The 72,089-nt window shown below is 38.1% G+C and overlaps 1 protein-coding gene across 5 annotated transcripts; it reads left to right on the forward strand.

Moving 5' to 3' along the window:
* The first annotated feature begins 30,883 nt into the window (after positions 1-30,883).
* LOC105042111 (protein trichome birefringence-like 14) lies at positions 30,884-38,557 on the forward strand. Of its 5 annotated transcripts, XR_012139679.1 has the most exons (6): positions 31,041-31,376; positions 35,188-35,434; positions 35,544-35,762; positions 36,217-36,412; positions 36,571-37,953; positions 38,068-38,557. XR_012139679.1 is itself a non-coding variant. In XM_019848811.3 (5 exons), exons 2-5 carry the CDS (start codon positions 35,278-35,280, stop codon positions 37,397-37,399), a joined length of 1,401 nt encoding a protein of 466 aa, XP_019704370.1. In that variant the 5' UTR covers positions 30,884-30,904; positions 35,188-35,277; the 3' UTR covers positions 37,400-38,033. The 5 variants fall into 5 exon arrangements, 4 of the variants coding, with proteins under 4 accessions (XP_019704370.1, XP_073109933.1, XP_010917513.1 ...); XM_019848811.3 differs by lacking the exons at positions 31,041-31,376; positions 38,068-38,557 and adding an exon at positions 30,884-30,904 and having other exon boundaries at positions 36,571-38,033; XM_073253832.1 differs by lacking the exon at positions 38,068-38,557 and having other exon boundaries at positions 31,030-31,376; positions 35,565-35,762; positions 36,571-38,033.
* Positions 38,558-72,089: the final 33,532 nt, after the last annotated feature.

Here is a 72,089-nt window from a genome sequence, read left to right on the forward strand (position 1 = left end):
AAAAACTACTTTGTAATCTTTATTACATAATTAATTAATGCTTAAAAGGTTATGCTTGAGACCATCTACAAGTAACATATTTTCAATATAAGTGGAGGAAGTGATACCAATGTTACCAATACCGATGATTTTTCTTTTACCATTATCTCCAAAGGTGACCATCCCTCCATTTTTAGCTTCCAATATGATGAATTGAGATTCATCACCAATCATGTATTTTAAGCATCCACTATCAAGATATCACTTTTATTTTGTCACTTGGGATGCAAGACACACATGCACACATAAAGTCAAGTTTTAACTTTAAGTACCCAAGCTAATTTGGATCCTTTGGGGTTAGTCACAATGGTTCCTTTTGGAACTCATATTTTCTTAACATTTGTATCAGTAAATTTATTTAATGAGCATGTTTAAGCTTTATATCTTACTTTGCCACATTTAAAACAAGTAATATTTGGCAATTTGCACGTGGATGCATTAATAAAAATATTAAAAAAATTTATTTTCTAAGAGTATTATAGCCAAGTCCGATTTTATCATACACAACTCTTTGATAGTCAATAATTATTTGAAGTTTATTTGAACTTAGAGTAAATCTATCAAATATTGGTTTCAATTTGGTTACTTCTTCCTTTAGATCCTGATTTTTTTTATAAGAGTTTTGTTTAAGTTTGAAATTTCATCTTTTTCTTTCAATAGAATTTGATACTTTATTTTTAATTCTTTATTTTTACTATCTACTTCTTTTTTTTTTTAGCTAAAGCTTGATTTTTCAATTCAAATTTTTATTTTTCAATCCTAATTTTCTTAGATCATTTAATTAAAGTTCATGAAAAATTTTTTGTAGTTCATCATAAGAAAATTCATTTTGAATTTCAAGGGTTACCTCATTTTCATGTGTCATAAGACACAGGTTGGCTTCTTTATGGGATTCTTCATCTGAAGTGGAGTCATCACTGTTGCTTCATGTAGCCATCATTGTCTTTTTCTTTTTGAACTTCTTCTGACCTTTCTTGAGCTAGGGACAGTCCGATCTAAAGTGGTCCGACTTCTTGCACTCGTAATAGATGATGGGTTGCTCTTTTTTTTCCCCTTTACTTAGCTCTCCCTTCATTGGTGGTCTTCTTTTAGTCCCTTATCTTCTTTTCCTCATGAAATGTTTGAATTTTCTGGTGATTAAAGCTAAGTCTTCATCTTCTTCACTATTCTCTGATTTTTTTGAATCTTCTTCTTCTTGAGCTGTTGATTTGAGGGCTATTATCTTCTTTCTTCTGGTTTCTTCTTCAGAATATTGCTTCATAATTAGTTCGTGGGTCATGAGGGATCCAAGTAGCTCCTCTAAAGGTAGAGTATTTAAGTCTTTGGCTTCTTGAATCGCAGTGACCTTTGCCTCCCACGATCTTGATAGAGACTTAAGTACTTTTCTTACAAGATCACTGTTAGAATAATACTTACGAAAACTTTTTAGACTATTTATGATGTCAGTAAAATGAGTAAATATTTAAGTTATTGACTCTTCAGGTTCTATTTTAAATATTCATAGTTGTGCACAAGCATATTAATTTTAAACTCTTTTACTTGGTTTGTGCCTTCATGTATAACTTCTAATCTATTTTAAATTTTTTTAGCTGAATTACAAGTAGAAATATGATTAAATTTATTTGCATCTAAGGTACAATATAAGACATTCATGACTTTAGCATTAAACTGAGCCATTTTCTTATCAAATTCATCCCATTCACCTTCCGACTTAGGGAGAGACACACCATCAATCAAATTAGTGAGTGTGTGGAGTCTATTTATTATGATACTCCATATATCATAATCAAGTACTTGAATAAAAAATTTCATATGAGCTTTTCAATAGATGTAGTTTGATCCATTGAAAAGTGAAGGTCAGTTTATGGATTGCCCCTTGGCTAGAGATGTGCCAAATTAAGCTATCATGGATCTTTGGCTCTTGATAGTTAAATCAAGCAAGGATTAGAGCACCGAGCTCTGATACCACTTGTTGTCCCGATATGGAGTCCAAAAGGAGGAGGGGTGAATTGAGTTTTTTTTTAATTTTTATGATTAGTGCACTCAAGTAATATATTAAACTTGTTGAGTAGAGTGAGTTAATTAGCTAAAAAAATGAAATCAACTATAAATGACAAGTAATCAAGCATAAGGTGCAAAGAACAAATAAAGAGATGCAAGTACAACAAACATAAGAGATTTATAGTGATTCGGTGCCAACCTTGCACCTACATCCACTCTTCAAATTTCTACTTAGAAATTCAATCCACTAAAAGAATTTCAAGATACAACACATCAGACAACCCCGACCCTTGTTATCTAAGCAAGAAATATTTATTTTTTTGGTACAAGCCAACCCACTAACACTCCAATTTTAAGTTCGGATCAATCTATCTGAGTTTTGAAATCCCCCAAAACTCAAAACCTAAAATACAACAGCAAGTTAATAGTGTACAGAAATTTTAACATAACAGCACCTTAAATGAGCATAATAAATGCAATAAAAATATAATACTTAAGGAGAAGAAGCCTTTGCTAAACACCCTCAATAGATTGACACACTTGGATGTAGCTGGAGAGTGGTTGGTGAGCTAATTGAATACTTCTTTCCTCTCTTTTAGAGATTTTCTTTACTTTCACGAGTGTGAGCTTGAATGCATGAAAACTTAATTGATTTTGTACCTCTAGAGATCATTTATAGCCTCCATTTGGATTTGAGAGCGTCTTAGTATCGGTTAAGAGCCGTTGGAGAGTGTTTAATATGTATTAAATACATCAAAAATAGATTGAAAACTAGTCGTTATGAAGCTCGCCCAGAATGGGACGTCCCATGGGATGCCCCACTGTGACTGAAAAGTCCGATGGATTGCCTTATTTGGCCAGTCTGAAAAACAGACTCTGTGTTTTGGTCTCAAGATCTCAGGGGTCATCCCATAGGTCATCCCACTGCGTGTCACAAGCCAAAAATAGAGCGTGCCAGCTACCCAATGGAAGGGAATGACCCAGTTGGGTCATTCCATTTTGTTTCAATCTGATTTTTCATACATTTAAGATCCGAAACTTACTAGAACACTGTCAAATACTCTTAAATAAATTTAAATACATTTGACACTTTCAAAAGGCTTCAAAGACTTCTCTAACTTACAGAAATTTTAATATTGGTACATTTGATAGAGTTTTTCAAACTCAATATTTTGGACTATCTGAAATACTACTAAAATATTCTTCAAAGATAAGAAACTCATTAGTAGTCCCCTCAAATAGTTTGTGATCATCAAAATCAATTCTTGGAGCAACAAATTAGTCCCATACCAAAAGTTAAACAATAATTTGTATAACTATAAGTAAGGAGAGCATGTGGGCTAGTCAGTAATATGTGAAACATGGCTTATCAATCGTGGATTAATATATTTTGGCTTGCCATGTGTTAGAGCATAGTTGTGATTATTCCAGTATGGAAATCAACTCAAGATGATGAATCATGTTTAATTGAAGGATATTTGGATTAGTCGATATGTATGAAATATGATATTTATGATATTAACCATGGGCTAAGTTGTGGTTGACCTGTCATGTGCTGGAGTATGAGCGGATCTGGTCTAGTATCGGAGTGATAATATGGTCACAATCCAACTATATTAAGCAGATAATAAAGAAAAAAAATTTGCTAAAATATTGTTGAGTCGAATTATTGTTTATAAATCATATATATCTCGAGAATTTTGTATACGATATACATGCATCTGAGTAGCTATATGATTAGACTTGATGTGTATATTAGCATAGCCTATACATGTATGATATGTAGCATTCATATTGTTATATTGAGCATTACTTAAATTATTGATATATAAACCTTACTATTTTATTATCAGCTAATATTATCACAAATGTATTTCATATTCGTATTGGTGTGAGTGGAAGGGATTCTTATTGGGCTATAAAACTCACACCCTCTTTTTTCTTCAGACTTCTAGGATGTATAGCATCAGTCGGTTGGGCATGGAGTTCAAGTGATGGAGTTGTTAGTTAATTAGTTAGTTTATTTTTTAGTACCAAATAAATGTTTAATCTTATGAATCTTATTTAATAAAGATGGATTGATTTGGTTTGATATATATGATTGAAATTTTATAATTCTTTCTATATTTTTATGGACTTATTTATTACTTAGGCCTTATGTGATCTCAAGGGCATTGCTTTAGGATTCATATGACCATGTCACGTGGTCAACCAAGGTGTTGGGTTCAAAGCATGATAAATTTGTTTCCTAGGGTGTTGGGTTCAAAGCATGATAAATTTGTTTCCTTTCATTTCTCTTTAGTGAAGTCCAATTTCAATTGAGTGCAAAATGTAATGTGGATCTAAAAGGAGAGTTAAAATACTAACATGAGCTAAATAGTTTAGCAAAAGTCTCCACATGCACACAAATATAAGCAATCGAACGACACCTAACGATGAATATAACTATTACTATCATATTGAGAAAAATATAGCGGTCATGATATGCATATTCCAAAATTAATTAGTATTCAAAATTTAGTTCTACTAGACTCAATATGTCAATTATATACCATCAATAGCAAGTTTTAGTATTTTATTATCATCAAATTAGCAAGGTTTGTCTTAGTCTCTTTGCTAGGATTGCTTGATCAAAACTTCTAATTATCTTATATTTTGGATTAGCTATGTCAATGCTAGCTCGTGATCAGCAAATTATAGGACTATGTTCCCATCCATGGTGAGGTCAATTACAATGTCATATTTTTATATATGACGAGGGCATCCACAATGTTTTGTTCGTGCATAGTTTTGCCAAGATCTTTTTTTTTTTTTAAATATGGAGTAGGTCAGGACTCAATCAATCATGAATCAAACCAAGCCATTTGCGACCCTAATATCATCTTTAGGCTTTTTATGGTAGGTGAATCCAATACCTTGCATTCTCTTCTCACTTCGTCATCTATGGGCAATCTTTTCCTTTAACTCTGATGGATCAGTGGTGGACTCATAATGTTGTCCTTTTCTCTCTCGCACCTGTCTACCCTACCTTCACTCTCCAGTCTCTAGAAACTCTATATTTCCACCCACAACTTGGAGCATTGACCAATGACCTCCAGGTGCTCCACCCTCTTGTGGTATAATAACTCAACCCATGCTTAAGCCCAACCTCATTGGACTTGGCCATCTTGGCATGTGTGCCTTCCATGGAATACCAAATTCCTCCCCTCCATGCATTGTGTTCAAAAAATCCCAATCAATTACTAGCGAAACCATAGATTTCTCTTGGCTTCTGTTGAGTGTTCCTTAGCAAATCACCATCGATTTCTTACTGGAGATAAGGTAAGGACCTTTGATGTCTCTTCTTTCCCTTTCTCAATCCCAAGGGCCCCATTGTCATCTAAATTGGTCGATGATTCATCAATTTTTTGGTGGAACATGACCTTCTCTTATTTTCTTTTCTTCTCCTATTCCATTGAGCCGGCTATCGTCATCAGATGTGGCCATGATCGGATTGCCGAAGGTCAGAGTTGTAGTAGTCAGCAAGGCTCACCGTCACCATGGAGGATCACTGCTATAAGAGGAGGGGTGATTGGCCCTTTCGCCTTTATTTTTCCAAGAAGAGAAAAAAACCTTTTCTCTCTCTTCTTTACTCTTTCTCTCTTTGCTTTCTTCATACCCTTTGGATCAATGGACAATCCTGGTTCTTGGTGGGTCTGGATCCATGCTAGGAGGTGTTTGAGACTGACATTGTGAGATCAGAGGCCTAAGACTGATGTAGTATGACCATCTATCCTAGTCTCTCATAATTTATCACCATAAACCTTGAACATTTACAATTGATCTGATGAGCCTAGCTCTGTAGGTAAGTAATTGTCTGAATAAGACAGTGTTGAGCCAAATACTGCCTCAAGTTCATAAACCATGGAGCAGGTTAGTGTTCATAGTGTTTGAGTCAATCATCGATTGAAAATTTTTTTTAATATAACCATGCACATGTTTATGAAAAATTATGTATCTAAAAATGTATATGTATGGTTAATGTATATTTTATATCTATCAGTATATGTATTATGCATTGTTGAATTGATGTTACTTGAATTATGATTAGTTGGTGCTTAATGATCATTGAGTAAGAAAAGTATAACTTAACTTAATTGATGGAGTATGGACGGCATCTAAATTAGTTGGTCATACAAAAAGTATGATGCATATACTGGGCTAGCTTTGGACTGAGATGCAGTATTATATTTGGCCTACTATGGGCTAGAGTATGATTGTGACTAATCTAATACCAGAAATCACACGATCACTTTAATATAATGGATGAGGTATAGATGGTATTTAGATTGATCAGTTATACAAGAAATGTGGTGTGTGTATGTATATGTGTTGGATTAGCTTTGGGCTAATGTACAATATTATATTTGGCCTACCATAAGCTAGAGCATAGTTGTAATTAGTCTAATATCAAAAAAGATAAATATAATTTTACATAATTGTAAGAGTGGAAAAATGGGAGCATATGGACTAATGTGGCACATCAGCCAGGAGCTAAGACGTGATATTATGGTTGTTGGTTATGATCGGAAGCATGATGTGTATTTGATCTACCACAGATTGGAGTATGGTTATGATTAGCATGATGCTAAAATCAAATTAAGATGATAAATAATGTTTAATTGAAGTATATTTGAACTAGTTGGCATGTGTGGAATATGATGTTTGTGATGTCAACTATCGACTGAGATGTGATTGCCGGCCACAAATGGAAATATGATATGTTTAGCTTGCCATGGGTTGGAGTGTGGGTAGGTCTAGTTCAGTACTAAAATGATGATGATGTGGTCATGATTCAACTATGTTAATCAAATAATGAAAAAAAATTTCATTGGATTGTTGTTCAGTTGAATTGTTGCTTAGCTGATGTATATGATATGTATCTTGAGATTTCTATTATGATGATATGTATGCAACTAAGTAGTTATATTGTTAATCTTGATGTGGATACTTGCATGACTTATAAATGTATTTTATAGCATATAAATTGATCTGTTAAGCATTATTCAATTATCTAATTATTGAGGTGCGAGTTTTACTATTTTCTTATTGGTTATATATTAACTTAAAGTATTTCATATTCATACTGTTATGAGTATTTCTTACTAGGCTGTAAAGCTCGCTCTCTCTTTTTCTTTCAGAGTTGCAGTATGCATAGCATCAATCGGATCAGATGTGGAGTTTGAGCGACATATTAGTTAGTTGATTTTTTGATACTAAATAAATATTTTAATCTTGTGAACCTTATTTAATAATGATGGATTGGTTTGATTTGATAAATATGGTTCAATTTTTATGATTAATATGATTCTTTTGGTATCCTTATGGATTTATTCATTATTTAGGTCTTGCATGATCTCTAGAATGTTGTTCTAGGGTTCATGTGGTTGTATTGCATGGTCGATCAGGATGTTGAGTTCGGGGCATGACATGCACCATGCTCTATCAGTCGAGAAACTAATTTACCTCCTCATCCTTTCAATGTGTTGGGGACAATAATGCATCATGGACATTGATAAGATAGGAGAAGGACTGAAGGATCCATTGCTATTACTTCTAAAAATTGATCATATGGGCAAACTATTTGACTATCTTCTGATGTAGAATTCTATCTGATTATGTGCTATTGGGCATTTCAAAGTAATATAGAGCACAGTAGAAATAGGCTGCAAAAGAAAAGGAATGCAAAGTCGAGGGTAGAAGGGGCAACGGTGGCTCCTGCTAAAGATGTGGTTCCTTAAATTAAATTTTTATAAAAGAAATAACTAACTGAGGATGGGCCTGTAAATGCTGTGAATATTTCTTCCAATATCTTGTGGAGAACTCCTAGTTTGGTGAAGTAGCATGCAAGGAGAGGAACAAAAACCCCATCTCTTTCTCTCTCACCATTCTCATCATCCTCTCAATTTTCCTAGAGACTAAATAAGAGACCTTCTGAGGATTGCAATGTGTGTGTGTATTATGTGAATGGCATTAATCATGCTTCTAATGCAGAATTCTATTCAATCATGTACTATTAGGCATTTCAAAGTAAGGGGCATTTACAGAGCAAAGTAGAAAAGGATTAGAAAGGAAAAAGAATGGAAAGTCAAGAGTAGAAGGGGTAAGGGCTATTCCTACTAAGGGTATAGTTCCTAGAAGAAGAAGGACTGAAGGATCAGTTGCTGCTGCTTTTGAAAACTGATCATGTGGACAAACCATTTGACCATCTTTTGATGCAGAATTCTATCTGATCACACACTATTGGGCATTTCAAAGTAATATAAAGTAAAGCAAAAACATACTAGGAAGGAAAAAGAATGCAAAGTCGAGAGTAGAAGGGGCAAGGGCTGCTCTTACTAAAGATGTGGTTCCTAGAAGAAGAAGAAGGACTGAAGGACCTATTGCTACTTCTTATGAAAATTGATCACATGAACAAACCATTTGACTATCTTCTGACACAAAATTCTATCCGATCGTGCGCTATTGGACATTTCAAAGTAATATAGAGCAAAATAGAAAAAGACTGAAAAAAAAAGAATGCAAAGTTGAGAGTAGAAGGGATAAGGGCTACTCCTGCTAAGGGTGTAGTTTCTAGAAGAAGAAAAAGAACTGAAGGATCCGTCACTACTGCTTATGAAAATTGATCATATGGGCAAACTATTTGACTGTCTTCTAATGTGGAATGCCATCTAATCATATGATATTAGGTATTTCAAAGTCATATGGAGCAAAGTAAAAAAGGGTTGGAAAGGGAAAGGAATGGAAAGTCAAGAGTAGAAGGGGCAAGGGCTACTTCTGCTAAGGATGCGATTCTTTGAAAAAGAAAGACTGACGGACCCATTGCTGCTGCTTCTGAAAATTGATCATGCGGGCAAACCATTTGACTATATTTTGATGTGGAATTTGATCTAATAATGTACTATTGGGCATTCATAGTAATATAGAGCAAAGTAGAAATGGGCTAGGAAGGGAAAGGAATGCAAAGTCAAGAGTAGAAGGGGCAACGACTACTCCTGCTAAGGGTGTGGTTTGTTAAATTTAATTTTTATAAAAGAAATAACTAATCGAGGATGGCTCTGCAAATGCTATGAATCTCTCTTCTAATTTCTTGGAGAAAACTATTGGTTTGGCGAAGTAGCATGCATAGAGAGGAACAAAAACTCCATCTCTCTCTATCTCTCACCATTCTCACCATCCTCTTTATTTTTTTAGAGACTAAATAAGGGACCTTCTGAGGGTTGCAATGTGTGCATGCATGCATGCACATGTGTGTGTGTATTGCGTGAATGGCATTTAATCATGCTTCTAATGTGGAATTCTATCCAATCATATACTATTGGAAATTTCAAAGTAAGGGACATTTACAGAGCAAAGTAGAAAAGGCCTGGAAAGAGAAACAAATGGAAAGTCGAAAGTAGAAGGGGCAAGGGTTGCTCTTACTAAGGGTGCAATTTCTAGAAGAAGAAAGACTGAGGACCCATTGTGGCTGCTTCTGGAATTGATCACACGAACAAACTATTTGACTATTTTTTGGTGCAAAATTCTATTCGATCACATGCTATTGGGCATTTTAAAGTAATATAAAGTAAAATAGAAATGGGCTGAAAAGAGAAAAGAATCCAAAGTCAAGAGTAGAAGAGACAAGGGCTTCTCCTACTAAGTGTACGGTTCAAAATTGATCATGTGGGCAAACCATTTGACTATCTTTCGATGTAGAATTCTATCCGATTACATGCTATTGGGCATTTCAAAGTAATATAGAGCAAAGTAAAAAAGGACTGGGAAGGAAAAGGAATGCAAAGTCGAGAGTAGAAGGGACAAGGGCTACTCTTACTAAAGGTGGGGTTCCTAGAAGAAGAAGGACCAAAGGATCTATTGCTATTGCTTATGGAAATTAATCATGTGGGCAAACAATTTGACTATCTTGTAATATAAATTTCTATCCAATTATGCACTATTAGGTATTTCAAAGTAATATAGAGCAAAATAGAAATTGACTAGGAAGGGAAAGGAATGCAAAGTCGAGAGTAGAAGGGGCAACGACTACTCCTGCTAAGGGTAAGGATCGTTAAATTAAATTTTTATAGATCTTTATGTGCACATCTTAGCTAGATTGTTTTTCATGCTTCATATATTCTTCAAATTTATGTTTGCCATAGTTTTCAAAATTTTAGATTTTTTATGAAATATTTGGTTTGAATTTTTGATAGATAAATATATTTTTCTTTAGAAGACTATTCGCTTAAATTCCTCATTTATAAGAGTTGTTGCTTGCTATTATTGTATTAAGTGGGTGATGTAAAAAAAATAGTAGCATAGTATACATTATTCTTTTATTATTTTTAAAAATTAAAAATAAAAATTTTATGTTTATCCTTTAAAGATTTAAATATAATTTGTATGGTTAAATTTTTTTATAATAAATATTGATGGTCATGGAGATAGTGAGAATTACAATAGAAGTAGTGAAGATAGAAATGTGCTAGTGGTAGATATGCTGGTGGTATAGTATAGGTGGCAATGACCAAATTGTGGTGCTGTGTTGACGATAGTGATGGTGGTAGTAATGATGTTGACAAAGATGGTGAAAACAATAATAGTAGTCATGAGGATATTGACAATATGGTAAAGATGGAAATGACAGTGATGGTTGTATAGTGAAAGTGGCAATGATAGTGATAGCACATTGATGGTGGTGATGGAGATACTTGTGGTGTGGCAAAGATAATAACGATAGTGGTAGTGGTGGTGGTGAGCATAGCAGTGACGACACCAAATAGCAATAGTAGTTGAGGTGATATTCATGGTGGTGGTAAATGCATGAACTTATTTTTAAAAGCACCAAGGATATATTCGGTTGTGGGAGTTGGACTCTTAACTGAAAATGAAAATGAGTGACTTTTATTCCAGCCATTTAGTTTGGAGAGCCCTATTCTTATTCTAATTTTTTGGGGGAATGGGATTATTCAAATCCCGCAAAATCTAATCCCGAGATTTTAATTTTGATTATGAACCAAATACATTTGGAGATATGGCCATTTTGATTTTAGTTCCAATATTGGTTCCAGTCGCGAATCAAATGTGCCCTAAAAGGGACATTTTGTACTAAAGGCATTTCAAAGTAAGGGACATTTATAGAAGAAAGTTGAAAAAGATTGGAAAGAGAAAGAAATGGAAAGCCGAGAGTAGAAGGGGCAAGGGCTGCTCCTACTAATTGTACAGTTTCTAGAAGAAGAAAGACTAAAGGACCCATTGCTGCTGCTTCTGAAAATTGATCACACGGACAAATTATTTGACTATTTTTTGATGCGGAATTCTATTTGATGACATGCTATTGGACATTTCAAAGTAATATAAATTAAAGTAGAAATGGGCTGAGAAGAGAAAGGAATCCAAAGTCGAGAGTAGAAGAGACAAGGGCTGCTCCTGCTAAGAGTGCGGGTCCTAGAAGAAGAAGAATGACTGAAGGATCCGTTGCTGCTTCTTATGGAAATTGATCATATGGGCAAATTATTTGACTATCTTCTGATATAGAATTCTATCTGATCATGTGCTATTAGGTATTTTAAAGTAATATAGAGCAAAGTAGAAAAAGACTGAGAAGGAAAAGAAATGCAAAGTCGAGAATAGAAGGAGCAAGGGCTGCTCCTACTAAGGGTGGGGTTCCTAAAAGAAGAAGAACTAAAGGATCCATTGCTACTGCTTATGAAAATTGATCATGCGGGCAAACTATTTGACTATCTTGTAATATGAATTTTTATCCAATAATGTACTATTGGGTATTTCAAAGTAATATAGAGTAAAGTAAAAATAGGCTAGGAAGGGAAAGGAATGCAAAGTTGAGAGTAGAAGGGGCAACGACTGCTCCTGCTAAGGGTGAGGATCGTTAAATTAAATTTTTGTAGATCTTTATGTGCACATTTTAGCTGGGTTGTTTTTCATGCTTCATATATTCTTCAAATTTATGTTTGCCGTAGTTTTTAAAATTTTAGATTTTTTATGAAATATTAGGTTTAAATTTTTGATAGATAAATTAATATATTTTTCTTTAGAAGACTATCCGCTTAAATTCCTCATTTATAAGAGTTGTTGCTTGCTATTATTGTATTAAGTGGGTGACGCAAAAAAGTAATAGCATAGTATACATTATTTTTTTTATTATTTTTAAAAATAAAAAATAAAAATTTTATGTTTATCTTTTAAAGATTTAAATATAATTAGTATGGTTATTTTTTTTATAACAAATATTGATGGTGATGAAGATAGTGAGAATTGCAATAGAAGTAGTGAAAATGGAAATGTGCTAGTGGCGGATATGCCGGTGGTATAGTAAAGGTGGCAATGAGCAAATTGTGGTGCGGTGATGGTGGTAGTAATCATGTTGACAAAGGTGGTAAAAACAATAATAGTGGTCATGAGGATATTGATAATATAGTAAAGATGATAATGATAGTGATGGTGGTATAGTGAAAGTGGCAATGATAGTGATGGCATATTGATGGTGGTAGTGGAGATACTTGTGGGGTGGCAAAGATAATAATAATAGTGATAGTGGTGGTGGTGGCATGGCAGTGACGACACCAACAATAGCAGTAATAATGATAGTAGCAGAGGCAGCAATAGTAGTTAAGGTGATATTCATGGCAGTGGTAAATGCATGAAATAACTAATCGAGGATGGGTTTGCAAATGCTATGAATTTGTCTTCTAATTTCTTAGAGAGAACTATTGGTTTGGCGAAGTAGCATGCATGGAGAGAAACAAAAACTCCATCTCTCTTTGTCTCTCACCATTCTCACCATCCTCTCTATTTTTCTAGAGACTAAACGATGAACCTTCTGAGGACTGCAATGTGTGCATGCGTGCATGCATGCATGTGTGTGTATTACGTGAATGGCGTTTAATCATGCTTCTAATGTAGAATTCTATCCAATCATGTACTAAAGGCATTTCAAAGTAAGGGACATTTATAGAAGAAAGTTGAAAAGGGCTGGAAAGAGAAAGAAATGGAAAGTCGAAAGTAGAAGGGGCAAGGGCTGCTCCTGCTAATTGTACAGTTTCTAGAAGAAGAAAGACTAAAGGACCCATTGCTGCTGCTTTTGAAAATTGATCACACAGACAAATTATTTGACTATTTTTTGATGCAGAATTCTATTCGATGACATGCTATTGGACATTTCAAAGTAATATAAAGTAAAGTAGAAATGGGCTGAGAAGAGAAAGGAATCCAAAGTCAAGAGTTGAAGAGACAAGGGCTGCTCCTGCTAAAAGTGCGGTTCCTAGAAGAAGAAGAAGAAGAACTGAAGGAACCGTTGCTGCTTCTTATGAAAATTGATCATGTGAGCAAACTATTTGACTATCTTCTAATGTAGAATTCTATCCAATCACATGCTATTAGACTTTTCAAAGTAATATAGAGCCAAGTAGAAAAGGATCGGAAAGAAAAAGGAATGCAAAGTCAGTTACAAAAAATTGAACCACTATGGTATGTCCGAGATTAATCAGGAATAAGAGAGATAGAGATTAATGATGCCTTAGGGCGTACAAGAGGGGAAGAAGAAAAGAAGAGAGACAAAAGATTGGGAGAAAGAGCCAAAATTTTATTCACCATATCTCCTTGACCTAATTTACATTGTATAAATATTATACAAAAGGATCAAGCCCAATGCTCAAGAAAACTTTCAAATGGCTAATCTGATGCGATGCAATCTTCGAGCCTATGTACACCCATGACTCACATGCACACACCCCATTGTACTAAATTTTAGCCCAATTACATGATTAGCTCCCTTTAGACCTATTAGACCAAGGTCTAAAGTCCCTAGGATCAAACCCAATTTTAAACCAAAATAGAAATCCTATGCAGCTCAGCCCGCGAACTGGATCGGCTCAGCTGAAACTGAGTTGGCTCAGTATACCACTTAGTCGACTAAGTCTGCTGCTATCTGCAGACTCTCGAAAATGTACCTTTCTGTCTATTCTCAGAGTTAGCTGATCCAGACCACGACTGAGTCGATCCACTTGAATTGAGTCAGCCCATCCAAAAATTGAATCGACTAAGTTACTGTGCCATGTCAGAACTCTGATACGTCATACTTCTATCTGATGATTTTTTCAGACTTAGTCGATCCATCCTGAGATTGGGTCGACCCATCTTTAACTTAGTCGATCCAGTCTAAGGGTGAGTCAACTAAGCTTTTACTGCTGTCATCTCTTTGGCTTCTTCCTTTTTGCTGGCCTTCTTGTTCCTCTGAGGCTTTGGAGTGCCACACCAGATTCTACAATCTTCACCTTGGTGCTTCATAGCCTCAGCAAGTTTCTTCCTGTCTAACAGTCCCATCAGTTCCACATATTTATAGAAGCCATCCTGGAGAAGAATCTTTGTAAGTGCATCAGCTGGATTTCTCGAAGTATGCACTTTCACCAGCTCTACTTCACCCTCTTCCACAAGTTCTCTGATTCTGTGGTATCTAATGTCTATATGCTTCATCCTAGCATGGTAGATAGAATTCTGAGCCAGCATCAATGCACTCTGACTATCACAATATAGTCGGACAGTCTTCTGTGCGAAGTCCATCTCCAACAATAGTTCACTACTATAGAAAAAGACTACGACAGTGGTTGACGATTGCTATCATAGCCAAAAGAATCATTGCCATAGTCTACGATGGTGGTTCCGTAATCATTGCCACTATCGCCGTCACTGTAGGCCTATGGTAGCGGTTGTTGCAGTGGTTTATATAACCACTGCCATATATCGGGTATCATAGTGATTGCTCAACCGCTGCTACATCTTTAGATATAGCAGCGGTTTATAAATTACTGCTATAGATCTATAGCAGCAGTTAGGTAACTGCTGCTGTATCTAAAGCAGTGGTTATCCACCTATTCAACCGCTGCTATAGATTGGATATAGCAGCAATTGAATAACCACTGCTATGTACCGCTGCTATAGATTAGATATAGCAGCAGTTGAATAAGCACTGCTATATCCAATCTATAGCAACGGTTGAATAATCACAGCTGTAGAAGTTATAGCAGCGGTATAGCAATTGTTGCTTTAAACTTTATTGCAGTGGTTAAGAAACCACTGCTATAGACTACGGCAGCAGTTGTGCAACCATTGCCATAGCTCTATGGTAGTGGTTGGGATGTACTCACGGCAGTGGATGGAATGGGTACAATAGTGGTAGTGATTGCCGTAGCCTTTTTTTATAGTAGTAATTTCGAATTGCTTAAATTTATTATTTTTTATCTGATAGACAAAGTTCAATATATAATTATTCCAACTAAAACTTATAAGAACCAAAAATTTCACATAAAACTCAATAGTAATACGAAAATATATCTCAAATACTCAAATTATATTATCGATCAAATTGTATTATAGTATTTTTTAAATAAAATTAAATACATAAAGTCTCTCCTAAATCAAAATCCTCCTCTCCAAGCATCTTGTCATCATCGGGAGAGGCTGGAGCTGGAGCTGGAGGGGTTGGAGCTAAAACACTAGCCAACATATCCTAAATGCTCAAAAAATCAGCTTCAAGATGAGTAGAGAGCTGACTCACCATAGCAGACATGATGCTCTATAGCTGAGATGTGCACTCCTCAACTTGAGATATGCACTTCTGAGCCTGAAATACGCACCCCTGGGCCTGAGCTACTTATGCCTCATCAAGCTGCTACCGACTGATGACTCCAGAAGCTTATGAGGAGATGCTCAAAGCAGACCAGTAGCTCGTTGGCATATGTCTGGGCCTGCAACAAATCTTTTCAGAGTACTTTGATCCCAAGACCTGAGATAGATGGTCATGGGGGCCAGAGATGTCTGGGCTCTCGCTCTGAAGCATGTCTAACTGCTCCTGTAATTATAAATTTAAATAAAATATCATAAAAAATGCTATAATACTAATCATACTCCAGTTATATATTACTTACAAAAATCTTTTCGATCGCGGCATTCATCGGCATGCCCTTCTTGTCCGTACGACTCGATCGGAAGGTGGTGCTATGGGTGGGCATCACCCCCTCTCTCATCAGCTATAACAATCAATTAGTTTATTAGAAATATATAAAAAATAATATCTCAATAATTTATAAACTAAAGGATCAGAATTTATTATCTCTCTATGCACATCTGGCCATGGACTCACGGTGAGAGTGTGCATGTACTCTTGAGCAGCCTGATTCTCCCGATTTTGATGAGATGTAGCCTAAAAGATATTTAAATCACATAAGTTAAAATCAAATACAATTATCAGTGTCATAAAAAATTTACAAGTCACAAATTAAATTTGAAAGTCTTGGCTCCTCCAATGCCTGACCATCCCCTCCCACTGATACAGGAGACAGTCCTGGATCCAAGGAACAAGCTCCTCCTCAGTGTCCCTACGGTGCTCTAGCCATCCTTTATAGAGCTTAACCTTATAGTTTTGGTACAACTCTCCAATCTTCTATAGTCGGGCATCTCAAGCCCTCTCATGATCTGGCAAGTCATACCTCCTTTGCATAAAATTATCAAAAAAGTCAGTTATAAAATTATTCTAATCAAATATAGTGGAAACATATCACATGTATATATATAATTAAGATATACTTATCTAAATCTTCTCCCACACCCAGTCCTTGACCGAGGGTCCATCAATCACCAGTCTGTGGGTAGTATGGGAATGATGTCAGACTGCCTCACAAGCCCTTTGAAAAAGAAATACATGTCCCGTGTGGTCTCCCCTACTGGCCTCCCCTCCTGATCATACTCTACCATGACTTAATGCTAGTGGTTCCACACATGCGGCATGTGTGTGCGACCGCAAAATGTCCTACTGGATGATACACCTGCAATGAAAATATATTATGAATATATAAGAGTGTGTAATAACTATACAATAAATAAATAAATAAATAATTGACACAATGAAAATCTACTCTCATTGGGATCGTGCGATGTGGATGTCAGTGGAGCTAGATCAGTGGGTGGAGTATGTATCAGAGACGTGGCTATCAATGGAGGCTCAGATGTGTCAATGGGAGGAAGATGTGCTTGCGAAATCGAAGTCGAGGCTGATGTAATGGGAGGAGTATGTGCCTCCGAAGCCGATGTGGATGCAGATACGGAGCTCCGTGTAGCCTACCGAGGGGTGGGGATGAACGCTAGATGGCTTTTCGATGTCATCGTGACCTGCAATGTTAATGAACATTAACAAATATAACATATTATTGAATAATAATATTAGTAGAGCATAAATAAATAAATACCATCATTTATATCAGGATGTTAGACACATCACCTATTGGCATCTATAATATGGACATCACCATCGCTTTTGACAAATATATTTGGGATCTCGACAACATCAGATAAATTGTCTTAGAGGAATACTTTGTATGCATTGTCCAACATCGTCATTAACCTCGGTATCATCATAGATATGTCTAGGTACCATCCTCACAATAACACCCTATTGAGGCTCTAAGAGATCACTAACATAGAAGACTTGACTAGCTTGGGAGATAAGTATATACAGTTCTTCAGTGCGGAGATGGCGTTGCATGTTGATGAGAGTAAAACCACACTCATCAATCTTTATCCCTGACTGAGATAAGGTGTCAAACCAATCACATTTCATTAATGCAGTCCTTCCTTTAGAATAATAGTCCAAGATGACTATCTTCTCCACAATCACATAATAGTTCAGATCCTCCGTACGAGGCTATGAATTCCTTGAGCTAGCATAGCACCCAGTGGTGACGCTCAACATCACACCACTATTTTGTATTGCTATATTTTGAGCTCGATTGTAAATATTGAACCTGTCGCTATTGATGACGAGCTGTTTGTACTCACATACGGTACGATTAGGTCTCATTGACAGAGCACGACTTCATGGCTCACATCATCGAGCGATAATCTCTGTACCTAAGAAAGATGACACCTAATTAATAAACATGTTTAAATAGGGTGTACAAGACAGGAATATGTACTCGCTTATATAATCTTTGAACCACTTAGAAAACTCTTTGCCTTTTTTCGCATGCTTAAAGCACCATATTTTACTCTTATGATCTCCTTGTGTTTGCTATATAAGGAATAAATTTAGAGTTACTAGTGCAATGAAATATTTTTTTCTAAGTAATGAGAAATAAATAAGGCTAAGTGACTCACCTTATGTATAGCTTAATGACATCACAATTGAACAATATATAGCGGTGCGCCTTATCCCTTTCCTCAAGACTCAAATCAGTGAGGTGGTATGAAGTGAGAAGTCCACCTGACTGTGGAATAGACTCAAATGCAGGCTCAATTGACTCATATTGATCATTCTGATTCTTTATTGACTGGTTACGATATGTCTCAAGCTTGTTTAAGAATATAGTACAAAAATCTATACACTCTTGACCCAAATAACCTTCTACTATTGATCCCTCCAAATGATTCATATTCCTTACATAAGATTTCAGCATTTGAATATTTCTCTCAGTGGGGTACATCTATCGACAGAACACTGGGCCTCCAAGTATAACTTTTTCTACAAGATGCACGGTGAGATGTATCATAATTGTAAAAAATGATGGTAGAATATCTTCTTCAGATCACATAATATAATCACCACCCTTGCCTTCATTTTCTTCATATCTTTTTTAAGCAACCTCTTCGCACAAATATCTCTATAAAAGTTGCAAAGATGAATAGCAGCCATTCTCATATATTTGACAATACACAGCGAACAGCTATTGGGATCAACTCCTGTATCAACATATGGTAATCATGAGTTTTTAATCCATCAAGTCTCACATCCTTACTGTTTACATGCTTTGATATATTACTTAAGTATCCATCTGGAACCTTTATGTTCTCCAACACATGAAGAAATATGGACTGTTTGGAGGCATTCATAACATAACATGCATGAAGGAGCCTCCACTGTTCTCTTATCAGGTGGAGTGATCTCCTAATACTCCATTCTTGCAAGTCAAACTGAAAATTCAAGTCATCTTGGGTCTTATCCTTAATGTTCAAGATCATTGTCAATAGGAGCTCATACATGTTCTTTTCAATATGCATGACATCTAAGCATTGAAGCAATAAGTTTGTTTCCTAATATAGCAAGTCAAAAAATATACTTTTTTTCCTCCAATTAGAGTGTGTGTTATCTACCTTTGATCGATGCTTCCTCTTCTTACCACCAATCGGATCATCTTTCTCAAATTCAACACTGAGACCATCTAACTTTCTTAACACCTCACTCCCAGTCATCTGGCTAGGTGCCTCACTTTCTTTCACAGTGCCATCGAAGGAGCGTGCATCCCTTCTATATAGATGGTTTTGACGGAGGAAGCGTTGATGTCCTATAAAGCTAAAGCTTCTCTGATGTGTCAACCTTCTAGACCAGATGTGTTTTTCACAAATCGAATATGCTAGCTCACCTTTCATGCTCCAATCCGACATTAGGGCATAAGTTGGAAAGATATTTATTATCACATAAGCATCGCGCGCATAGAAAATGACTCATTTATTAAAGCATAAAAAGTTGGAACACCTTGAACCCACAACTGTTTCAGCTCAGCAATAAGAAGCTGCAAATAGACATCAATGTCATTTTCTACCTTCATCGGTCTAGGGATGAGCACTGTCATGAAAGCGAAGGATATTTTCATACACATCTATAGGGGGAGATTGTAAACATGAGCAAATACTGGTCATACAATATGGTTGGTATGAATGCGCTTGAATAGATCAAAACCATCACATGACAAGTCCAACCTCACATTATGTATCTCTTGTGCAAAATCGAGATATATTTCATTAAACTTTTGCCATACCTCTCCATCGGCTGGATGCCTCAATGCATCATCTTTTATTTGCTCCTCTTCATGCCATCTCATGTCCTTCGATGTCATTGCCGACATAAACAACTTTGTAGTCTCAGTATCAAAGAAAAGTGCCATATCAACTTTTGAGGAACATGAATCGATATGCTGTCTTTATTCTATTTTCATCTTGATACACCGCATCTCGTGCACTCATTTCAATTGGCATCTTCCTCCCAATAGAGCATGCAATTATTAGGACATGCATGTATCTTGTTGTAAGTAAAGCCCAACTATTTAATAATCTTCGATACCTCATAATTATTCTTTGAGATTTGTGCATTGTCCGGAAGAATATCCCTCAAAAGCTCTAGTATGTAGTTTACTCCATTATTACTGAACCCATTGGAGCACTTCGCATGATACAACTGGATTAAGAACTCAAGCTTCATCATTTTTTCACTCTTGGGATACAACAGAATATTAGTATTCTCCATCAACTTGGGACCTTCTCACATTCTCACTGTTTGTCATTTCACCAGCCACAAGATAGGCATGGATGTAAATGCACCATCATTGTGGCCAATAAATGAAAAGATATCATGAACCATTTATTCCGCTCTCCTATCATGTTGATCACCTCCTTGCGGCCTACCCTCACCATATTGATCCCAACAAATTTCATAGCCAAGTTTAAAGTCATAAATAGTGAGGTGATCATTTATATCTTGACGAGATATTCAAGGCCCACCCATATACTTCTTACAAGGATATTGGATAAGTTCATGATCTCCGAATTTTTCTATAGCAAAATCAAGAAACTTTGAAGTCCAGCCTCATATTCTGACGAGAGCCTACTCAACTTCATCCACCCCTTATGCATTATAAAAATGATGATACTGTAATTAAATCATATATGGAAATGAGATACAACACAATAAAGTAAGATAATGTGGTAGTAATTGCTCATAATTTATGTCCGCATACCAATGCTCAGAGTTCATAACATCATTACATAGGCAAACAAAATAATGCTTAGTGAATTCTAACTCCATCAACTCTTTCTTAATAGGTGTGGTCCTATCCCTTTTAAAAATACATCACTTTTATTGTTGCCATAACTTTGTTCTTTATTTCATATCTGGAAAAAATTTGACAGCATCTTCCTATAGTTCTCCAAGTACACGATATAGATGAATCATATTTTAACCCCATCTAATATATACCCGAGAATAAATGAGATAACTGCGATAGAATTTTTCATAATAGAATAAAGAATACCATCACATAATAAAAAATTGATGCATTTTTGAACTACCCAAATGAGGCATTCAAGAGCCGTTCATAGAGTCATTTTGGAGATCCTATGATCGACTCTTGAATAGGAGTCTAAGGTTATATCAATGCATGCATTAAATCACGATCCAGATCATGATCCATATTCAGATCAGATCCTGACCAAGATCTCGATCCAGATCTGACCCAGAATCTGATGGCCCAAAATCCACCGGCACGACCCAAAATCCACCCAGAAGAGGTTCTCTTTAAATATTATTAATTATAAAATTATATAAATATTATAAATGATTATAAATATTATTATAAAATAAAATTAAAAAAATTTCATACCTGTGCTGTAGGGAGGGGTTTGTGCAGAGCTGTGAGGGTCGTCGAGGCCGGGGCCAAAGGGGACCAGGGCCAAGGGAGGCGAGGCAGAGGGAGGTGGGGCCGAGGGGGCTGAGGTTGAGAGAGGTAGAGCCGAGGGAGGTGGCGCCAAGGGGGCCAGGGTCGAGAGAGGTGGGGCCGAGGAAGATGGGGTCGAGAGAGGTGGTGCCAAGGGAGGTGGGGCCGAGGGGCCTAGGGTCGAGAGAGGGGGGGCTGAGGGAGGCGGAACCAAAGGGGCAGGGCCAAAGGGGGCCGAAGGAGGCGGGGCCGAGAGAGGCGAGGCCCAAGGGAGCTGAGGGAGGCAGGGTGAAGGGAGGTGGGGCCAAAGGGGGCCGAGGGAGGTGGGGCAAGGCCAAAGGGGCCAGGGCCGGTGACGGCACTAAAGGGAGGGGTGACAACAGGTCGGCCGATGATGGGGGCGGGTAGGGTTTCGGGTAGAGAGGAGAGAGGATTTTGAGAGAGGATGTGTGCGAAATGAAAAAGAGAGTCTGAAAGAATTCCTTGACCTATGGTAGTGATTTTCGAAAATCGTTGCCATAGGTCCATAGCAGTGGTTATCAACCACTGCTATAGTCTATTATAGCAGTTTTAAAAACCACTGCAATAGACCTATAGCAGTGGTTACAATGCAACCGCTGCTATAGAGCCTAAATATAATTTTTTTTAATATTTTTCTTTGAATATAATATAAATTTAAAATTTAAAATTTATTTTCATCATTTATTATCTAAATAATTATCTTTAGATTATCGTGATAAAAAATTATCTCGATTCAATAGTCCTATTTATATCGATCAATAAAATTTAATTTCGACGATCACGAACGATTGCATAATGATCTAATAGATAGAGATCACTGATGAATTCAAAAACTTACAATGATAATTTTGATGATATTTGTACCATACTATCAAAATTTTATTTCAATCGGACATCATTATGATGGTCAATTTAGCATACGATGATTTCAACTGTTAAATAAAAAAAATGAGTGATCAAAAGGCCAAATTATGTCTGATTAAGATAATTTTTTAGATAAATAATCTTTGCTATTACTTTAATCATTTGAATTATGATGATCATAAAATTTAGATCGTATATATATGAACCATCGAAGAACGAATCTGAAGTTGTGAGAGAAGAAGGAGGCAGTATTTATTTCGATCGAGGAATGGATACTGAAGTTGCATAAAAAATCAATCAGAATCTAAAAGGTGCCACTTTAATTATTAGTTAAGAATCAAATAAATCTTACTCTTTAAATATGAGCTCATTCTTCTCTTGCAACTTCAGTATCCATTTCTCGATCGAAATAAATACAAACTAGCTCCTTCTTCTCTTGCAATTTTAGTATCCATTCTTCGATGGTTCATATATATACGGTTTAGATTATATGATCATCATAATTCAAAATGATTAAAATGATAATAAAGATCATTTATCTCAAAAATTATCTAAATTGGACGTAGTTTAGCTTTTTGATCACTCATTTTTTATTTAATGATCGAAATCATCGCGTGCTAAATTGATCATGATAATGATATCCGATTGAAGTAAAATTTTGATACTTTGCTATAAATATCATCCAGATTATCATTATAAATTTTTGAATCCATCGGTGATCTTTATCTATCAGATCATTATATGATCATTCATGACCGTCAAAATCAAATTTTATTAATCGACATAGCTAGGACTATCAGATTGAGGTAATTTTTTGTCACGATACTATAATGATAATTATTTAGATAATGGATAGTGAAGATGAATTTTAAATTCTAAATTTATATTATATTTAGAGAAAAATATGAAAAAAATCTGCCTATATAGTAGTGGTTAAATAAAACCACTGCTATAGACGACGTATCGCAGCGGTTATATATAACCACTACCACAAATTTGAGATATGATAGTAGTTATCGATAACTGCTATCATTGATTTGTGCTATAGCAGTAGTTACACATAACCGATGCAATAGGTTGACCTATGGCCGCGGTTATACATAACCGCTATCATAGGTGAAACTTATGGCAGCGGTTATGTATAACCACTGTCATATCTCAAATCTATAGAAGTGATTATTCATAACTACTGCTACAAATCTAACCTATGACTGCGGTTGATTAACTACTGCTCTATATTAGATGTATGGCAACGGTTATGTGTAACCACTGTAATAGGTTAAACTTATGGTAGCGGTTACTCAATAATCATTGTTATATATATCCTGTAGTAGCAATTATAGATGACCACTGCTATAGGTCAAAACTATAACCATGATTATGAATAACCGCTACCATAGATTCTATGACAGCAATTTTCGAACCACTGCCATAGTAAATGCTGCCATAGGCCCTTTCTGTAGTAGTGGTCCCTTCAGCCATAATATCTCCTTAGCTGCCTCTGTCATTTCAATGTATTTAGCCTTGATAGTGGATAAGGCTATGATAGATTGCAGGCATGATCTCTATGAGACTGGACCCCAATATATATTGAAAACAAAACCAGTAGTAGACTGCCTGATGTCTATGTCTCCTCCAAAATCAGCATCTACATAACCTTCAATCTATCCCAAAGCTCCTTTGGTTAAGTTGAGATTTTCGTCAGCACCTTCCTGCTATCCAAAGCAAATACCGACTCCAACAGTGCCAACCAAATACCTGAAGATCTCCTTCAGTGCTCTCCAGTGCTCCCTACCAGATTGTGCCATGAACCCGCTGATCTGACTCATTATATGGACAAGATCTGTCCTGTAACACACCATTACATACATCAGTGAACCTACTCCAGAGGCATATGGCACCCTCTCTATTTTCTGCCTCAGACTGTGGCGACATAGCCTTCGAAAGTTTGTAGTGCCTGGCAAGTGGCAGTGCCGTCGACTTCACCTCCTTCACTCCAAATCTTTTGAGCACCTTCTGAATATAGCCACCCTAAGACAAATATAGTAGCTTCTTCACTCTGTCCCTGAAAATCTCCATACCTAGTATCTTCTGTGCAGGCCCCAAATCCTTCATCTCGAACTCCCGAGATAGAGCTGCCTTCAGTTCCTGCACTGCACTCCTACTCCTACAAGCTATTAATATGTCATCCACATATAGGAGTAGGTACAATCTAGACTCATTCTTCCAAGTCTTCACATAGATACATGGGTCATGCTTACACCTGAAAAGTCCTATGTTCCTCACATATGAATTGAAGCACTTGTACCACTGCCTAGAAGACTGCTTCAATCTATACAGTAATTTTTGTAGCAAACACACTTTTTCTTCTGACCTCAGCTCTGTGAATCCCTGCGGCTGCTCCATATATATTCTCTCCTCTAAATTCTCATGGAGGAATGCCATCTTGACATCCATCTATTCTAGCTCTAAATCTTGAGCTACAACTATGCTCAACAATACTCGAATAGACGTATGTCTGACGATAGGAGAAAATACCTCACTGAAGTCAATATCTTCTTTTTAGGAGTATTCCTTTGCCACAACCTCGCTTTATACTTGATACCTCCTTGCTTCGAAGGCCCCTCCTTGTGCTGGAAGACCCACTTGCATCCAATGGGTCTCTTTCTTCCTGACAGCTCCACCAACCGTCAAGTCTTATTCTTATGGAGTGACTGCATCTCTTCAAATATAGCCTGAACCCATCTATCTCTATCATGGCTCTCCACTACCTCCTGATATGTATACAGATCTCCATTCGCTGTTATTAGGACATGTGATACAGACTCCTCCAAGCCATATCGTGCTGGTTGCCGCACATTTTTCTTGGGCTTGTGGAGTGCAACCCTGAAATCTATCCTAGATCCAGCTTGCTCCTGCTGGATCTTCTGACTTTCTCCATCTGTCTGTGCCATCTCCAATAGTGGAGACACCTTTGGAGAGTGCTCCACCTGACTGTCATGTCCTCCAAATGTACCTACAAAAGGCAAAATCGAATAGGAGGTCAGTTGTCCACCACTATCCGATTGGACCTCCTGCTGTTCCTATTGAACTTCTATATCTTCTCACCTTTAGAGGACTGAGCACTCATTGAAGACTCCATCTTTACTAATGACGGCCTTCTTCTCCAAGGGATCCCACAGTCTGTATCCCTTTACATCTCGTGGATAGCCTAGGAACACCATCTTCTTTGACCTGGCATCCAGCTTGCTCCGCTCACCAGCAGCCATGTGCACATAGGCCGTGCACCCGAACACTCTAAGGTGGTTCAACTCCACCTTCTTTTCAGACCATTTCTCCTCAGGAATACCATCTTCTAGTTTGGTATAAGTGATCGATTCATCAGGTAACATGCCGCATCCATCGAATCCACCCAAAATACCTTGAAAAGTCTTGCCTGCAACCTCATATATCTCGCCTTCACTAGGAGAGTCCTGTTCATCCTCTCAGTCATCCCATTCTGTTGTGGAGTTTTCTTCACTGTAAAGTGCCTTTTAATACTACACTTCTCATAAAACTCTTGAAACTCCCTATTGGTAAACTCTCCATCATTATCAGTCTTAAGCACTTGACACTGAGCCTTTTCTCCTTCTCCACCTTGGCCTTCCACATCTTGAACTTGGAGAATACATCAGACTTCTCTCTCAAGAAGTAAATTCATATCTTTCTTGAGAGAAGTCATCGATCAGTGTCAAAAAATACTTAACTCCATTCCTAGCCAACACCAGTGCTGGTCCCCACACATCTATATGCACAAGCTCCAATGGGGAAGCACTCTTAGCTGTACTGATAGCAAACTGCACTCTCTTTTGTTTGTTATCTGACATGGCTCACAGATCTTTAAAACTCCACCCTCTATGTCTGGTATTAGCCCATGCCTACTCAGCTCCTGTATCCCACGTCTCCCATGTGGCCAAGACGGTAGTACCATAAACGATATAAATCTTATTGGTCCTGTGCCAAAGCTACTGTATCAGAATCTTTAGTCATCACTGAACCCTCCAATTTGTATAGATTGTTCTCCAGCTTTCTTCCTTTCATCACAACCATGGCCCTCTTGGAGATATTCAGCACACCACTCCTAGCATGACTGCTGAAGCTGCATCCAATCCTCTCTAAATAACCAAACGACACTAAATTTTTCTTCAACTCTGGAATGTGTTTTACATTATTCAGGGTTCGCACAATCCCATCAAACATCCGCACTTGAACAGTACCTATCCCAGCAACCCTGCACGAGTGATTATCTCCTAGTGTCACACCCCCTCATCCGTCTTGGTGTATGTGGCAAACCAAGACCTATTTGGGGTATAATGATATGAGTAGGCCGAGTCCAGTGTCCAAACCTCAGAACCACTCCTGTGACCATCTGATATAATCAAGAGGTCATCTGCCACCTCACCATCATCCACCATACTCACTGAATCTGATGATGTGATTGCTATAGCTGCAGCCTTTTCTCCCTGCTTCTTTTTCAATAAAGGATAATTTCTCCTGGTATGACCGAACTCTTGACACTTATAGCATTTCACTTCTCTCTTGCCCTTCCAAGACTTTGATCGTCCCCTAGACTTGCTTCTGTTCCATCCTCTATCTGATCTCTCCCCTACAGCTAGGCCTTCCTGGGGAACACCTTCCTTGGTCAGCTTCTCCCTCTGCTCATTGGATCGAAGCATCGAGACGATATCCTCATAGTACAAAGTTTCCTTCTCATGGAGCAATGTAGTCACCAAGGGATCATAGGATTGGGGCAAGAAACACAGTAATAGAAATGATCAGTCTTCCTCATCTAGCTTCACTCTGATATTCAACAATTCATTACTGATCTGGTTCAAACCTCTGAATATGTACAACTACATCCACGCCTTCTAGCATCCGAAGGCTATAGAGCCGCTTCTCAGTATGAATTTATTGCACATAGTTTTTTTCATATACAGGGCGTGTAAATTCGACTAGAGTTCCTTCAGGGTTTTCTTTTTAACACCAATATAGGGCTGCATTAGCCAAGTAATCCCTAATAGCAGCACATGCCCTCTTTTTCAGAGTTATCCATTGCTGATCTAGCATTCCATCTGATTTTTCCTCCAATGCCAGATCCAGTTCATGTTGAACCAGAAGATCTTCCACTCTCACCTTCCACATTGAAAAGCTCCCCTTCACATCAAACTTTTCGAAATCCATCTTAATGCTGCTTTCATGGTTAGATCCACACCACAAACACAGTACAAATAAAGATGAATCAAGAAAGATACCTGACAGAGGATCGCTGAAACCTTCAGCCTTCGAAGATCTTCTTCCTTCGGGCTTGATTCCTCCCTTCACCATGAACAAATAGTTCTGATACCAACTGTTATAAAAAATTAGACTGCTGTGATATGTATGAGATTAATCAGGAATAAGGGAGAAGGAGATTAATGATGCCCTAGGGCATACAAGAGGAGAAGAGGAAGAGAAGAGAGACGAGAGACTGGGAGAAAGAACCAAAATTTTATTCACCATATCTTCTTGATCTAATTTATAATGTATAAATACTATACAAAAGAGTCAAGCCCAATGCTCAAGAAAACTCCCAAATGGTTAATCCGATGCGATGCAATCTTTGATCCCATATACACCCATGAGTCGCATGCACACACCTCATTGGACTAAATCCCAGTCCAATTACATGATTAGCTCCCTTTAGACCTATTAGATCAAGGCCCAAAGTCCTTAGGATCAAATCTGATCCTAAACTAAAACAGAAATCCCATGCAGCTTCAGCTCGCAAACTGGGTCAGCTCAGCTAAAACTGAGTCGGCACAGTATACCACTTAGTCGACTCATTCTTGGACTAAGTCGATTAAGTTTGTGCCACTTGCAAACTCTCGAAAATGCACCTTTCTGTCTATTCTTAGAGTTAGCCGACTCAGATATGACTGAGTCGACCCACTTGAAGTAAGTCGACTCATCCAAAATTTGGGTCGACTAAGTTACCGTGCCACACCAGAACTTCGATACGTCATACTTCTGTCTGATGATTTTTTTAGACTTAGTCGACCCATCCTGAGACTGGATCGACCCACCTTTAACTTAGTCAACCCAATCTGAGGATGAGTCGACTAAGCTTCTGCTGCTGTCATCGCTCTGGCTTCTTCCTTTTACTGACCTTTTTATTCCTCTGAGATTTTGGAGCATCACACCAGATTCTACAAAGTCAAGAGTAGAAGGGGCAAGAGTTGCTCTTGCTAAGGGTGGGGTTCCTAAAAGAAGAAAGACTAGAGGATCCATTACTACTGCTTATGAAAATTGATTATGCAGGCAAACTATTTGACTGTTATATAATATGAACTTTTATCTAATCATGTGCTATTGGATACTTCAAAGTAATATAGAGCAAAGTAAAAGTGGGCTAGAAAAAGAAAGGAATGCAAAGCCGAGAGTAGAAGGGAAAACGACTGCGCTAAGGGTGAGGATCGTTAAATTAAATTTTTGTAGATATTTATGTGTATATCTTAGCTGGATTGTTTTCCATGCTTCATATATTCTTTAAATTTTTGTTTGCTATAGTTTTTAAAGTTTTAGATTTTCTATGAAACATTAGGTTTGAATTTTTAATAGATAAATATGTTTTTCTTTAGAAGACTATCCCCTTAACTTTCTCTTTTACAAGAGTTGTTGCTTGCTATTATTGTATTAAATGGGTGATGCAAAAAAAGTAGTAGCACAGTATACATTATTTTTTTATTATTTTTAAAAATAAAAAATAAAAATTTTATGTTTATCTTTTAAAGATTTAAATATAATTAGTATGGTTAATTTTTTTTATATGATGGTGATGTTGATAGTGATAATTGCAATAGAAATAGTGAAGATAGAAATGTAGTAGTGGCGAATATGCTGTTGGTATAGTAGAGATGACAGTGACCATATTGTGGTGCAGTGATGATGATAGCGATGGTAGTAGTAATGATGTTGACAAAGGTGGTGAAAATAATAATAGTGGTCATGAGGATATTGATAATACAGTAAAAATGGTAATGATAGTGATGGTGGTATGGTGAAAGTGGCAATGATAATGATAGCACATTGATGGTGGTGATGGAGATACTTGTGGTGTGGCAAAGACAATAACAATAGTGATAGTGGTGATGGTGAGCATGGCAATGACGACACCAGACAGCAATAGTAGTTGACGTGATATTTATGGTGGTGGTAAATGCATGAACTTATTTTTAAAAGCACCAAGGATATATTCGATTGTGGGAGTTGGACTCTGAACTGAAAATGGAAATGAGTGACTTTTATTCCAGCTATTTAGTTTGGAGAGCCTATTTTTTCTAATTTTTTGGAGAGCCTATTCTTATTCTAATTTTTGGGGGGAATGGGATTATTCAAATCCTACAAAATCTAATCTCGAGATTTTAATTCTGATTACGAACCAAATACATTTGGAGATATGGCCATTTTGATTTTAGTTCAAATATTGATCCCAGTCGCGAATCAAATGTGTCCCAAAAGTTATAAAATTTCTTAAATTATTTTTTTAGAAACAATGAAAGTATTTTTTGAACATACAAAATAATAGTGCATTTATATTTTCTTTATTGATTTTTATAATTTTATTTTTAAAAATAAAAAATAAGAAATAAAAATCATGTCAAACATTATTATTTTATTGTTGAAAGTTTTTGCTGCATTATCAAAAGTTGATTATAAATTCATGATATTATAAGGTTTTACTTTTATTCATAAGTTCTTTGTTTATCTATTAAATTATATATTCAATGATTTTACGTATTATTATTTTATTTTTTAATTTTGTTATATAAATGTTGATAAATTATTTAAACTTATATATATATATATATATATATATATATATATATATATATATATATATATATATATATATATATATATATATATATATATATAATTACTGATTAATATTTTTATTGCATCATGATGCACATATGACTTAACTTTGATGGGCCAACATGCGGTCGATCTAGACCGAGTTAATGAGCGCCCTCTTTATCTTCAGATTATCGGATCAGATTTTGGGGACAATAGATGCCATCGTATATCCTCTTAGTTTAACGTCTGATCCATAACCCGGTGCTTTCCCAACTTAATAAACAGCATGGTATTTAAAATATTGATTAACAAAACCATTTTAGCTTTGCATCGGCGCCAACCAGATGCAGCTGCAACCCGACAAGCCGACGGTCACAAGTTTTTTTTTTTTCTTTATTTGGAAGCCGACAGTTCACACGACGCGTATTACACAACAACAAAGCTAAGAGATCTCAGTATGGCCGATAGATTTCTCCAGCATTTAATGCCCGACATCGGTCACGCTCCAATATTTGTTAGATCTCCTTTTCTATCCAACCCACTTCCCCAAGCGTGCACGCTGGTCATGTTAGCCCCCCTGAGCGAATCAGGTATAAGACGCCGCAGCACCACACACGAAATCAATCCATTCATCACTCGCGAGAACCATGTTGGATGGGTCCCATCGTGTATTGCTAGATAAATACTCGCCCCATCTCCGCGTGTAGTATTGGATCACTCTCTCGAGGGCCATTACATTTGCATACAAGTTTCTCTGCGGGAGGAGGATCATCGGGGACATGTTAACAGTTCTGATGAATCTACACGGTGGTACGAATGGTAGATACGTTAGATGCAGAGAAATTATTACGCGTTTCTAAGTACAGTAGATGTACGCCTTCACGGGTCACCACCATTCTCCATCCCCATTCCTCCCTCCCGTAATTTCCGCTGTTATTTTTTCCGACTTCCATCTCCTCGGTGGTCGGTGCCGGTCTGCTCTCACCGCCGCCGCCTCTCCCGACGCCGCCGCCGCCGGCTGCCGTCTGTCATTCTTCGTCCTTCTCCTATGACCCTCAGCTGGTGAGCTAATCTGATTAGATCTCTGATTTCAGGTCTGATTAGATTTTTTTAAAGATGTGATTTTGAAGTCATTGGACTCTCTTTTTCCGCACTCTTGGATGATTTTTTGATCGTTGAGGTTTAGTTTGTTGGTTTTTCCTTAATCTTAATTCTGAGCAGGTGTGGTTTAGGTGCAGTGTTGGCTATCTAAGATGAAAAGGTTGTGGCTTTTGGTTGTTTTCTGGTTCTGGGGTGATTTAGTTGGATTCCCTTTTCAATAGAAAAAAAGGTGGGTTAGGTTGAAATTATGGTGTGAAATGAAATGCAGGCTTTGTGTGTTCTTTTCTGCCCCTATTTTGGGATTTGGAGGATTTAACTTTGGTTGGAAATAACTTGGCATATATAATTGAAGGTCTGCGTTCTAAACTGCTGGGTTAATATTTGTGAAGGATTTGATTTAGAGCTATGATGATGGAGTGCTGAGGTAAAACACAATTTGCGAAATTCCGCCTTGTGTGTATAGAAGTTTATGTTATGTATTCGAATCTGCTTGCGTTGTTTTCTTTTTCAGTTTGTTTTTTTTGGATGCTATTAGATGGAGAAAGATTGGCGTATTAGTGGTGATGATGCTAGATCATGAGGCGTTGGTAAGATTTGCGTTGGCGACGGTGCTTGATCTATCCATGGACTGTTGTCTTCCTTTCTAATGGTCCTTAAGCTTTCTTTCTCTATTACTAGTTCTCCTATTATTAATTTTTGGGTCCATCTTATTCCAAACCATAATTTCAGCTCAAATATACCATGTTTTCCTGGTTTTAAATTTATCCCTGTTTTGGTTTTGCATTGCTTCAGTAAGAGATTTATATAAGTTCTTCTGATTTCAAGTCGTGTTAAGTTTACATTATGCAGCTTCGTTCAATCCTCTTCTCTCCCTCTTTTCCTCCCGCACCCTCCCTTTTATTTGGGGTTATTACATCTATTCCTTTCTATTTATATGATAAATAAATTTCTCCATGTAGTGGCTTTTGGAGCATTTTCTTTCTTCCTTTGGCCCTCGCAGTGATCTCCACTTTCCCCGATCATCTATCAATATGCTCCTAAACCATTTAGGCTTACTCCATCATGAAATTTAAAAATTCTGGAACACTTCCTGCTTCTTGCCATCTCACGCATGAAGCGACTTGTTTTCTTGTTCAACCTTTAGATTTTCTATGTGTGTTGGCAGTTTTTTTCTTTCCATCATTTTCTGACCTAGTTTTCAGCCTAATTTTGTTGGCACCTCTACTTCAGTATTTTTGGTTGTCACTAAGTTTGCTCCATTATTTTTAATGCAAATTCAAGTATTTTGCATGGTTGTCCCGATTTGAACTCTTTGGCTTTTCTTCTGCCCAACTATTCAAGAGAGGTAGACATCATATTGTCATAAGACTTTATTCCACATTGGATTATTGACTAAGGCCTCTATTTTCCCTCACATTGAAATCATCTGACGCTTTCTGCTGATGCATATTTACCTGTGCAACCTTTATAAGCAGTGGAATGCTCATAGTCAGCACAATTTCATTGCAACTTTTAGTATAACTCATCATCTTTAAAAGTTCTACACTATTATTGCTGTCAGCAGACAAATAATCAAGGCAATGAAAGCAGCAGGTTCTTCATCTTACTTGGTGGAGAACCACCGTTTAGGGTTTAGCAATTTTGTGAAATCCAATTTAAGCTTTTTCCCTAAGCTTTGCCACTTTGGTGTAACTTCATTAAATTCCTCTGCCCATCTTGAGTTTTGTACTTTGGAGTTTGTCACAAGAGGCAAGTTTGCATGAATGATTTTTCACTGGTACCTTATAAATTCAATACTTTTTTCTTTTTGATCTAAAGCAGCTTCCCTGAATGAACTTCACTAGTCTGTCTATTCTAAATTCTCAGCCCTCCTCAAGGAAACTTGCAGAGAAACTGCCAAATAATTATGCGTACGCTTAGAAGCCCTTTCATGTTGTTGCCATCCTTGAAGTAATCTTGTAAACTCCCAGTTTTTGTTGTTGAACTTACAGCTTTGAGTAACTATAGCAAATGCAACTGTTACTCTAGTTATTCTTCAGAAAACACAGTGACACTTCTGTCGCTATGATTTTGCTGTCTATTTTTCATGTCTTCCTATTAGATGTTGGATTTACAATTACTTATAATACTATATTAGGAGCTTCTTTCCTAGACTTGGTTCTGTATATTTTCTTATGGATGTGGCGTCTTTCTGACTATGTTATTCTACTAAATGTTCTGCAGTTCTTTGCATGTCCCACAACTTCCTAATAGCTTCAATTTCTGTTAGTCATCTTACTGCATCTGGGTTCATTATCTTGTTTCATTTACTTGTTCTTTGTAGGATCTTCTAAGATCAAAAGAATCAGGATTGATCATACATCTAATGGAGCATGGCAGAGTCATTGTTTTAAGTAATATGTGATTTACAAGTTATAGCATGCTTAGGTTAGTAAAGAGCAGGTCATCATGACCAAGTTTTCAGGAACTATGCTTCAGTGTGCAAAATTCATTTTTTTGTACTTATAAACAAGCCTTTCAATCTTGGAATTGGGCCCCTAGCATTACCTTATTGGCACAGGTCAGTATGGTATTAGTATGCTGGTGGAGTTGGCACAGTGACTGTGCCATGTGTTGGTGTGGGGATGTGTCGAGCCCCCATACTTTATTGGCACCATACTGGGTCCACATCTAAAACCTTGTTTCTGAATATGCATAGAGGAAGATACAGAGGGGATCAGTCAGTCCAAGAATGGACAACTAATCATGCTATCAAATTTCCAAGCATGGGGACTTTTTGTGTATATGAATTTTAGTATAACAGTTTGTATACCTTGTTGTTATAATTATATTTTTGAGGTATCAAATTATGATCAGTTGATCTATTTTGTACTTATCTACATAGGAAAAAATGGTTCTCAGTTCTACTCAGAGCTGCAATAATGGGAGTAATATAGAAATGATCAGAACTGTTTCTATACCTGAGTTTATTTTTAATAAGGTTAAAAGAAGAAGAGTAAAATGATGATATAAGCCCTTTAAGATGGTTCACAAGTTCATCAAAATGGATGGAATAATAGAGGGGAAAAAGGGAAAAAAAAGAAATGAAAATGGTGCTATCTAAGAAGATGTCACTGTCCTGTTCCATAAGCTTTCATAGTTTGTGGGCTTTAATGTTTCCAAATCAGGTTCATCTTTTGGCCTCAATATTTGGTCATTCATTTTTTTGCTGTTATCCTGCTTTCTTAATTCTCCATGTGCCTTGTCAATAGGTATTTCTATTCTTAATGCTAGGCCTTTCTATCTTAACAAAAAATCTGGTGCAAGCCACTGTGACAAGTTGGAGGGTGGTTGAAGTGTGGGGACTTGGAATTTTAAGATTGCACCTGTAACCCTGATATATAGCATAAAATATAAATTCATGGGCATCCATGTGGGTTCTTTTCCTTCTTAGCCTATCACTGAGCTCATCTTGGTGTGTTGTCTCAATTTACTTTGTAGATTCATTTTATTTGCTTAGTGGCTTCTTAGGAGTATGCATTCTTTCTGTTTTTAAAATTCACATGTGTACACTTTAATCTTTCTCTTTTTGTTGCAAAGAATAGGTATAAAAGAAAGCATACTTCGATCTCTCTCCCCCCTCTTTATCTTTCTCTTTTTATGTCTGATCTTTCTGTTAGTACAGTTGGATTCATCTGACACATACAAGTTCCACCATTTTGCTAAATTTAATCTAGTATGAGTCAAGTTGGTTCTTCTATTATTGTGTTAATAGTGTTCGACGGTCTTGCAGAGAGAAAATTGGATGAATCCATGCACAATACTGTTGAGGTACAAAAATCTCATAGAGGTTCAGGCTACTTTCTAGGTTTTCTTTGAAGGGATGAAAGGGGCGAGTTTACATAAATTGAGAGGTAATAAACTCTCTCTCAGTCTTATCGCTCTCCTCTGCACAACCCTTATTGTTTGGGCATGGGACAAAAACCCAATCCTCACTACATTCCTTCCACCTCCGGAGCAGCTTGATATACTTTCTCCAGGTATCACTTTCCATGCCATATCTCTCCCTTTCAACTTGTTTTTGTTTAGTTGGCATTCATTTGTTTTCCCCTTTCAAATTTTGTGGTGGGACTTCTTCTGTCGTAACAGTGGTTCCTGCACGAACTCCAGTAAACCCATCAGGAAAAACTGATGAGCAGCCATCTGCAAAGGAAGAGTTGTCAGCTGTAGGCCGACTTGGAAAAGAATTACCTGATGAAACAGGGGGGGAAGTTGTCGATGTTCCGTCAACAGGTTCTTCAATGAAGAGCTCATTGGAGAAGGAAGATAAGGGTAAAGAATCAGAAAAGGTTCCTGTAGAGAATAAAGGTGATTATTACTCAATTTTTTAGCATCTGAGTTTTTTTGGATATGTAATTATAGTGCCAATTTACTTGCTAGGAATGTATGGTGATTCCTCACTATCTATTAAAGCTATGCTTATGTATCCTGATCTTTTAATCATATTTTCCTGATACTGATTCTGATCACAGGTTGCAACTTATTCATAAATAGAGTTGGGTTGGGTATCTTGTTGATGTGCAGCTATAATTTTTTAAATGGATATACACGCACATATATACATTATTTGTGTGTAAATATGTATATATCTGCATAGTATTTAAATCAGAAAGACATGCAGACATGTTTCTATGCGTGTATGGATGCATGAGAGTTACTCAGAAGTCAGAGTTATTTGTTTCTGTCAAAGTTTGGTTCTTCTTCAGAATTGAGTATCCCATAAGTACCTGAGAGGCTTTCTTTTTCCTTTGTGTGTGCGTAGAGTGTAATTATGCAAAGGGAAAGTGGGTTGCAGACAAAAGAAGGCCATTATATTCTGGTTTTGGTTGCAAGCAGTGGCTTTCACAAATGTGGGCATGCCGGTTGATGCGACGAACTGATTTCTCCTATGAGAGTTTTCGCTGGCAGCCACAAGGTTGTGATATGCCAGAGTTCAAAGGATCTGAATTCTTGAGAAGGTGCGTTTTATCTAATAAATCTATTTTTTTTTTAAAGCTTCTTTTGCATTTGTTTAAGCCAAGTGGGTGGATTATTTGCTAGAAGTGGAGCGTATTATATGCATTTTTTTTAGGAAAGATTTTTTTTTTGGCTATTAAAATTGGTGTTTATTTTCCAGGATGCAGCACAAAACAATTGCTCTGGTAGGGGATTCATTGGGAAGACAGCAGTTCCAATCCCTCATGTGTATGGTCACTGGTGGTAAATATAGCCCGGAAGTGATAGATGTCGGAAAGGAGTATCGCCTTGTTAAAGCCCGCGGTGCCACACGACCTGATGGTTGGGCATATCGATTTCCAAGTACCAACACCACTATTCTATACTACTGGTCTGCTAGTTTATGTGAGTTGGAGCCTTTGAACAGATCGGATCCAGCTACCCATTATGCTATGCATCTTGACCGCCCTGCAACATTTTTAAAGCAGTATCTTCACAGATTTGATGTGCTGGTACTCAACACTGGACACCATTGGAATAGAGGCAAGTTTCGAGCAAACAGATGGGAAATGTATGTTAGTGGAAAACCCAACACTGATAGAAAGCTTGCGCAGATATGGCATGCCAAAAATCTTGCTGTCTCTAGTGTTATCAAGTGGCTTGATACACAGCTTCCACAGCATCCACAATTGAAAGCTTTTTTTAGGACGATATCTCCTAGGCATTTTGTCAATGGAGATTGGAACTCTGGGGGAAGCTGTGACAACACGATCCCATTGGCTGGTGGGAGTGAAGTTCTGCAGGATGGTTCTAGTGATATTGATGCTGAGGGGGCAGTAAGAGGAACAAGGGTGAAGCTCTTGGATATCACTGCTTTGTCACGGTTGAGAGACGAGGGACATATATCCAGATATAGCATTAAAGCCTCCACAGGTGTGCATGATTGCCTGCATTGGTGTCTTCCAGGTGTACCTGATACATGGAATGAAATACTTTATGCACAACTGTAGGTTATCATTCTGGAGGTTCATGCATATACAGCCACTCCTTATGCTGGGTACCCTGAAGATTTGCTAAATGGGGTACTCTTACTGAACATTCTATGAAGAAATACATCAAAGAAATTCCTCTGAAGTACTCTATTTGTTGCAACATTTCTCCACATTGACCTCATGTTCATCCTATTCTTCTCTGCCATCTTTTATCTTCTAATTTCATACTAGAAATTCTTGATTGAAGGTCTGCTCTCAAAAATATTAGCATCTTCTGGCTCAACTTCCTGGAGGAAATTGCATTTGTGGACAACAAAAGCATTGTATTTTGGAGAGTGATTTAGAAGGCACTTTGGTAGTGACGTGTATTCTTAATTATACAGATTCATTTTTGCTGAAGACCTCACAAAAGAAATGAGTCATGCAAATTGAAGGCCTGTCGTTGGCTGAGAGCTCCGTACTGTGCTGGTTAGGCATATTGATTTTGGCTTAACAAAAATTTGCCATTCTGTATTTTCACTGCATCATCAGAAGTTTTATTAGATCGCTTTTATCACTGTCAACAGCTCAACGTGAGTTATTTGCAGATTTTCTGTGTACTTCTAAGAAATTTATTGAAAGGTATATTACAACAGCAACTTGTCTTAGGAAGCATCCATTTCGTTTCTTTTGATTGGTACATGCAGGAAAAGGCATAAATTTATTCATCTCTATTTGGCAAGATCATGTTGATGAGATACTAACATTTGGATATGTTAGAGGTTTAAATCTTGCTGGGTATATTGGAGTTTGTGTTGAAGTTCCAAACAATATTATTGATGTCACATTTGTTTTGTGAGGTACTATCCTGTCAAAACTCTGAAATTATATAAGTCAGATGCTTATATTAATTTTATGTTGAACATTTTTCTTTCAGTTTAGGTTCGAGAACAATGGTCGTTAGTTGTTCATTTTTGAGCCATGGACGGTCATATTACGTCACCTTCCATGGACTATTAAATCCATCTACACGAGCTGCATCAGTCTAGCATCCATGTACATGAGCGCAACATCAGACTAGCATGATGATGCCTCTCTCTCTCTCTCTCTCTCTCTCTCGCGTGCATGCACACATAGTTTTTGGATGTATAATTTTGATGTATACAGCTATGTTATGTGGATTTAGCTACTTTGGCATGCATGCTCATGCTGTCTTTGGTCATACAAATTTTGATGAAAAATGCTACTTATATGTTACAGTGTGGCAAGATTGTGTCATTCTTGGACTTGGCTAGGCATTCCCTAAAAGTCGGTCTTCTTACATTTTCTAAGGCAAAGGTGCATGATTGTGCAGTTTCCTGCACCCACCTAAACATGTGTTTAATGTTGCAAAATATGCTTGTGGTTCAAATTTTTCAGAATCATCTCTATGGTGACATCAACAGTTCAGGTACTGAATCGAGAGCTTTGAAGGGGAAGACCATCCATCTTCCTCAGATGACATGCGCAGGGAGGACCCCTATGAAATGGGGCGCACCGATGGGCAGACGGTCTTGATCAGTGAGTGAAGTAATCTGACAGGTGTTTGTCAGAATTCACTATGAAGAATCTTCAAAAAAAAAAAAGGTTGTTGACAATGAATTCAAGCGCTCATCTACGAATTTTCTTTCCTTCTTTTTTTTTTTTTCCTGAAAATATGGTGACTTATTCGTATCATCAGGTTATCAAAAGATTTCATTGAGAATGATCTCAAAGACATTTGGTTAAAGGATAAATTAAGCTATTGCGGTCAATCTCTTGTCGTCTGTCGCTGATGAAGAGTACCTATAAAATAAAATTTTTACAGATCGAAATTGTGTCCGATGGGATCCTTCGATGCTTAAATCAGCAAGGAGTGATAAACAGCAAATGAGAATTTTGAAATGGCAGAATTTCGGTTTAGAATTATCTTATCCATACTGTTCATTTTTTTTATATAAATAATTCTGATATAATCGTCGAGCACGTGGTCTCGTTTTTTATAGCACCAAATTATCGGACCATAATCGTGGAGTTAATGGGCTGTTTATGCTCATTAATGATCGTGACACGTAGTCGATAATCATTTATAACGGTTAGACGTGTAAGTTTTGCACATTTCGATCTTATGTGATTGTGGAAAGATAAGCCGACTATATGTCGGTAATAGTAGTAGATCGGTAGTCGTGAAGATTTGAATGATCATCGGGCCATGATTCTGATATGCAGATGGTCATCAGTCGGATATTAATTGAATCATCGTGGTTGTCCGTTGTTGGTTGATAATAACTGACTGTCGGTCGGTTAACTGATTATTAGTCAAAGTATTGTGTTTATAAGGCCGATGCAAAGTTGGAGTCAGGGTCGGTTGAATAGTCCCAATAGTTGCCTCCCACTCCTGAGTCCAAAGTGGTCTGATATGTATATCATCACGTGGTCTATCATGTTGGATGAAGGAAGTTGTCATGTGTCATCTTGGATCCTGACTCGATTGCTGATATTAATGAGTTTTTGGAATACGAGAGATCTACGGCTATTTTGATGTTTCGATAGTTATGAAATCATTATTAAGTCGTCGTTTCAGAAAGATAATTCAACGCTGGACGATTTGATTCTGACTAGTAGATTTAGACCACGTGTCAAAATATTATTGGCTCTGAGCTATTCACACGGATAACGGTGAGATGGCACGATCGAGAGCAGGTGCGTCAAACCGTCCGACCAATGTCGGTCTAAATGTTGCCACATGTCGTTATCTGATGAAATTCAGATTTGATCGATTTCATTCGGACCATTGAGGGATCCTATATATATAGAGTCATTTTCAGTCAGACTTTTACTTTACATTTGTCACCATCTTCTGCAGTGAAAGGTTCTACTAGAAGGCTGCCCCAGTACTAGGAGCTTCGAGTGTTGTTCTTCGCACCCCTCTTTAGCTTCAGGTCAAGTTTTTTTATCTTTATCCTTGGGTCCCTCTCTCCTTAGGGTTTTTGTTTTAGGATTTTTTTCTCTAGTTTTTCATGGCTAGTAGAAAAACTTTTTTTCTCGGAATAGTTGGTCAGAAAATTCGATCGATGACTCTCCTTCGAGTCCGAAAATGGAAGCTTCTTCTTTATTCGGGCTCAATGTTGAACATCTTTGGGAACAATACCATATCTCGGAGTAGTATCAACTTTTCGCTCTGGATCGGATGGTAGGGTGAATTTTCCTCCTTCTGACCCAGTTGCAATTTATGTCGAGGCCTTTCGGGCCGATCTTTAATTCTCGATTTCGGAGTTCGTCCGGAATCTTCTTGACTACTACGGTCTCTGTCCCGCTCAGCTGGCTCCGAATTCTATCCGACTGATCATTAGTTTCATCCTGTTGTATCATCTTATATTGATCGTTCCTCATCCTTCTCTTTTTCGATCTTTCTTTGTCCTTTGTTTCATCTAAAGATCAAAGGTTGGTGGTTCTTTAATCTGAGGAAAGATCTTTCTTTTATCATCGATCTTCTATCATCCATTCATGGATGGAAGAGCCAATTCTTCTTTGTTTCTTCTTCTTCTCCCTGGGCCTTTCCTTCATGCTGGGGCAACCTAAGGACTTGGCCCAATGAGAATAGTCGAGTGGAGGCCGATGATCGAAAAGATTTCATCCGATTGAAGGATATGACAGTTCCACCACTGCAAGAGCTGATGACCGAACAAGCTCTCTACAATGCTGGGCTTAGTTCGGTCACTTCTCTAGGTATAACATAGTCGGTTATCTTATCTTTCTTATCTATTTCTGAATTTTATACTGAATTCCTTTATTTTGATTGCTGCTATGCAGCCAAGAGCATGAGTGTCGGCTGCAGATATCCGCACACATGCTGTCAAGAAGAAGGCAGCAACTGAAGCTGGACCCTTCTGACCGTTGAAGAAGGGTCGGGTCACTACTCCACTGGCAAGAGAATCCGACATTTCGTCAGAGATGATTTTGGAACCAATCCTGGTATTGTCGGCCCTGACAATGCTTCCCAAGACACCATCTACCGAAGGTGGGGCGGCAAGAGAGGATGGAGCTGCAACAGTACCATCGACGGCTCCATCAACTGAGGTTCGGACCGGGGTGGGAGTCACGATTGAACCCGAGCAATCAGCGGCTGCGCCAACCGTTCCTCTAGTGGAACGTTCTCGGGTGCAGTCAAGCTCCAAATTCTCAGTGTTCTCAAGCACGGGATTGCCGACCGGAGATCGGGGGAAGGTGCCAGCGACTTCAGCTGATGATGGATCATTTGCAGGCCTTTCGACTCTCATTGACATCCAGATCTCTAAGGGTGAGTCTGCCTTGGCAATCCGGATTGGCCAGGCGGCTCATCAAAGCTGCCCTTCTCTCGATTGATCGGGAGAGCAGGAAGAATAGAACTGTTGCTAAAATATTTTCTTCCTTTTACCCGATGATACTCGGGGTAAGTTTTTCGATATTTTTTTTTGATCTGACTTGATTCATCTTCTGATTTGATTCATCTTCTGCTTTTAGTAGACACACGACATGCACGATCTTGAGAGTGGCTATCAGAAGATTGCCGACTTTCATCGATCGTGGATGGATAAGGTGGCGACCATCACCGCCAAGAAGACCGCTGCGTAGAACAACTTCAGGCGGCGACTGAATGGGAGAAGAAGCTTTAGGAGCAGATCTCCCAAATGATGGCTGACCTATAGTCCTCCAGAGCCGAACTTGAGTCGGCTCGCTAGAATATCTTGTCTCTTGAGTTGCGGATCAAGAGCAAGAAGCACTCCATCCATCGGCTCTGGGGAGAGAGGGATGGATGCATTGACGAGCTTGAAGCCGAACGCGGAAGGCATCGGGCCACCCCGAAAAGGTTGGCACTGATCGATGCTGAGTCGGCCTCCATGAGAGTTGAAGCAGAGTCGACGAGGGAAGCCCTTAGTCTAGCCGTCGAGAACTTCAAAAATTTTGAAGAATTCAAAGAAGAAATTCTCGAAGACGGATATGCTTTCTACTATGTCGGGTATAAGGACGGTCGAGATGCGGTCGAAAAATTAAATTCGAACATGGACTTGAGCAGCATTATTCCTCCTTGTTCGGGAGATGAAGCTGCCGAAGAAGGGACTGCGCTGACTGAAGGATGCACCGACTGCACCAGAACTGTTCCAATCATCGATGCTGCACTGGAGCACGGAGATGAAGACAATGACCAGTGATCGGTGTAACATTTTTACTTTTCTTTTTGTAATAAAAACTTTGTAATCAGACCTTGGGTCTAATTTTGTAACTTCATTTTAATGAATAAAAAGAAATTTTTCAAAGTACCAACTTTTTCTTTTCTGTGCATCTGCAATGTCGTTGAATCATATTTTGATTACGAATATCGATCGATGAGTTAAACGTTCAGTAGTAATTATAGAATTATTCATTAGTTGAATATCAATAGACATTTTCTTTTAGGTATTAGGATAAACGATGATGAGCCAACATCCATCGACTATCCGTAGTCAAGTCAGTATATCTAGTTATTTGATAAACAATGGCAAACCGAATATCCTTCGACTGACTGCAGTCAAGTCGGTATAGTTCTAATTCGACTTGAATCGTATTGACATTGTATTCTGCTTAGTTAAAACTAAGTCGGTATAAATAGTCGTTCAATCGGATTTTACAGTGGAAAGTCGAGATATAGTCGGTATCGAGATACAATCGGTATATCGATTTTTACAGTGAAAGTTGAGATATAGTCAATGTGTCGATTTTTACAGTGAAAAATTGAAATATAATTGATAGAATGACCGTCCATTCATCGGTCTAACATCACATTGTAGTCGACTGAAATTTTTATGATTATGAAATTCAATGTTTCATGCTGAGCGCTGTACATATGAACAACTTTATTGATAATACATTTTTAAGTTGTCAGCATTCTACATTCGAAGAATTGCTGTTCCCTCAAGAGTTTTTAATCAATATGCATTCGGTTTAAGTGTCTCAACTATTCTGTAGGGTTTTTCTTAATTTAGAGATAATTTTTTCTAGTTCAGAGATTTTGAAATTTCTGCTTTCCTTAGGACCAGATCTCTTAGACAAATGACCTTCGATTTAATTTTTACATTATAATATCGGATTACTCTTTGTCAATATACTGCCATCTGAACTTGAGCTTGCTGTTAGACTTCTGGGAGTAAGTCTAGATCGGCTCTCCGATATTCTAAATTGCTCAGCTTATTGTATTATTCCACCCTTATCGATGGTAATCCGATCTCAAGTAAGATCATCACTTATGTTCCATAAGTCAGATTGAACGGTGATTCTCCTATTGGTATACGAGGAGTTGTTTGGTATGCCCATAGGATCGGATATAGTTCTTCCACCCAAAGGCCTTTAGCTTCATACAGTCTGATTTTGAGTCCATGCAAGATTGTTCGATTTGTTACTTCCACTTCACCATTGGATTATGGATAGCTGACTGATGTGAGTTTGTACGTAATGTAGAATTTTGCATAAAATTTTTAAAAATTTTGATTGTCGAACTGTCGACCATTATCGATGATGATGATATGTGGTAGACCGAATTTGTACATGATTAATTTTTGAATAAAGTTTTTCATCTTACTTTCAGTAATCTGTGCTAGAGGTTCACTTCCATCTATTTGGTAAAGTAATCAATGGTGACTACTATGAACTTTCTCTAACCAGATGCCGGAGGGAAATGACAAGTATGTTAATTTTCTACTATGCGAAGGGCCATGGTGCAGCAATTGATGTCAATTGACTGGTCGATTGATGTTGTATATTTGCACATTTCTGATATGGTTCACACCTTCAAGTTCAGTTGCATCTTTCTTCATAGTGGGTCAATAATATCCTTATCGAAAAATTTTGTAAGCTAAAGATTTGCTCCCCAAGTGATTTCTACAAATTTCTTCATGTACTTCTCTAAGTGTATAGTCGGCATCTATTGGTCTCAAACATTTCAGTAAGGGAAGAGAGAATGACCTTTTATATAGTTGGCCATCCATCAGAATATATTGTGAGGCTGTCCATCTGAGTCATTTGGCTTCTGAGGGATCCGTAGGTAGAGTTCCATCAATCAAGTACTGAATGATCAGGTCCATCCAGCTTGGTTCATCACTGATTTGTAGCACTTCTTTGACTTTATCGATACTCGGCTGTTCAAGGTATTTGATGAATGTCCGATCTAGCGAGTTGAAAGAAATGGTTGCGAGTCATGAAAGTACATCGGTTCAAGTATTTTTATTCTTGGGATGTGAAAGATCTCAAAATATATTAGGATTGATATTAGATTTTTCACTTTCTGAAGATACTTCATCATGATGGGGTTTCGGACTTCAAACTCGCCCTTAACTTGCTCAGCAATCAACTATGAGTCGGTGAAGACCTTCAGACTATCAATGTCAAGCTCCTAGGTAATTTTTAAGTCGGATAAGAGTACTTCATATTTGGTTTGATTATTCGAAGTTTTGAAGTTGAGTCGAAAGGCATATTCAGTTACAATCCCTTCAAAATTGGTAAGGATGAGACCAGCTCCACTGCCTTGTGCATTAGATGCTCCATCAATATGTAGCACCCATGCCGACCGACGTTAAGTCAGGTTCAGGGGTTGTAGCTTGCTTTATTTTATCATTGGATTCATCCTCAAAATTCTTATCAGATATTGTACACTCGATGATGAAGTTGGCTAAAACTTGTGCCTTCATTGATGGACGTGGATGATATTGGATATCAAACTCGTTGAGTTTTATTACCCACTTTGTCATTCGATCTGAAGTATCCGATCGGTATAAAATTATCTTCAATGACTGATCTATCAAGAGATAATAGGATGTGCTTAAAAGTATGGGTGAAGTCGTTGTGATGATATGATTAGAGCGTAGATCATCTTCTCTGTCTTTGAATATCTTACTTGGCATTGTGAAGCATCTTGCTAGTATAACAGATTGGTCGTTGAATTTGATTTTTATCCTCCTGGATAAGTACCAAACTAACTACCTCCATCGAAGTTGCCAAGTAAAGATACAAAGTTTCTTTGACCTTTGATTTTGTAAGTAGCGGTGAGATGTCAGATATTGTTTCAGATCTTCGAAGGATTGTCGGCACTCATATGATCATGAGAAGTCTTTTGTTTGTCTCAAGGTTTTAAAAAAAGATAAGCATCTTTCTACCGACCTTGAGATGAATCGACCAAGTGCAACGATCCTTCCATTAAGTTGCTGTATCTCTTTCTTGAAACTAGGATGCTTTATATTGATAATAGCCTTTATTTTCTTAAGATTAACTTTGATTCTTCGTTGCGATATAAAAAATCCAAAAAAATTTTTAGAAGTTACCCCGAACGCACACTTAGTTGGATTCAACTTTATTTGATGTCGTCAAAGTGTGCTGCAAGCTTCTTTTAGATTCTGAACATGATTAGTAGTTTGAAAATTTTTTATCAGTATATCATCTACATAGACTTTCATATTTTACCCAATTTGCATCTTGAATATCTTGTTAACTAGCCATTGGTAAGTTGCTCTGGTATTTTTTAAACCAAAAAGCATTACTTTATAATAGTAGATGCCTTTGTCAGTTATGAAGGCTGTGTGCTCTTCATCTTCAGATGCCATCCGAATCTGATTATAGTCGGCAAAGACATCCATGAAGCTCAGAAGTCAGTGTCTAGAAGTTGTATCGATCAGTTGATCAATTTTCGACAGAGAAAAACTGTCCTTTAGATAAGCTTCTTTCGGATTCGTATAGTTGATGCAGATCCTTCATTTTCTGTTGGTCTTTCTCACCATTACTACATTGACGAGCCAATGGGATAATTAGCTTTCTTGATGAAACTAGCTGTGAGGAGCTTGTCAACTTCTTCGTCCATGTCTTTCTATCTTTCAGGTGCAAAAGGTCTTTTTTTTGTCTCACCGACTTAATCTTTGGATCAATATTTAGTCGGTGGGTTATTATCTCTAGAAAATACCAGGTATGTCAGTAGCCGACCAAATAAAAATGTCGGTGTTTGCTCTTAATAAATTTATTGGTTGCTATTGCTTCAGATCAGATAACTGTTATCCAATTTAGACCATTTTCTCAGAATCTTTTTTTTTAGTGGGATGAAAATCAGTTGCTCGACTGGTTTATCCCTTTCTTCATTTTCTCTTTGGTCAATTTATCAACAGACAAAGAGTCTTCGATTGATTATTTTGGGTGAAAACTAGAAAGCAGCATCGGACAAGTTGTTGATCTCACGCATCTCTCCGACTCCATTTTTATTGGAATCGGACTAGCAGATGATATGTCAAGACTATTGCTCTTTGAGCATTAAGATTAGGTCGCTCGAGTATGACATTATAAGCCGAAGAAACCTGGACAATCATGAATGTCAAGAGAACAGTACTTTATCGTGAATTTGTTCTGGCAGTTAGTGGGAGAGTATTTTTTTCTTCTACGGTAACTGCATCCTCAGTAAAACTAATTAATGACATCGAGACTCTTCTGAGTCGATCGGTCAGTAGTCGCATTCGAGAGAAAGTCGAGTAAAATAGAACATCCATCGAGCTTTCATTATCCACTAAAATTTTTTTTACATCATAGTTTGCTACTGTTGTCGAGACAACGATAGCATCATTGTAGAGAGTTTGTATTCTCTGAACATCTTTTTCAAAAAACTAATTATATTATCGAGTCATTATCTTTTCACCGACTCTTTTTCGAAAGCTGCCCCCCATTTCTTCTGTCATCCGGAGATCATATTGATTACTCCCACTATTGGTGGATTGTTAAGTGTCTCCTCAACTTGTGGTGGAGGTTGTTGGTCGGTGGGAGGTTGAGTCGGACGGTCTCATCAGAACTTTTCGAGATAGCCTCGTCGAATTAGGATCTCTATCTCATCCCTAAGTTGGATGCACTGTTCGGTATCATGATCATGATCACGATAAAACTAATGGTACTTCTTCCTATCATGGCTCCTTGATGATGCTTTCATCGGTGGAGGATTGTGTAAATACTCTTCTCCTTTGATCTCTATCAAGATCTGCACATAGAGAGCAGAAAGAGTAGTATAGGAGTCATACCTGCCATAACTATTTGGCTTCGGACTCCGTCATCGAGATGAAGTTCGCTTATTGATAGTTGGCCTAGTTGATTCGACCGGAGCTCCACTCTTCTTCTATTTCTTCTTCTGACCTTTTTCATCTGTCTGGCGTCAGTCAGAAGTAGCTTCATCCATACGAATGTACTTATATGCGTACTCTAGAAGTTCAGTATAGGTCTGAAGGAGAGTTTTGTCCAGAGAGTAGGTAAATCTAAATCCTCTCAGATCCCTTTTCAAGGTCGATATGGCCATGTCTTCATTGAGGTCTCTGATCTCAAGTGTGGGCATATTGAAATGAGCCACAAAATCTCTCAACGTCTCTGTCTCGCCTTGCTTGATTGAGAAGAGACTGTCTGATGTCCGTGGTGGCCTTTGGTTAGTGCTGAAGTGGGCCACGGAAGATTATTCGAGCTGCTTAAAGGAGTTTATTCTCTCCGATTAAAGCCTAGAATATCAGGCTCGAGCAGCCTTCCGAATAGTTGCGGGAAAGCCAATGCATAAGAGGACATCAGTTGCCCCCTGAATCATCATAAGAGCTTTATAGCTCTTTAAATGGTCGATCAGATTGATGGACCCATCGTATGGCTCTATCTGTGGTATCTTGAACCGAAAGAAAATCGATTCATCCAGGATGTGTTGAGAGAGAGGCAGGATAGTGTGGAAGTCGTAGTCGTTGGAGGACTTTCGATCTTCCACCTAAAGTCGGACAAGTTGACGATCAATCTCTTTGAACTTGCGTTCATAGTCATCAAGCCATCGTTACTGAAAAACTCCAGGGGTAGAATCCCTGAAGAGCTTGAAGAGGGAGAAGCAGAAGGAGTCCGCGGCCATTTTTCTTTCCTGATACTGTGTGCATGAGAAGGAGAGAGAGAATGCCATGAATGATGGGTGGCATGGTGGGAGTGTCAAGAATGTGACTGTTCATCTCGGTGAGAGTGTCGAGACGGTCGCCGCTCTAGAGAAGAGGAAGGTGAGCGCTGTGGAGGACGGTGGCTGTGCCTAGATGGCACAGAATGAGCCACCAGCTCCTCCACTGGTGGCTGCTGCTGCTGGAGGCTTTAAACCGCCTTCGTCAAAACCTTTATTTGCTATATGAGCGTAGCAATTTGTGCATCCGTAGTGACCACAGGATGCGAAGAACTCGGCTCTGCCACTGGAGGTAGGGAGGAACATCTTCCCAGCGGAAACACTGTCTCACTGATCTCGTCGAGTGCTGGGCTTTGATTTTTGGCATGGTTGATTGTATTCTCTCCCTTCCTAGCACGTCAATTTGTTGCAGCCAATCTCCTGTCATCTATCGTCGGTGAAGAGCATCTGCAAAACAAAATTCTCATAGACTGAAATTGTGTTCGGCGAAGACCCTCCGATGCCTAAGTCAGTAGGGAGTGGTGAACAGTAGATAAGAATTTTAAAATGGTAGAGTCTTGACCCAGAATTAGCTTATCCATATTATTCATTTATCTTTCTTTTATAGATGATTCTAATGTAACTGTCGAGCACATGGTTCTACTTTTTATAGTGTTAAATTATCGGGCCATAATTATAGAGTTATTAGGCTTTTTATGCCCACTAATGACCATGACACATAGTCGATAACCGTTTATAATAGTTAGATGTATAGGTTCCGCATATTTCGATCTTATATGATCATGGGAAGATAAGCCGACTATATGTCTGTAATAGTAGTAGGTCGGTAGTCATGAAGATCCGAATGCTCATCGGACGATGACTCTGATATGCCGATAGTCATCCGTCGGATACTAACTGAATCGTCGTAGTTGTTCATTGTTGGTTGATAATAGCCGACTGTCGGTCGATTAACTGATTATTAGTCAAAGTATTGTGTTCATAAAGCCGATGTAGAGTCGAGTCGGAGGTCGGTTGAATGGTTCCAACATAAGTAGTCATCATTTTGGTTTGAACATGAGACATCTTACCTGGAGGGATGGATGTCGACCAGCTCAGCCTACCAGAGTTTGGCAAAACTCATCTGTACATCGATGCTATTTTGCTTTCACATTGTTATAGAGAATGATATCAATAGAGTTCTCTTACAGGATCATGTGTCTCACTTGATAAATGTTAAGTGTTGGCTTTAAAACATTGGAGGCAAGATTTTTATCACAAGGAGGGTGCAATGAAACATCCTACAATCTGGATACAACATCTTGGTCTCCGTATTGTTTGTGTTACAAGTGCTACCATCTGACTAAAAGCATCTTATTAGAAGATTGAAGAGGTTTTTCCTCAGCTCATATTTGTGTTTAGATGTAGCCGCTCCCTTGCATCTTGGAACTATTACAGGTAGAAAAAAACAAACATTTTTGGTAATCGTTTGCTTAAAAAAATGTCACTATTTCTTTCATTGTTTTGAGTGGGGCAAGAATGGACATAAGGTGGATGATTGCTCATCCAACCCCTCTTGGTGCAGCTCCAACACTAAACACTGTGATCAGAGGATAAGTTGTTGAATTCTTCATAGTCAAATTCTTTTTGCCACTATAGCTCCAACACTGACCTCTATCCCCAATTTGTCGTTCATCCTTGCTCCATCTTTCACACTCGCACTTCTAATCATGTGCATTGTTATGCTTCCCCTCTTTGAATCCCATTGTTACTAGCAATAATATGATTGTTGGGACCATTCATTCGACCCCCAACTCCGACTCTACATCGGCCTTATGAATATAATACTCTGACTAATAATTAGTTAACCGATCGACAGTCCGCTATTATCAACCAACAACGGACAACCATGACGATTCAGTTAATATCCGACTGATGACCATCGACATATCAAAGTCATCGTCTGATGATCATTCGGGTCTTCATGACTACCGACCTACTACTATTATAACATATAGTCGGCTTATCTTTTCACGATCTCATAAGGCCGGAATGTGCAGAACCTACACATCTAACCATTATAAATGGTTATAAACTACGTGTCATGGTCATTAGTGGGCATAAATAGCCCATTAACTCCATGATTATAGTCTGATAATTTAGCACTATAAAAAGTGAGACCACGTGCTCAACGGTTATATCAGAATCATTTATAAAGGGAGGTAAATAAACAGCATGGGTAAGACAATTCTGCACCTGAAGGAAAAATCGGCTTTTTTCCTTGTAGGATCTTCCAGATCTAATGAGATCTGGGGCGGAATATTTTTTAAAAAAATTATCCCACTTTATTTCAGATCTAAGGTCTATTAGATATTATTCTTATTATTTGATATTTAATCTAAAATTAAATCTAAAACTTGAGGATTAGAGAAATACCTCTAGGATAACTAGATTATCCTGTAGATGATCGTAGCAACGCCCGAGGTTCTAAAATAGCCACGCAGTTGTCTAGCCTCTACCGGTATCCACTCGAGCAGAATCTAGATCATCTTCTCCTCATAAATCTTTTCTCCAAAAATCAGATCTAGATCTAATCTGCAAGATCTTCAAAAGATCTTCTGAAGCTGGAGCAGTAGCTTCTCGACAAATCCCTGCAGCCTTTTGATCAGGGAGCCACCACACCTTGGACAAGCACCAGATGGATGCCCAACCGTTTGGACGTGAAGAGGGGAGGGAGAGGAGCAGAGGGGGCATGGAGAAGTGGAGGGGTTTCACATTTTTGCTAGGTATTGAGTAGATTCTCTAAACCCTAGGCACAGACATGGTTTAAATAGACCCTACGGCGCCATGCAGTGCCACATCATTTGACCAATCAAAAAATTTCAATTAATTCTGAAAAAATTTGATTGGTGGAGTGATATCATCTGATCATATCAGATAAGAATTCTACCAAAACCTCCTACTGTTGGTGCCAACACTGGATAAACACAGTGAGATTGGTGCCCAACAGTTTGAGTCGATCAAGGCATAGAGTCCTCATCTCATGGGACTCTATCCTTATCCACTTGGGGTGCACGTCCAATCTGATCTTGGTGCCCACTTTGAGGCCTAATTTAGTAGGTGGACACTCCACAAAAACTCTCCAATGACCTCTTACCAAGTGGCCTTCAGTTTAAGATCCATAAGTCAATGTTTGATCGATGTCCTAAAACGAAAATGGCAGGTGACAGAAATTGGCATGTGTTGTCTTAAATTCATCTCATGAATTAAGACAAAACTTTTTTGAGCTGGACTGGCTCCAGTCAGACTGAGAGAAACCTTCTCAAAGTTCTCTGGATGAGTCAAATCATATTTGGCTTAGTCAAGATGAAAAAGATTGCACGAGGAGAAAGTTAGGCTCAATCATATGCTAGCACGATTTTCTTGAACCTAATTGGATCTAATCTAAATCAATCGAACTGGGCTAGCTCAATTGATGACATCCAGACCCTAACTCTTGTTTGTGTGACCCAGTTAGGTTCATTTCCATATGGTAATGAGACATGTCGTGATCTCATCATCGACATCATCGAAACTCCTTTCGATGGATCAGAATTCTTCTGATTCAGATAATTAGAATGATCGATCATCAATATCATTCTAATTGCTCTCAAAATTCATCAGTGACACCTAGCAGTATATGATGGCAACCCATCAGAAATGAAGATGAACCTTTCGGTGCAGCTACCTGTGTGATTGAGTTCTTCTATCATGAGTCCGACTGAATTAGGGTTAAGGTAAACTCATCAAACCCAACATCAGTCATATGAATCAATCGATTAATCCGAGTTCGATGTGAAATCTTAATGAAAAACTCTTTTTCATTATTTCACTCTGCCATGGCCATGAACTTTAGGACTCGATCTTTCGATCATCATAGGACTACTCATCTCATCTATCGAGGTTGATAGATCCCTTCTTGGTGCGATCTGGTTCCTACAATGAATATGCTACAGCCAACATATACCTCAGGGTTTTGAATGGCTAGGAGACCGAGTTATGGTGTAGTCAAACTATAACACACTCAAGGTGAACTATCGATACACCTTAGGTTAAAGAATTAGACACACAGCTGCAGCATCGAGCTAGTCATCGATGAGAAGGTAGACTTTCTTATGACTGCTCGAGGTGGTCACGCTCAGTACTCTCATTCTCAACGAATACCTATACTCTCGCTCCGATGTCTCCATACCATAGACTCAAGACACATCTATCCTAAGAAAGCGATCGTACACCAACCTTCCGGATCGATTACCATCCTCGTAATGATCCTATGGTCAGGAGCTGTTTATGAGTTAGTTATGTAAATTCATGCCTTAAATTTTAACTTTTAAAATATGAATTAACATTCCTACTAACTCAAAGGATGTATCACAACATAATGTATACAATGTGATAGTAGAATAATTTTTTATTTATTTATAGTCAAAATTATAAATTTGCCTTACATTTGTACAGGAATGTGTTGCCAATCTGGCATCTAGGCACACATCTAACAAACTCCCACTTGACCTAATGCCAATTGGCTACATATCTAAGTCCCATCTTCTCAAGGTGGGCTTCGATCTTCTGCTGGCCTAATGGTTTGTCAGTGGATCTGCCACATTATCTGTAGAGTCGACTCTCTTAACCTCGACATAATCTTTTCGAGGTAATCACGGATCAGATGGAATCGCCGCTCGATATGCTTGGACTTCTGATGAGATCTTAGCTCCTTAGCTAGGGCTATGGTGTCATTATTATCGCAGTAAAGAGGGATGGCATCCGATGATATCACTCCAAGCTCTGCGGTAAGCTTCTTGTACCAGAATGCCTTTTCGTAGCTTCCGATGCAGCAATATACTCTGCCTCCATGGTGGAATCAGCAATCACCGTCTGCTTGAAACTCTTCCAGCTAACTGCACCACATTGCAAATGAACAGACTTTCAGATATCGACTTTCATCATCTATATCAAACATAAAGTCTGAGTCTGTAAATCCTTGAACCTAGAGTTCTCCATTCTCAAAGACTAGAAATATATCCTTAGTCCTTCTCAAGTACTTAAGGATACATTTCACAGAAGTCCAGTACTCTTCACCTGGATTCGATTGATATCTACTTGTGACACTCACACATGGGCTATATCAGGTCGTGTACATAGCATGGCATACATGAGGCTCCCTATTGCGAAGCATAAGGGATCTTGCTCATGCATTCAATCTCCTCAAGTGTGCTAGGGCACATCTTCTTAGAGAGATGAATGCCATGTCTAAAAGATACTAAACGTCTTTTGGAGTTTTTCATGCTAAATCTTTTAGCACCTCCTCTATGTACATTTTCTATGAAAGTCCTAGCATCCTATTTGGTATATCTCTATAGACCTTAATACTCAGTATAAAGGATGCTTCTCCTAGATCTTTCATAGAGAACTCCTTAGACAACCATATTTTGACTGAGGTCAACATGAAAATATCATTTCCAACTAGAGGATGTCATCAACGTACAGTATGAGAAGACAACTGCGCTCCACTGACCTTCTTGAATACACATGGTTCCTCCTCGTTCTTGATGAAACCAAATATTTTGATTACATCATTGAAACGAGTATTCCAGCTCCAAGATGCTTGCTTAAGTCCATAAATAGACTTTTGCAACTTGCAGATCTTGTGATCATCATCACTGGATGTGAAATCAAGCAGCTGTTCCATATAGATATTTTTCTCAAGATATCCATTTAAGAATGTCATTTTCACGTCCATCTGCCATATTTCATAATCGAAATAGGCTGCAACAGCAAGTAATGTGCGGATGATTTTAGCATGGCTACGGGCGAAAAGATATCCTGATAGTCAATGCCTTCGCACTGACTATAACCTTTCGCTATGAGCCTAGCCTTGAATGTCTCCACATTCTCATCTGCACTTATCTTTCTCTTGAAGATCCATTTACATCTAATAGGTACAATACCTTCAGGTGGATCTACCAAGGTTCAGACTTAGTTTGAGTGCATCGAGTCAATTTCTAATCTCATTGCCTCTAACTATTTCTCAGAGTCGATATCTGATATCGCCTTGTCATAGGTCTTTGGGTCATCACCATGAGCCCCATTTTCGTGAGAATATTTCCTCTACTTCCTCTTGTATAGTACCTAAGTACCTTTCAGGAGGATAAAAAATCCTAGTCAATCTATGAGGTGGAAGAGGTTGTGTTAGGACTGTTCTAATTGATTTGGTTCCTCAGGTTCTTTAGCTCATTGCTCTTGAGAGACATTCTCCTTGAGCTTAATTATTCTTCCGATGCCACCATCTTGAATAAACTATTTTTCAAGAAAAATAGTATGTCGATTCACAATCACATTGTGATCTTCCGAATATAGAAATAATATCCTAATGACTCTTTAGGATATCCTATAAATTGAGCTCTAAAAGATCTGAACTCTAATTGTCCGTCTGCTGTCTCTTGACATGAGCCGGACAACTCCAAATTCTGAGATGACTCAGACTTGGCTTCTTACCATGCCATATCTCATACGGTGTGGTAGAACATTTTAGAAGGAACCCTATTCAATACATATATTGCTGTCATGAGATAATATCTCAAAGAAACTCAAGGAGGTCTGTGAAGCTCATCATGGAACGGACTATATCTAATAGAGTCGATTTCTTCGTTCTGAAATTCCGTTGAGTTGTGGCATTCCAGGTGAGTCCATTGAGAGACTATGCCATTATCCTTAAGATAGTCTAAGAATTTTTGACTAAGGTATTCACCTCCTCGATCTGATCGAAGAACTTTAATGGGCTTTCCTGTTTGTTTTTCTACCTCATGCCTGAATTCTTTGAACTTTTCAAAGGCTTCAGACTTGTGTTTCATTAGAAATGCATATCCGTACCTAGACATATCATCGGTGAAGGTAATGAAGTAGACATAGTTGCCTCTAGCTGGCACATCAAATGGCCGCATACATCCATATGTACTAGGACAAGTAGGTCTGTGGCCCTTTCCTCATGTCCCACAAAAGAGAGCTTGGTCATTTTGCCTTGAAGGTATGATTCACAAACTGGATATAACTCGAAAGTCAACGGATTCAATAGCCCGAATTTCTCTAATTTGTTAACCCTGTCTTCCGCTATATGACCAGCCTTAGGTGCCACAGATACCTATCATTTAGACTATCTCTAGGCCTTTTAATTCTTATGGCACTCACATTTTGCTCGATATGAAATACAGATACATCAATATGTAGCTGATAGAGACCATTAATAAGAAAATCATTTGCAACTTTATTATTTTCATAGAATATATTACAATGATCCTTATGAAAGCTAATCACATAGCCTTCTTGTGCTAAACATGAAACAGAAATCAAATTTCTGCTTGCTGCAGGCATATAATAACAGTCTCTAAGAACTAAATCTAATCCTAACGGTAATCACAGAGGATAGGTTTCCACGGTCACAACAGCAACTCTTGCTCTGTTCTTGATGCGTAGGATCATATCCCCATCCCTCAGCCTCCTGCTCTTCTCAAGATCCTGCATAGAAGTGCACAAATGAGCACTAGAACTAGAGTCAAGTATCCAATTGGATGCAGAGGAAACTATAAGATTAGATTCTATAACGAGCATACCTAGAAGGACCATCATGCATTTTAGCCTTAAAAAGTCTTTGGCAGACTTGATACTTGGCTGCGCGATTTTGTTCACCAAACAACTCTTGTAGGTGAGCCAACATTTGGCAGGTAGTCATAATATTCTCATGCTGGCGCTGCAAGTCATCAGACATTGCACCCAACATGTAGTACCTGACTTTGTTATCTTCATCCGTCCACTTTTTTAGAGACGCTCTCTGTTCAGCAGTCGGATGTGCTGGGCATGGCAGGTGGGTCCTAGTCTAAGATATGAGTCAGTTTCTCAAAATCCAGAATAATTTTGTAGTTCCTCAATCAGTCCTTGAAATTAGTCCAGTCAATCTGTGGTGTCTAGTATTTTGGTTAGGAGGTTGGACGCAGACATATTTCTTTAGAGAGTCAAAAGTTTTTAGTTAGATTTTGTAATCAGACTTAACCAATTTGTTTAGGGGTTTCATTTTTAAACAAATTAGGCTCCCACTATTTTCTCAGATCTTACACTCCCTAGGTAGAGATGTAAAATCTTCGTGATTAGTGATTTCTAGTAGGTGGTGTGGTCTCACCGACTGACTCATCACCTCACCTAACAGTTATTGGTGATGGGTCAACCGATGAGTAGACAACTCTTGTCAATGATTCTCTAATCATGATGCATCCAAAACTTGATCTCTAATTCATGAAGCTCACCGTGTCCAGAATATTGCTCCAATCCTTAGTTAAGTCAGACTCACCATTTGTACGAACTAGATTTCTGATTGAGTTCCTCACCGTATCCAGAATATTGAGCACAACCCATCCTCTAATCCGTAGCATCCAATGCCTAATGGACATGGTTGCATCTTCCCGGTGCAACTGAGCCACTGTAACCAGTCGAGAACAATCAACCCCGAAAAGGACCCGCACATCCACAATGGTGGAAGACCTTAGACTTAATATTTTTTTAAGAAGATTTGATTTAGGTCTCATTAAACTTGACTTGACATAGTCATAACAATTATGACTAACTTAGTGACATGGGCTAGCTCAAATTGTTAGCCACCTCAAATCAGAACTGGATCGACACATATGGCCAGGTAAGTGAGACCGATGGAAGGATATGCCATTAACTTGACAAGAACGCATTCAAGTCGAGTAGCTCCCAATTAAAAATCATTCGATCGATCTGCCCAACTTACTTAGACACTAAATTGTCGAACCAGAATCAATTGGGTTAGCCTACAATCCAGGCTCTAACCACTGAGCCAAATTAGGTCTTAACTTGATCGAGTCACATTTAAATGTGATTCGACCTTGACCTAGACTTAATCCTATTAGGCTGGTTAATTATTAGCTTTCATGATCCACCTAACAATTTTTGATTCGGTTTGATCAACCGCTAGACCTAATTGAGCTACCCAAGCCCGAACCCAATTTTATGAAAATGGTTTAGATCTGAAATTCTCAATTTTAGACTTAATTTGATTTCATAGGCTTAATTCATTAATTAAGTCTTGGGTTCATAAAGAAAATATGTAAAATAAATCTTAGGATTTCAGGATCTAGGGTTTTGCAGAAAAGTAAGTTTGATTTCTGATTAAGGATGAACGCGCAGCACCCCTATATGCCATAAGAACACCCCATTGAATGAGAGGAGAGGGTCTTAAATCTTACTTTGTTCTTATGATCGAATGGCCATGAGGAATATCTTAATCAGAAATATTGATTTAACTACAAAACTAGTTAGATCTAAGTTACATATCACATATATAATTTCAGATCTAACTTATACATACTTTGCATACTTCTCATGTATTAAAATCTGATCTAATTAGCATGCTTTCAGATCTGATACATCACATGTAATATCTAAAAAATAAGATTTAAATTGAACTATTCAATATAAAATCTATTCTAGACAGTTACTAGAATAATTCTATAACTAGTCTAGGCATGCAGCAGATCAATCTTATGAATTAATTAAATTTTATTTTTTATTTTTTGATCTGAATATAATATTTATAATATCAAAAAATTAATGAATAAATTAGATCTAATTTATATTTTAATCATATTAAAATATAAAATTTCAAGACTATTTATAGTTTAAACTATTCCTAGTCTAGTCATGCATCTCATACATGTTAGATCTACTTAAATTTAATTTTAAATTTTTTGATTTTAGATCCAATCATATTTGATGTGACATCTGAAATCATTAATATTAGATAAATAAAAATAAAAATTAGATCTAAATTAGATCTGAAATAGAGCCATCAACCTGGCTCTGATACCAGTTGAAGAGAAAATTGGCTTTTTTCCTTGTAGGATCTTCCAGATCTAATGAGATCTGGGGTGGAATATTTTTTTAAAAAATTATCCTACTTTATTTCAGATCTAAGATCTATTAAATCTAATTTTTATTATCTAATATTTAATCTAAAATTAAATCTAAAACTTGAAGATTAGAGGAATACCTCTAGGGTAACTAGATTACCCTGTAGATGATCGCAGCAACGCCCGAGGTTCTAAAATAGCCACGTAGTCGCTGGCCTCTATCGATATCCACTCAAGAGAATCTAGATATCTTCTTCTCATGAATCTTTGCTCCAAAAATTAGATCTAGATCTGATCTGCAAGATCTTCAAAAGATCTTCTGAAGCTGGTGCAGCAGCTTCTCTATAAATCCCTGCAGCCTTCTGATCAGGGAGCCACCACATCTTGGACAAGCACCAGATGGATGCCCAACCTCTTGGATGTGAAGAGGGGAGGGAGAGGAGCAAAGGGGTATGGAGAAGTGGAGGGGTTTCACATTTTTGCTGGGTATTGGTAGATTCTCTAAACCCTAGGCGCAGACAGAGTTTAAATAGACCCTACTGCGCCATGCAGTGCCACATCATTCGACCAATCAAAAAAATTTAATTAATTTTGAAAAAATTTTGATTGATGGAGTGATGTCATATGATCATATCAGATAAGAACCCCACCAAAACCTCCTACTGTTGGCCCAACACTGGATAAACACAGTGAGATTGGCGCCCAACAGTTTGAGTCGATCAAGGCATAGAGTCCTCATCTCATGGGACTCTATCCTTATCCACTTGGGGTGCACACCCAATCTGATCTTGGTGCCTACTTTGAGGTCTAATTTAGTAGGTAGACACTCCATAAAAACTCTCCAATGACCTCTTGCCAAGTGGCCTTCAGTTTAAGATCCATAAGTCAATGTTTGACCGATGTCCTAAAACAAAAATGGCAGGTGACAGAAATTGGTAGGTGTTGTCTTAAATTCATCTCATGAATTAAGATAAGATTTTTTTGAGCTGGACCGCTCTAGTCAGACTGAGAGAAACCTTCTCAAGATTCTCTGGATGAGTCAAATCAATTTGGCTCAGTCGAGATGAAAAAGATTGCACGAGGAGAAAGTTAGGCTCAATCGTGTGCTAGCACGATTTTCTTGAACCTAATTGGATCTAATCCAAATCAATCGAACTGGGCTAGCTTAATTGATGACATCCAGACCCTAACTCTTGTTTGTATGATCCAGTTAGGTTTATTTTCATATGGTAATGAGACATGTCGTGATCTCATCATCGATATCATCGAAACTCCTTTCGATGGACTAGAACTCTTCTGATTCAGATAATTAGAATGATCGATTATCAATATCATTCTAATTACTCTCAAAATCATCAGTGACACCTAGCAATATATGGTGGCAATCCATCAGAAATGAAGACAAACCTCTCAGTGCAACTACCTGTGTGATTGAGTTCCTCTATCATGAGTCCGACTGAATTAGGGTTAAGGTGAACTCGTCAAATCCAACATCAGTCATATGAATCAATCAATTAATCCGAGTCCGATGTGAAATCTTAATGAAATTTTTTTTTCATTATTTCACTTTGCCATAGCCATGGGCTTTAGGACTCGATCTTTCGATCATCATAGGACTACTCCTCTCATCTACCGAGGTTGATAGATCCCTTCTTGGTGCGATCTGGTTCCTACAATGAAAATGCTATAGCCAACATACACCTTAGGATTTGAATGGCTAGGAGACTGAGTTATGGTGTAGTCAAACTATAACACACTCAAGGTGAACTATCGATGCACCTCAGGTCAAAGAACTAGACACACAGCTGCGGCATCGAGCTAGTCATCGATGAGAAGGTAGACTTTCTTATGACTGCTCGAGGTGGTCACGCTCAGTACTCTCGTTCTCAACGAATACCTATATTCTCACTCTGGTGTTTTCACACCGTAAACTCAAGACACATCTACCTTAAGAAAACGATCATACACCAACCTTCCGGATCGATCACTATCCTCATGATGATCTTATGGTCAGGAGCTGTTTATGAGTTAGTTATATAAATTCATGCCTTAAATTTTCAACTCTTGAAAATATAAATTAACATTCCTACTAACTCAAAGGATGTATCACAAACATAATGTACACAATGTGATAGTAGAATAATCTTTTTATTTATTTATAGTCAAAATTATAAATTTGCCCTTACATTTGTACAGGAATGTATCAGCCAATCTGGCATTTAGAGCACACATCTAACAAACCAAGACTCTGTCATTTCAAAATTTTTATCTACTATTCATTACTCCCTGCTAACTTAGGTATCGGAGGATCTCTGCCAGACACAATTTCGATCTGTGAAGACTTTATTTTGCAGGTGCTCTTCACCGACGATAGACGACAAGAGATTGACCATAATAGAATGGTATGCCAGGTAGGGGGAGAATACAATCAACCATGCCAAAAATCAAAATCTAGCACTCGATGGGATCGGTGAGATAGTCTTCCCATCGAAAAGATGTTCCTCTCCCTCCTCCAGTGGTAGAGCTTAATTCTTCTCATCCTGTGGTCACTATGGACGCGTAAATTGCTACGCTCATGCAGTAAATGAAGTTTTGACGGAGGCAGTTCAAAATCTCCAGCAGCAATAAACCCAGTAGTAGCAGCAGCACTGGTGGAGGAGCGGTGGCTCATTCTATGCCATCTAGGCACAGCCGTCGTCCTCCAAGGTGCTCACCTTCTTCTTCTCTAGAGTGGCGACTGTCTCAACACTCTCATCGAGATGGACAGCCACATTTTCGGTACTCCATAGTACCATCCATCATTCGCGACGTTCTCCCTCTCCTTCTCATGCACATAATATCAGGAAAGGAAAACAACCACGGACTCCTTCTGCTTCTCTCTCTTTAAGCTCTTCAGGGGGTTCTACCTTGGAGTTTTGCAGCAACGGTGGGTTGATGACTACAAACGCAAGTTCAAAGAGATTGATCGTCAGCTTATCTGATTTAGGTGAAAGATCGAAAGTCTTCCAATGACTACAACTTTCATACCACCTAGCCTCTCTTACAGCGCATCCTGGATGAATCGATTTTCTCTCGATTCAAGATGCCACAGATGGAGCCATACAACGGTTACACCGATCCGATCAACCATCTAGAGAGCTATAAGGCTCTCATGATGATTCAGGAGGCAACTAATGTCTTTTATGCATTGGCTTCCCGACAACTATTCGGAAGGCTGCTCGAGCCTAGTATTTTAGGCTTCAGTCGGAGAGCATTAACTCCTTTGAGCAGCTCGAACAATCTTTCGTGGCCCACTTCAGCACTAGCCAAAGGCCGTCACGGATATCAAATAGTCTTTACTCAATCAAGCAAGGTGAGACAGAGACGTTGAGAGATTTTGTGGCCCATTTCAATGCAGCCACACTTGAGGTCAGGAACTTCAATGAAGATATGGCCATATCGGCCATGAAAGGGGTCTAAAGGGATCCAAATTTTTCTACTTCTAGACAAGACTCTCCCTCAGATCTTTGCTGAACTTCTGGAGTGCGCATACAAGTACATTCATATAGATGAAGCTACTTCTGACCGATGTCAAACAGATGAAAAGATCAAAAAAGAAATAGAAGAAGAGTGGAGCTCCGACCGAATCAAGTAGGCCGACTATCAATAAGTGAGCTTCACCTCGATGACAGAGTCTGAAGCCAAATATTTAAGGTAGGTATGACTCTTATACTCCTTTTCTGCTCTCCGTGCGCAGATCTTGATGGAGATTGAAGGAGAAAAGTATTTATGCCACCCCCTGCCAATGAAAGTGCCATCAAGGAGCTATGATAGAAGAAGTACTATCAATTTCATCATGATCACAGTCATGATATCGAACTGTGCATCCAGCTCAGGGATAAGATAGAGGTCTTGATTCGACGAGGCTACCTCAAAAAATTCTAACGAGACCGTCCGACCCAGTCTCCCACTGACCAACAACCTCAGTCACAAGCTGAGGAGATACTTAACAATCGACCAATGACAGGAAAATCAACATGATCTCGGACGACAGAAGAATGGGGGCAACTTTCGAAGAAGAGTCAGTGAAGAAATGATGACTCCATAATATAATTACTTTTTGTAAGAAGATATTTGGAGAATACAGACTCCCCATGATGATGCTGTCGTTGTCTCGACAACAGTAGCAAACTATGATGTAAAAAAAAAAAATAGTGGATAATGGAAGCTCGACGGATGTTCTGTTTTACTCGACTTTCTCTTGAATGCGACTACCGACTATTGACTTAGAAGAGTCTTGATGTCATTAGTCGGTTTCACTGGGGATGCAGTTACGTGGAAGAAAAAATTACTCTCCCACTAACTGCCAGAATAAATTCATGATAGAATACTGTTCTCTTGATATTCATGGTTGTCTAATTCCTTCGGCTTATAATGTCATACTTGGGCAACCTGGTCTTAACACTTTAAAAGCAATAGTCTCGACATATCATCTGCTAGTCCGATTCTCGATAAGAAATGGAGTCAGAGAGATACATGGAGATCAACAACTTGTTCGATGTCGCTTCCTAGTTTTCACTCAGAATAATCAATCAGAAGACTCTTTGTCTGTTGATAAATTGGATCAAAGAAAAAATGAAGAAAGGGTGAACTAGCCGACCAACTAATTTTCATCCCACTAAAAAAAGAAGATCTTGAGAAGATGATCCAAATTGGATCGCAGTTGCCTGATCCAGAGCGACAGCAACTAATAAATTTATTAAGAACAAACGTCAATATTTTTATTTGGTTGGCTACTGACATGCTAGGTATTTCTCTAGAGATAATAACTTATCGACTAAATATTGATCCAAAGATTAAGTTGATGAGACAAAAGAAAAGACCTTTTGCACCTGAAAGATAGAAAGTCATCGACGAAGAAGTCGATAAGCTCCTTGTAGCTAGTTTTATCAGGAAAGCTAATTATCCTGATTGGTTCGCTAATATAGTAATGGTGAGAAAAGCTAACGAAAAATGGAGGATCTGCATCGACCATATGAATCTGAAAGAAGCTTATCTGAAGGATAATTTTTCTTTGTCGAAAATTGATCAACTGGTTGATGCAACTTCTGGACATCGACTTTTGAGCTTTATGGATACCTTTGTCAGCTATAATCAGATTCAGATGGCACCTAAAGATGAGGAGCACATAGCCTTCGTAACTGACAAAGGCATCTACTGTTATAAAGTAATGCCTTTTGGTTTAAAAAATATCGGAGTAACTTACCAATGGCTAGTTAACAAGATATTCAAAGCGTAAATTAGATAAAATATGAAAGTCTATATAGATGATATGCTGGTAAAAATCTTCAAATTACTAATCATGTTCGAATTTAGAAGAAGCTTCCAGCATACTTCGACGACATCAAATGAAGTTGAATTCGACTAAGTATGCGATCGGGGTAACTTCTAAAAATTTTCAAATTTCTTATATCGCAATGAGAAATCAAAATCAATCCCAAGAAAATAAAATTATCAACAATATGAAGCATCCTAGTTTCAAGAAAGAAATACAGTAACTTAATGGAAAGATCGCTGCACTCAGCCGATTCATCTCAAGGTCGGTAGAAAGATGCTTGTCTTTCTTTAAAATCTTGAGATAAATAAAAGACTTCACATGGTCAGATGAGTGCCAACAGTCCTTCAAAGATCTAAATAATATCTGATGTCTCCACTGCTGCTTACAAAACTAAAGGTCGAAGAAACTGTCTCTCTACTTGGCAACTTTGACGGAGACAATTAGTTCGGTACTTGTCTAGGAGGATGAAAATCGAATTCAACGATCAATCTACTATACTAACAAGGTGCTTCACAATATCAAATAAGAATTCAAGAGCAAAGAAGATGATCTATACTTTAATCATATCATCACAACGACTTCATCCATACTTTCAAGCACATCTATTGTCATCTTGACAGATCAGCCATTGAAGATAATTTTATATCGATCAGATACTTCAGATCGAATGATAAAGTGGATAATAAAACTTAATGAGTTTGATATCCAATATCATCCATGCCCATCGATAAAGGCACAAATTTTAGCCGACTTCATCATCGAGTGTATAATATCTGATAATAATCTTGAGGATGAATTCAATGATAAAATAAAGCAAGCTACAACTCTTGAGTCTGACTTAACATGACATGGGTGCTACATATTGATGGAGCATCTAATGCACAAAACGGTGGAGCTGGACTCATCCTCATGAATTTCAAAGGAGATGTAACTGAATATGCTCTTCGATTCAACTTCAAAGCTTTGAATAATCAAGTCGAATATGAAGACTCTTATCTGGCTTAAAAATTACCAAAGAGCTTGACAATGATAGTCTGAAGATCTTCACCAACTCACAGTTGATTGCTGGGCAAGTTAAAGGCAAGTTTGAAGCTCGAGACCCCGTCACGATGAAGTATCTTCAAAAAGATTTAATATCAATCATAAAATATTTTGAGATCTTTCACATCTTAAGGATAGAAAATACTCGAGCTGATGCACTTTCATGACTCGCAATCACTTCTTTCAACTCACTGGGTTGGACATTCATCGAATGCCTTGAACAGTGAGTATCGATAAAGTCGAAGAAGTGCTACAAATCAGTGATGAACCAAGCTAGATGGACCCGATCATTCAGTACTTGATTATTAGAACTCTACCTACGGATTCCTCAGAAGCCAAATGACTTAGATGGATGGCCTCACAATATATTCTGATGGATGCCAACTATATAAAAGGTCGTTCTCTCTTCTCTTATTGAAATGTTTGAGACCAATAGATGCCGACTATGTACTTAGAGAAGTACATGAAGTGATTTGTAAAATACTTAGGGAGTAAATCTTTAGCTTACAAAATCTTATGACAAGGATATTATTGGCCCACCATGAAGAAAAATACAGCTAAACTTATCCGAAGATGTGAATCATATCAGAAATATGTAAATATACAGCACCAACCGACCAGTCAATTGATGTCAATTGTTGCACCATGGCCCTTCGCACAGTGAAGAATGGACATACTTGATCCTTTCCCTCCGACATCTGGTCAGAGGAGGAAGTTCATAGTGGTTGCCATTGATTACTTCATCAAATGAGTGGAAGTTGAATCTTTGGCACAGATTACTAAAAGTAAGATGGAAGACTTCATTCAGAAATCAATCATGTACAGATCAATCTACACATACCATTATCATCGACAATGGTCGATAATTCAACAATCAAAATTTTAAAAAATTTGTGTAAAATTTTATATTACACACAAACTTACATCAGTCGGCCATCCACAATCTAACGATGAAGTGAAAGTGACAAATCGAACAATCTTACATGAACTCAAATTAGACTGAATGAAGCTAAAGGCCTCTGGGTGGAAGAATTATATCTGATCCTATGGCATATCGAACAACTCTTCGTATACCAATGGAAGAATCACCGTTCAATCTGGCTTATGGAACAAAAATGATGATCCCACTTGAGATCGAATTACCATCGATAAGAGTGGAACAATAAATGAGTCGAGCAATTCAGAATATCGGAAGCCGATCTAGATTTACTCCCAGAAGTCCAACAGTAAGCTCAAGTTTGGATGGCAGCATATCGACAAAGAGTAGCCTGGTATTATAATGCAAAAGTTAAATCGAAGGTCTTCCATCTAGGAGATCTAATCCTAAGGAAAGCAGAAGTTTCAAAATTTCTAGATCAGAAAAAATTATCTCCAAATTGGGAAGGATCCAACAGAATAATTGAGTCACTTAGATCGGGTGCAAATTGGCTAAAAACTCTTGAGAGAACAGGCTAAAAACTCTTGAGAGAACAGCAATTTCTCGAACGTAGAATGCTGATAACTTAAAAATGTATTATTAATAAAGTTGTTCATATATACAGTGCTTAGAATGAAACATTAAATTTTAGAATTATAAAAGTTTCAGCCGACTACAAAGTGATGTTATATCGATGAATGGATGGTCAATTCCTATCAATTATATTTCAATTTTTACTGTAAAAATCGACACATCGACTATATCTCGGCTTTCACTGTAAAAGTCGATAGCCTGGTATTATAATGCAAAAGTTAAATCAAAGATCTTCCATTAGGAGATCTAGTCCTAAGGAAAGCAGAAGTTTCAAAACTTTTGGATCAGAAAAATTATCTCCAAATTGGGAAGGACCCAACAAATAATTGAGACACTTAGATCGGGTGCAAATTAGCTAAAAACTCTTGAGAGAACAGCAATTTCTTGAACGTAGAATGCTGATAACTTAAAAATATATTATTAATAAAGTTGTTCATATATACAGTGCTTAGAATGAAACATTAAATTTTAGAATTATAAAAGTTTCAGCCGACTACAAAGTGATGTTAGATCGATGAATGGATGGTCAATTCCTATCAATTATATTTCAATTTTTCACTGTAAAAATTGACACATCGACTATATCTTGACTTTCACTGTAAAATCGATATACCGACTGTATTTCGATATCGACTATATCTCGACTTTTATTATAAAAGATGATTGAATGAATATTTATGCCAACTTAGTTTTAACTAAGTAGAATACAATGCCAATACGATCTAGATCGAATTGAAACTAAACCGACTTGACTATGGTCAGTCGAAGGATATTCGACTTGCCATCATTTATCAAATAATTAGACATACTGATTTGACTATGATCAATCGATGGATGTTTGGCTCATCACCGTTTATCCTAATACCTAAAAGGTAATATCTATTGATATTCGACTAATGAACAATTCTACAATTACTACTGAACATTTGACTTACCGATCGATATTCGATAATTAAAATACGATTCAACGACATTGCAGATGCACAAAAAAAAAGAGTTGGACTTCAAATTTTTTTTTTCATTCATTAAAATGAAGTTACCAAATTGACCCAAGGTCGATTACAAAGTTTCTGATTACAAAAAGAAAAGTAAAAATGTTACACCAATCATCAGTCGTTGTCTTCATCTCCATGCTTCGGTGCAGCATCGACGACTGGAACAGCTTCTGGTGCAGTCGGTGTATCGTCTTCAGTTAGCACAGCCCTTCTTCGGCAGCTTCATCTCCCGAACAAGGAGGAATGATGCTGTTTAAGTCCATGTCCATATATAATTTTTCGATCGTATTTCGACCATCCTCGTACCCGACATAGTAGGAAGCATATCTGCCTTTAAGAATTTCTTCTTTGAATTTTTCAAAATTTTTGAAGTTCTTGACGGCCAGACTAAGGGCTTCCCTCGCGACTTTGCTTCAACTCTCACGAGGCTGACTCAACATTGATCAGTGCCAGCCTTTCAGGGTGGCCTGATGCCTTCCGCGTTCGGCTTCAAGCTCGTCAATGCATCCATCCCTCTCTCCCAAGCCGATAGATGGAGTGCTTCTTGCTCTTGATCTGCGACTCAAGAGATAAGATATTCTGACGAGCCGACTCAAGTTCGACTTTGGAGGACTGTAGGTTAGCCGTCATTTGAGAAATCTGCTCTAAAGCTCCTTCTCCCGTTCAGTCACCGTCTGAAGTTGTTCTACGTTAGTGGTCTTCTCGATAGTGACTGCTGCCACCTTATCCATCCACGATCGATGAAAGTCAACAATCTTTCAATAGCCTCTCTCAAGATCATACATGTCATGTGCCCATTAAAACAGAAGGTGAATCAAATCAGAAGATGAACCAAGTCAGATCAAAAAAAAATATCGAAAAATTTATCTTGAGTATCATCGAATAAAAGGAAGAAAAAATTCAGCAACAGTTCTATTCTTCCTATTCTTCCAATCAGTCGGGAGAAGGGCAGCTTCGATGAGCCATCTGGCCAATGCCCGCTTGGCTATGGCAGACTCACCCTCAGAGATTCGGATGTTGACAAGAGTCGGAAGGCCTACAGACGACCTGTCATAAGCTAAAGTCGCTGGCACCTTCCCCCGATCTCTAGTCGGTAGTCTCGCACTTGAGAATGCTAGAATTTAGAGCTTGACTGTACTCGAGAACGTTCCACTGGAGGAACTGCTGGCGCAGTCATTGACTGCTTGGGTTCGACTGCGACTCCCGCCTCGTCTGAACCTCAGTTGATGGAGCCATCGATGGTACTGTTGCAGCTCTGTCCTCTCCTGCCGCCCCACCTTCAGCAGACGGTGCCTCGGGAAGCATTATGGGGCTGACAATGCTAGAATTGGTTTGAAAATCATCTCTGACAGAATGTCGGATTCCTTGCAGTGGAGTAGTGACCCGACCCTTCTTCGATAGTCGGAGGGTCCAGCTTCAGTTGCTACCTTTTTCTTGGCAGCATGTATGCGATATCTGCAACCGACACTCGTGCTCTTGGCTACATAGCTGCAATCAAAATAAAGAAATTCAGTATAAAATTCAGAAACTACAAGAAAGATAAGGTAACCGACTATGTTATACCTAGAGAAGTGACCGAACTAAGCCCGACATCGTAAAGAGCTTGTTCGGTCATCAGCTCTCACTGTGGTGGAATTGCCATATCCTTCAGTTAGATGAAATCTTCCCAATCATCGGCCTCCACCCGACTGTTCTCATTGGGGCTAGTCCTTGGGTCGCCCCAGCACGAAGGAAAGCCCCAGGAGAAGAGGAAGAAACAAAGAAGAATTGGTTCTTCCATCCATGAATGGACGATGGAAGACCCATGATAAAAGAAAAGCCTTTCCTTAGGTTGAAGAACCACCAACCCTTGGCCTTCAATGAGGATGAAGGACAAAGAAAAATCGAAAAAGAAAAGGATAGGAACGGTCGGTATAAGATGACACAATAGGATGAAACTAATGATCAGCCAGATAGAATTCGGAGCCAGCTGAGTGGACAAAGGCCATAGTAGTCAAGAATATTTTAGACGAATTTCAAAATCGAGAATCAAAGATCGATCCAAAGATTTTTGACATAAATTGCAACTTGATCGGAGGAGGAGAATTCACCCGAGCATCTAGCCAGGAGCGAAAAGTTGATACTGCTTTGGGATACGATATTATTTTCGAAGCCGTTAAACATTGGGCCTGGATAAGGAAGAAGCTTCTATTTTTGGACCTGAAGAAGTGTCGTCGGTCGATTTTCTGACCAACTATCTCAAGAAGAAGAAGTTTTTCTACTTGCCATAGAAAACTAGAGAAGAAAATCCTAAAACAAAAACCCTAAGGGAGAGGGACCCAAGGATAAAGACAAGAAAATTTGACCTGAAGCTAAAGAAGGATGCGAAGAACAACACTCAGAGCTCCTAGAATTGGGGCAGCCTTCCAACAGAACCTTCCACTATAGAGGATGGTGATAAATGCAAAGTAAAAGTCTGGCTAAAAGCGACTCCATATATATAGGATCTCTCAACGGTCCGAATAAAATCGATCAAATCTGAATTTCATCAGATAACGACACGTGACAATATCTAGATTGATCATTGGTCGGACGATTCGATGCATCTGCTTTCGATCGTGCCACCTCATCGTTATCTGCATAATAGCTCATAGCTAATGATATTTTGACACATGACCAAAATCTACTAGTCAGAATCAAATTGTCCGCGTCGAATTATCTTTCTGAAACAACGGCTCAATAATGACTTCATAGCTATCGAAACAGCAAAACAGTCGGAGATCTCTCATATTCCAAAAACTCATTAATATCAGCAGTCGAGTCGGGGTCCAAGATGACAGTGACAACTTCTTCGTCCAATGTGATAGACCATGTGATGATAAACATGTCAGACCACCTTGGACTCGGGAGTGAGGGTAATTGTTGGGACCATTCAACCGACCCCGACTCTGACTCTACATCGACCTTATGAACACAATACTTTGACTAATAATCAGTTAACCGATCGATAGTCGGCTATTATCAACCAACAACGGACAACTACGATGATTCAGTTAATATCCAACTAATGACATTGGCATATCAGAGTCATCGTTCGATGATCATTCGGATCTTCACGACTACCAACCTACTACTATTATCGACATATAGTCGATTATCTTTCACGGTCACATAAGACCAAAATGTGCAGAACCTACATATCTAACCATTATAAACGATCATCGACTACGTGTCACGATCATTAGTGGGCATAAATAGCCCATTAACTCCACGATATGGCCTGATAATTTAGCACCTTAAAATGCGGAACCACATGCTCGACTGTTACATCAAATCATCTATAAAAAGGAGGTAAATGAACAGCATGGGTAAGATAATTCTGGCTGAGACTCTGTCATTTCAAAATTCTCATCTACTATTCACCACTCTCCACTGATTTAGCCATCGGAGGGTCTCTGCGGATATAATTTCAGTCTGTGAGGACTTTATTTTGTAGGTGCTCTTCACCGGCGACAGGTGATAGGGATTGGCCGCAACAATAGTCAAAGAATTTTACAGCAGATTTTTTAGCACTCTGCTAGAAATGTTAATACTGATAAGCATTAGATGAATTACTTCTAGAAGGAAATAGTATCAATTTGCAGTAATGATTGATTTGGTGCTCTAATGATGAGGAATATACTGAGCAAATTTCTCCCACAACACATTTGAATTAGATTCAGATGATTCATCGACTCTGCAAGAATTCAAATTCCAACATTGGATCTCATTATTCGTTAGTTGGCTGCAGGAATACAAGATCAAAACCAAACTCAAATTGCAATTGATTATGTGAGCTGTAAGAAGGACATGTAAAATGTGTAAACAGGGAACAGATACTATAAAATGACTGCATAGTAAATTGTGGAGGTCAATTCTACCAGCAGACTATTTTCCCTCATGGTATAAGCAGCTTGTTCCCACCTTTCTCCAATTACTATTTGTTTGTGCAACAATGACATTCAATTTCTCTATTCTTCCCTCTCCGCTACGCACTCATCATGATCTTCTTATTTTAGTCGCTTTACCAATATCAAACTTGATCATCACAATTATGTTATTTGGCAAGTCTAGTTCTTCCTGTTTTAGAGGCTCACAGTCTCTTAGGATATATTGGTGACAATCTATTATGTCCCCCTAAATATATTTTCTCCATGGAACCTCTCTCTCAAACCTTGAGTCCAGCCTGCATCCAGTAACAAAGTCAGATCAAATTATTCTATTGGCTTGCGTCATCTCTCACTGACTCCATGTCTAATCAAGTGGGAGAAAAAAAAGTGAAAGAAGATAAAGCACCTGGAAGAGGAGTCTTAATGGGAGTCTTCTTCCTCCACTACTCCTTATAGTAGCCGGACTCATAGAGCCCACCAGAGGTTGGAAACCCCCAGAGCCTTTGCCTCTATTTAAGACATCCTCCACCCCCTTCAAGTATCACGGATCACCGTAAGTTCTGTCATTAATTTCACTATTGTTGGGAGTCAAAATTAAATTTATAGTTATGGATTTCTTCTGTTGCTATCAAATTTTGGATCAGATTATTCTACTGGCTGATCCCAATTGCAATCATAGATGGAAACTAATTTTTTTTACAGGCTAAATGCTTTTGTATAGATCTATCTTTTCTTTTAAGAATTTTTGTTTAAGAAATTTTTTTTTTGGAGGATATCTTAAAGAGTAGTTTTCTCTCTCCTCTCTCTCTCTCTCCTCTCTCTCTTTAAAAAAAAATGATGTTAGTTCTTTTTTTCCATAGGAGTGAGAGGTTATAAATATAATTATCTTTTGGTAGTTTTAATAGAAATGGACTAGGCCATGTGACCCATCATAGGTACCCAACTTAAATCCATTTTCTATCATCTCCCACTCACACATGATGGGCTCAACATTATCTCCATGCAAGTTAATTTCTTTTCTTTATACATTGATACTTAGCAAATAGCCCATGCAATCAAC

Source organism: Elaeis guineensis, chromosome 3 (assembly GCF_000442705.2).
Source record: "Elaeis guineensis isolate ETL-2024a chromosome 3, EG11, whole genome shotgun sequence".
Taxonomy (NCBI): domain Eukaryota; kingdom Viridiplantae; phylum Streptophyta; class Magnoliopsida; order Arecales; family Arecaceae; genus Elaeis; species Elaeis guineensis.

Bases quoted from the DNA above. Each gene is read 5' to 3' on its own strand.
- LOC105042111 (XM_019848811.3), top strand. From the start codon at position 35,278: ATGAAAGGGGCGAGTTTACATAAATTGAGAGGTAATAAACTCTCTCTC. The intron at 35,763-36,216 runs GTGATTATTACT...GTGTGTGCGTAG, and splicing joins GGTTCCTGTAGAGAATAAAG to AGTGTAATTATGCAAAGGGA. The intron at 36,413-36,570 runs GTGCGTTTTATC...TTTATTTTCCAG, and splicing joins GGATCTGAATTCTTGAGAAG to GATGCAGCACAAAACAATTG.